We start from the raw sequence: 72,089 nt of genomic DNA on the forward strand, positions 1-72,089 counted from the left end.
CATCACGAGGAGTTCCGGAATGGTCCGGAGAATAAGATTCATATATAGGATGTCATTTTATGTGAATTAAAATGATGCGGAAGGTTCTATGGAAGGTTCTAGAAGGTTCTAGAAAAGTCCGGAAGAAACCACCAAGGAAGGTGGAGTCCCGGTGGGACTCCACCACCATGGCCGGCCAACCCTAGTGGGGGAGGAGTCCCAAGTGGACTCCCCCAAGGGGGGCCGGCCACCCCCCCTCCATGGAAGGTGGAACTCCCACCTCAAGTGGGAGTCCCACCTTGGGTAGGTTTCCTTTTCATATGGAAGGTTTTGGGTTCGGGTCTTACTCGAAGACTTGGAGTCCAACACTTGGGGTTCCACCTATATAATGAGGGGCCAAGGGAGGGGGCCGGCCACACCCAAGACCACAAGCTGGCCGCCCCCCTTGAAGTGGCCGGCCACCCCCTCCCAAACCCTAGCCGCCCCCCTCTCCTCCATATCTCCCGCGTAGCTTTAGCGAAGCTCCGCCGGAGTTCTCCACCGCCACCGACACCACGCTGTCGTGCTGTCGGATTCAAGAGGAGCTACTACTTCCGCTGCCCGCTGGAACGGGAGGTGGATGTCGTCTTCATCAACAACCAAATGTGTAACCGAGTACGGGGGTGCTGCCCGTTCGTGGCGCCGGAGCGATCGTTATCAAGATCTTCTACGCGCTTTTGCAAGCGGCAAGTGAACGTCTACCGCAGCAACAAGAGCATCATCTTGTAGGCTTTGGAATCTCTTCAAGGGTGAGTCTCGATACCAATCGTTGCTACCGTCTTCTAGATTGCATCTTGGCTTGGATTGCGTGTTCGCGGTAGGAAATTTTTTGTTTTCTATGCAACGTTATCCTACAGTGGTATCATAGCCGTGTCTATGCATAGATGGTTGCACGAGTAGAACACAATGGTTTTGTGGGCGTTGATGGTCTTGTTGTCTTTAGTTTGGGTACTTTGCATCTTTGTGGCATAGTGGGATGAAGCGGCTCGGACTAACTTTACATGACCGCGTTCATGAGACTTGTTCCTCGTTCGACATGCAACTTGTATTGCATAAGAGGCTTTGCGGGTGTCTGTCTCTCCTACTATAGTGAAGATTCAATTTACTCTTCTATTGAAAACATTAGTATCAACGTTGTGGTTCATGTTCGTAGGTAGATTAGATCTCTCTCGAAAACCCTAAACCACGTAAAATATGCAAACCAAATTAGAGACGTCTAACTTGTTTTTGCAGGGTTTGGTGATGTGATATGGCCATAATGTGATGATGAATATGTATGAGATGATCATTATTGTATTGTGGCAACCGGCAGGAGCCTTATGGTTGTCTTTAAATTTCATGTTGAGTAGTATTTCAAAGTAGTTGTAATAGTTGCTACATGGAGGACAATCATGAAGACGTCGCCATTGACCTTGACGCTACGCCGACGATGATGGAGATCATGCCCGAAGATGATGGAGATCATGTCCGTGCTTTGGAGATGAAGATCAAAGGCGCAAAGACAAAAGGGCCATATCATATCACATATGAACTACATGTGATGTTAATCCTTTTTTGCATCTTATTTTGCTTAGATCGCGACGGTAGCATTATAAGATGATCCCTCACTAAAATCTCAAGATAATAAAGTGTTCATCCTTAGTAGCATCGTTACCAAGTCTTGTCGGTTCAAAGCATCTCGTGATGATCGGGTGTGATAGAATCAACAAGTACATACAACGGGTGCAAGACAGTTTTGCACATGCGGATACTAAGGTGGCCTTGACGAGCCTAGCATGTACAGACATGGTCTCGGAACACGTGATACCGAAAGGTAGAGCATGAATCATATGGTTGATATGATGAACACTTTGAGTGTTCGCCATTGAAATCACACCTTATCTCGTGATGATCGGGCTTAGGTGCGGTGGATTTGGTTCGTGTAATCACTAAGACAATGCAAGGGATATTGTTTTGAGTGGGAGTTCACCTAGATTTTTAATTATGTTGAATTAAAATTTCAACTCAATTTGTCATAAACTTAGTCTAAACTTTTGCAAATATATGTTGTAGAGATGGCATCCCCAATCAATTTTAACCAGTTCCTAGAGAAAGAGAAACTTAAGAGCAACGGTAGCAACTTCACCGACTGGTTCCGTCATGTGAGGATCTTCCTCTCTGGCGGAAATCTGCAATATGTGCTTGATGCACGCTAGGTGACCCTCCTGCAGAAACTGAAACCGATGAAGTAAAAGCTGTTTACGAGACTCGGAAAATTCGGTACTCTCAAGTTCAGTGTGCCATCGTGTGCAGTCTGGATTCCGATCTTCAAAAACTTTTTGAGCACCACGATCCTCATGAGTTGATGAAAGAGCTGAAAGCTATTTTTGAGACTCATGCGGCCGTGGAATGCTATGAAGCATCGAAACAATTCTTCAGCTGCATGATGGAAGAAGGCAGCTCTGTTAGTGAGCACATGCTCGCCATGACCGGGCATGCGAAGAAACTCAGTGACTTGGGAATAGTGATTCCTAACAGACTGGGGATTAATCGTGTCCTTCAATCACTACCACCAAGTTACAAGAACTTCGTGATGAACTACAATATGCAGAACATGAACAAGGAGTTACCTGAACTCTTTGGAATGCTAAAAGCTGCTGAGATTGAGATCAAGAAAGAGCACCAAGTGTTGATGGTCAACAAGACCACCAGTTTCAAGAAACAGGGCAAGTCTAAGGGAAAATTCAAGAAGGGTGGCAAGAAAGCTGCCACGCCTCCTGTGAAACCTAAGAACGGCCCTAAGCCTGATGCTGAGTGCTATTACTGCAAGGAGAAGGGACACTGGAAGTGTAATTGCTCCAAGTATCTGGCTGATCTGAAGAGCGGCCTTGTCAAGAAGAAGAAAGAAGGTATATTTGATATACATGTTATAGATGTTTATCTCACTGGTTCTCGTACTAGTACCTGGGTATTTGATACTGGTTCGGTTGCTCATATTTGTAACTCGAAATAGGAACTAAAGAATAAACGACAACTGCTGAAAGATGAAGTGACGATGCGCGTTGGAAGCGGATCAAAGGTCAATGTGATCGCAGTCGGCACACTTCCTCTACATCTACCTTCGGGATTAGTTTTAAGCCTAAATAATTGTTATTATGTACCTGCGTTGAGCATGAACATTATATCTGGATCTTGTTTAATGCAATACGGTTATTCATTCAAATCTGAGAATAATGGTTGTTCTATTTTTATGAATAATATCTTTTATGGTCGAGCACCACAAAAGAATGGCTTATTTATGTTAGATCTCGATAGTAGTGATACGCATATACATAACGTTGATGCTAAGCGAATTAAATTAAATGATAGTTCTACTTATATGTGGCACTGTCGTCTTGGTCATATTGGAGTGAAACGCATGAAGAAACTCCATACTGATGGATTACTTGAATCACTTGACTTTGAGTCACTTGATAGATGCGAAGCATGTCTAATGGGTAAAATGACTAAGACTCCATTTTCTGGTATGATGGAGCAAGCTACTGACTTATTGGAAATCATACATACCGATGTGTGCAGACCAATGAGCGTAGCATCTCACGGTGGTTATCGTTATGTTCTAACCTTCACAGATGATCTGAGTAGATATGGGTATATCTATTTCATGAAACATAAATCCGAAACTTTCGAGAAGTTTAAGGAATTTCAAAGTGAAGTAGAAAATCAGCGTAACAAGAAGATTAAATTTCTACGATCTGATCGTGGAGGTGAATATCTGAGTTATGAGTTTGGCATGCATTTAAAGAAATGCGGAATACTTTCACAATTGACACCACCGGGAACACCACAACGAAACGGTGTGTCCGAACGTCGTAATCGAACTCTCTTAGATATGGTTCGTTCTATGATGTCTCTTACTGATTTGCCGTTATCATTTTGGAGTTGTGCATTAGAGACAGCCACATTCACTTTAAATAGAGCACCATCAAAATCCGTAGAAACGACACCGTATGAATTATGGTTTAATAAGAAACCTAAGTCATCGTTCTGAAAGTTTGGGGTTGCGAAGCCTATGTAAAGAAGTTACAACCGGACAAGCTAGAACCCAAAGCGGAGAAATGCGCCTTCATAGGATACCCTAAGGAAACTATAGGGTACACTTTCTATCACAGATCCGAAGGCAAAATCTTTGTTGCTAAGAACGGAACCTTTCTTGAGAAAGAATTTCTCACTAAAGAAGTGACTGGAAGAAAAGTAGAACTCGATGAGATTGATGAATCTATACTCGTTGATCAGAGTAGCGCAGTACCGTAAGTTGAACCTGTACCGCCTACACCGGCAACAGAGGAAGCTAATGATAATGATCATGAAACTTCGAACGAGGAAACTACTGAACCTCACAGATCGACAAGGGAACGTGCCACTCCTGATTGGAATGATCCTTGTCTAAATGTCATGATTGTAGATAACAATGATGAGGACCCTGCGACATATGAAGAAGCGATGATGAGCCCAGATTCCAACAAATGGCAAGAAGCCATGAAATCCGAAATGGGATCCATGTATGATAACAAAGTATGGACTTTGGTAGACTTACCTGATAGCCGAAAGGCTGTCGAGAATAAATGGATCTTCAAGAAAAAAAAAGATGCTGATGGTAATATTACTGTCTATAAAGCTCGACTTGTCGCAAAGGGTTTCCGACAAATTCAAGGAGTTTACTACGATGAGACTTTCTTACCTGTAGCGAAGCTAAAATCTGTGAGGATTTTGTTAGCAATAGCTGCATTTTTCGATTATGAGATTTGGCAGATGGATGTCAAAACGGCGTTCCTTAAAGGAGACATTGAGGAAGAGTTATATATGGTACAACCCAAAGGTTTTGTCGATCCTAAAAATGCTGACAAAGTATGCAAACTTCAGCGTTCAATCTATGGACTGAAGCAAGCATCAAGAAGTTGGAACCGATGCTTTGATAAGGTGATCAAAGACTTCGGGTTTATACAGTGTCATGGAGAGGCCTGTATTTACAAGAAAGTGAGTGGGAGCTCTGTAGCATTCCTGATATTATATGTAGATGACATATTATTGATCGGGAATGATATAGAACTATTAAGCAGTGTTAAAGGTTATTTGAATAATAGTTTTTCAATGAAAGACCTTGGTGAAGCATCGTATATATTAGGCATCAAGATTTATAGAGATAGATCAAGACGCCTAATAGGGCTATCACAGAGTACATATCTGGACAAGATTCTAAAGAAGTTTAGAATGGACGAAAGTAAGAAAGGGTTCTTACCTATGTTACCAGGCAAGGTCTTGAGTAAGACTCAAGGACCGGCTACGGCAGAAGAAAGAGAAAGGATGAGTAAAATCCCCTATGCCTCGGCAGTAGGATCTATCATGTATGCCATGCTATGTACTAGACCGGATATAGCACATGCTGTTAGTTTGACTAGCAGATATCAAAGTGATCCAGGAATGGAACATTGGACAGCGGTCAAGAATATCCTGAAGTACTTGAAAAGAACTAAGGATATGTTTCTTTGTTATGGAGGTGACCAAGAGCTCGTTGTAAGTGGTTACACCGATGCAAGTTGGAACACTGATCCTGATGACTCTAAGTCACAATCTGGGTAAGTGTTTATATTGAATGGTGCTGCAGTAGGCTGGGCAAGCTCGAAGCAGTGCACGGTGGCGAAGTCTTCAATAGAATCAGAGTACATAGCGGCTTCAGAGGCTTCATCAGAAGTGGTATGGATGAAGAGGTTCATTGTAGAGCTCAGTGTGGTTCCTAGTGCATTGGACCCATTAATCATTTATTGTGATAACATGGGTGCCATCGCCAATGCACAAGAGCCAAGGTCTCACAAGAGGCTGAAGCATATCAAGCTGCATTACCACTCGATTCACGAGTACATCGAAGATGGAGTAGTAAAGATTTGCAAAGTACACACGGATCTGAATGTAGCAGATCCGTTGACTAAATCTCTCCCTAGGGCAAAGCACGACCAACACCAGAATGCAATGGGTGTTAGGTATATTACAATGTAATCTAGATTATTGACTCTAGTGCAAGTGGGAGACTGTTGGAGATATGGCCTAGAGGCAATAATAAAGTGGTTATTATTTATATCTTTATGTTTATGATAAATGTTTATATATCATGCTATAATTGTATTAACCGAAACATTAGTACATGTGTGATATGTAGACAAACAAGAAGTCCCTAGTATGCCTCTTAAACTAGCTTGTTGATTAATGGATGATTAGTTTCATAATCATGAACATTGGATGTTATTAATAACAAGGTTATATCATTATATGAATGATGTAATGGACACACCCAATTAAGCGTAGCATAAGATCTCGTCATTAAGTTATTTGCTATAAGCTTTCGATACATAGTTACCTAGTCCTTATGACCATGAGATCATGTAAATCACTTATACCGGAAAGGTGCTTTGATTACACCAAACGCCACTGCGTAAATGGGTGGTTATAAAGGTGGGATTAAGTATCCGGAAAGTATGAGTTGAGGCATATGGATCAACAGTGGGATTTGTCCATCCCGATGACGGATAGATATACTCTGGGCCCTCTCGGTGGAATGTCGTCTAATGTCTTGGAAGCATATGAATAAGTTCATAAGAGACCACATACCACGGTACGAGTAAAGAGTACTTGTCAGGAGACGAGGTTGAACAAGGTATAGAGTGATACCGAAGATCAAACCTCGGACAAGTAAAATATCGCGTGACAAAGGGAATTGGTATTGTATGTGAATGGTTCATTCGATCACTAAAGTCATCGTTGAATATGTGGGAGCCATTATGGATCTCCAGATCCCGCTATTGGTTATTGGTCGGAGTGAGTACTCAACCATGTCCGCATAGTTCACGAACCGTAGGGTGACACACTTAAAGTTGGATGTTCAAATGGTAGAACTTGAATATGGAATGGAGTTCGAATATTTGTTCGGAGTCCCGGATGAGATCCCGGACATCACGAGGAGTTCCGGAATGGTCCGGAGAATAAGATTCATATATAGGATGTCATTTTATGTGAATTAAAATGATACGGAAGGTTCTATGGAAGGTTCTAGAAAAGTCCGGAAGAAACCACCAAGGAAGGTGGAGTCCCGGTGGGACTCCACCACCATGGCCGGCCAACCCTAGTGCGAGAGGAGTCCCAAGTGGACTCCCCCAAGGGGGGCCGGCCACCGCCCTCCATGGAAGGTGGAACTCCCACCTCAAGTGGGAGTCCCACCTTGGGTAGGTTTCCTTTTCATATGGAAGGTTTTGGGTTCGGGTCTTATTCGAAGACTTGGAGTCCAACACTTGGGGTTCCACCTATATAATGAGGGGCCAAGGGAGGGGGCCGGCCACACCCAAGACCACAAGCTGGCCGCCCCCCTTGAAGTGGCCGGCCACCCCCTCCCAAACCCTAGCCACCCCCCTCTCCTCCATATCTCCCGCGTAGCATTAGCGAAGCTCCGCCAGAGTTCTCCACCGCCACCGACCCCACGCCGTCGTGCTGTCGGATTCAAGAGGAGCTACTACTTACGCTGCCCGCTGGAACGGGAGGTGTACGTCTTCTTCATCAACAACCGAACGTGTAACCAAGTACGGAGGTGCTGCCCGTTCGTGGCGCCGGAGCGATCGTGATCAAGATCTTCTACGCGCTTTTGCAAGCGGCAAGTGAACGTCTACCGCAGCAACAAGAGCCTCATCTTGTAGGCTTTGGAATCTCTTCAAGGGTGAGTCTCGATACCCCTCGTTGCTACCGTCTTCTAGATTGCATCTTGGCTTGGATTGCGTGTTCGCGGTAGGAAATTTTTTGTTTTCTATGCAACGTTATCCTACAGCTAGTGCTCATCCAAGGCCCAAAGCAACTCGACAACGACATTGATGTGTACCTATGACCATTATTTGAAGAACTCTTACAGTTGTGGAGCAAACCTATGAGCGTTGCTTTTCGTGACCATCAATGATTGGCCTGCTCTTCGTAACCTTTCAGGACAGACAAACATGGGATACAATGCATGCACGGACTGTTTAGATGAGACCAAAGATGCATATTTGAATAAATGTAAGAAGGTTGTGTACCTGGGGCATCGTCGATTTCTTCCAAAGAGGCACCCCGTCAGAAAGAAAGGCAATCATTTCGGAGGTGAGGCACATCACCGGGAGAATCCTGAACTCCGTACCGGTGATGCTTTACTTGATATGGTCAAGGACATAAAAGTAATCTTTGGAAAGGGTCCTGGCGGGCAATCTGTTCCGAATGACGTCGTGACCGGGCATGCACCCATGTGGAAGAAAAATTCTATATTTTTGGATCTACCCTATTGGAAAATCCTAGAGGTCCGCTCTTCAATCGACGTGATGCACGTGACGAAAAATCTTTGCGTGAACCTGCTAGGCTTCTTAGGCGTGTATGGGAAGACAAAAGATACACCAGAAGCACGGGAGGACCAGTATCGTATGAAAGTCCCAAAAAACAGGCAAGAACATAATTACAAGACGGATACCGGGAGTCCCTTAAGTCCTGCCAGCTACGCTCTTACCAAAGCAGAGAAGGAAATATTTTTTGTAGTCCTTTACAGTATCAAGGTGCCGTCTGACTTCTCATCAAATGTAAAGGGAATTATAAATATGGCAGAGAAAAAATTCCAAAACCTAAAGTCGCATGACTGCCACATTGTTATGATGCAGTTGCTTCCGGTTGCACTTAAGGGGCATCTGCCGGAAAATGTCCGAATACCCATTGTGAAGCTATGTGCATTCCTGTGGGGACCCCGGACTAACTGTCCGAAATACCCTGTTATGCATTCAACTCACGATCCCATGATCAGTGCACCGTGAGCACATAACCGAACTGAATATCCAGAATTACATCATCCATTACAATACCGAATAAATAAGTCTTACAATAGCGGGGTCACATGACCCAGTCATACATAAATGCCACAACGGGCGAGTTCACACACATAGCAGCGGATACACGTCAACGTCGTCGGGCCCAAGTCATGCCTTAGACCTACAGGCGTCTGACTTGGAGATCGTCCTAGGTCGCATAGTCGTCCTGGTATCCTCCATCATCTTCATAGTCCTCCTCATAGTCTGGCCAAGTTAATAGCCAGGGACAAAGCCGTGAGTACATTTGGAATTGTACTCGCAAACCATCACAAAGGGGTGCTAACATAAACTATCTAGAAGAGACAAGAGAGGAAGAACAGTTTCTCTTGTGGATATAGCATGCATCAACATCAAGTGACGACATAGCGTCCCGGCTTCTCAAGTGAAGGGAACACTATTGGTGTTCTATGGCATCTCTATATCTTTATTGAAGAAGATACTTTAAAAGACATCCTATGACATCTCTATATCTTTATTGAAGAAGAGTTGCATTTCTCCATCTCAATTGATGGGTATGCGAGGGAAGGTTCTATGACATCTCGATATCTTTATTGAAGAAGAGTTGCATTTCTCCATCTCAATTGATGGGTATGCGAGGGAAGGTTCTATGACATCTCGATATCTTTATTGAAGAAGAGTTGCATTTCTCCATCTCAATTGATGGGTATGCGAGGGAAGGTTCTATGACATCTCTATATCTTTATTGAAGAAGAGTTCCTCTTCACGAAACATTAGGTAGGTGTTCCCCACTTGGTCTCAATTTTTCCACAACCATCTCCATATGGCCAACACACACCCTTTTTCCGTACCCTTCCGGTACATAAAACACAACACTTTCTTTTCAAAGCATTTGTCAAAACAAAACGCAAGCCCCGGTAAAGGTAGACCTTTGCAACCTGTCCATGACCGCGGAAGCGGCTATTCGAATAGATTTAACTCTGCAGAGTGTGCGCACTTTCCCCACAAGAACTGATAAATCCGCCGGGATCATCCCCGGATCGTCATACGAGAGTATGCGAGTCTCGGATAACCAGTCATAGTCTTTCGCCCATCTCCTTTGGCACAAGTCCTTCCCTGCGGGCTTACCCCTTCCCAGCACCCCAGCAGCATACCTCCTTTTGAGCGTATCTCCGGCGCCACGTCGGAAGACCCTCAGTAATCGTCCGGCTATCAGTTAAGACAGTGTATTGCCTCCTCCAGAGCGCAACCCGGCGTCGGAGGTCATCTTGACCCTCCCTAGAGAGTTGTGAAGGGTGCTTATGCCAATCTCAATGAACTACGGACTAAGCCCGTGCCCATATTGGATAATGTGGTTGCACGAATAAAAGTTGGGCTGGTGTACACATATATGTAGTGCCCCTTTTGAAACCATTTCTTTTTCCCACAACACCTTGGCGTTCCACAAATAGCCATACACCACTTTCCCAAACATCCTTATCAAGATCCTTTGTTTTTCTTAAACCATACACTTGGGTTAGCTCATCCAAGGTTTTTATAAACATTTACAACAAGGTAAACCTTGAGGGGTTCCCAACCTATAATTTCACGAGAAGGAACTACTACAGTACCATGGCCGAGATGAAGGTCATCATACCATGAGAGCATAAGTGAGTGGCATAAAGGGGGTCCTACTTGCTTAAGGTAAGCATGTAAGATGATAACAAAGGGTGGATCAAACTTTCAGATTTGGGGTGCTACTATACAACTTGGGTGGTGTAGGTGTATTACCCATCCATTATTCAAGGGGGGGGGGGGGGTACACGGCATAATTCTCTCAATTTGAGAAATATACCAAGCATCATGACTTTGATACCTCTATACTCAACAAAGTAGGGGTGTGGAGTAAAACTCTAATTTGGAAAAGTACATGCTCGGTTTGAGCACTCATGAAGACCCAAAGGAGTAGCACGGCAGTGACACCATGCATCTCTCCCACGTGTTAACCAAGATGAAAAACCACCACAAGTAACTACTCCTATTACAACCATACATAGACCAACATAGAGAGATCATCACATAAAGAGATAAGATGCTTAGGGATATCAACAAATGACATCCAACACCACATCATTCAGAGTTCAAAGATGGCTTGCCTTGGTTGGCTTGTCCCTGGTCCTCCTCAAATACTTCTCCAAAGTCCTCCCCTTCAACTTCTCCCTCGTTCGTATCTAGCGTCGCCAAAGTAAACGATACATACAATCAACATAAACTCAAGAACCAAGAGTAACAAATAAAAGGGAAAGTATGCAGGGGAGTGGTTTGGCAGAAACAGAACATGATTTGGCCATTTTCATAAACAATGCATCAAGGTTTAATTAAAAACATCAAATTCTAATCCTATCATTGCATGTGGCACACATACAATCATAACCAGAGACTAAGCATTACTAACAGAGGCTTCTGGTATTTTTCCTAGATGCACAGTAACAATATAAGATTAACCCAGTTGGAAACATTCAAAAATATTAATTTTTCAATTTTAGGAATTAGGAATACTAACCAGAATACAGTGATCATGTTTAATACTTTAAAAATCGCACAAAAATCCTAAAAATACAAGGCCAGTGGCATCTGAAAGGTAATTTCATACTGGTTCTAATGCAATTGGAATCATGTCAATCAGAGTTACCAAACTAATTTTTATTAGCAAAACAGTATACTGGCAGATTTTCATTTTTAATTTCTGTTTATTCAAATTTTCAAATAAAAGGAAAGGGCGGGAACGCCCTGGGCCGTGCGGTGCAGTGCAGATGGGCCGGCCCAGTGGGGCATCTCCGGTGGCCGGTGAAAAAGAAAAAAAAGAAAAAGGCCGGGGCCCTTGGCGGGCCAGGCAGGCCGACGTGGCCATGCACGCCGACGTGCCCGTGCATGCGCCATGCGCCCGCCCGATCTGGATCCGACGATCCAGATCTGGCGCGAGCTCGACGTCCGCGGCGTTCGCCGGCGTGGAGGAAGAAAGGGGGTGGCCAGGGGCTTACCGGCGGCTGGCGGTGGCGTGGATCGGTGCAGGTGGGTCGGTGGCGTAGGCGTGTGTGGCGTGCGTGTACTAGCGGCGTCCAGGGGCTGCTGCTCCTCCTCGCTCGGCGTCGTCTGCGTCACGGACGGCGTCGGAGCGTCAAGAGCGACGGCGTCCTACGGTGTTCCTGGGAAGAAGAAGAGAGGGACAGGGTCAGGAGATGCAGGAGGTGACGTGGGTGAAGGAGATCAGAGGAGGGGAGTGGCGTTGGCCCCGTGGTGGCGACCTCCTGCGCGTCACCCACGCGGTGACCGCGGTGAGCGTCTCGGCGTGGCGACGGCAACGGCTCGGCTGCCGCTCGAGCAGCCAGAGAGGGAGTGGAGCAGCCTTGCGGCGTAGTGGGTGTGGGAGCTGAAGGGGGAGGCATGCCTCTGGTGGGTTTATATAGGCGGAGGGAGGCGAGGCAGTGGCGTGGGCGGTGGCGATGGCCAACGGGCGCGCGAGGGCAGGCATCACGCGTAGGGCCCACGGTGACGTTGCCCTGGTGGCGTCAGTGGGGGAGGGAGTCGAGGCGACGCGCTGCAGACGAGGCGTGATGGCGCGTCGAGCGAGGCTCCGTACCATCATGTCGCTTGACCAGGCGCGCGGGCTAGGGTTTTTGGGCGTGTGAGGGGTGAGGGGCCGGTGGCGTTTGGGCCAGAGAGGGGAGAGGTGGAGGGGTTAGGGTTGGGCCAGGGCAAGGGAGAGGGACGGTGGGGTTGTCCACGGCCCAAACCAGGGGAGAAAAAGAGAGAGGGGAAAGAAAAGAGAAGAGAGGGGGAAGTCTCCCCTCTTCTTACCTCTCGGCCAAACTCCAAGAGAGAAAAAGAGAGAAGAGAAAAATAAAGGGGCAGGGGTGAAAAGAGAGAAGAGAGCCATGCCAATGCATGTGCTAGGTTTTGGTACCAAGTGCATAAGCACAAGTGTTGGAAGAAAAAATAAAATGACAATCAAGGGTGTGGGTGATGTAACCCTAGGTGATGAGTTGGCATCATTCAAATAAGAGAGGGAAACATAGTAATAAGGGTTGGTGTCAACACCAAAAGGGCAAAACCCTTCTGATTGTAAAATGGGTTACTAAAATATTAACCAAGGTAACTCCCTAATTTAATAATCCTAATGAAAATTTCAAGACCAGAACACACATGAACTCAATCAAAAACTCAAGCAGACATAAAATGAAAAGTTTTTGTTGGTTCAAAATTTCCAGACAGGAGGAAAAATGCAAGTTCTGAAAAATGGGGTGTTACAGACCTTCCCCCCTTAGAAGAATCTCGTCCCGAGATTCCATGGCTAGGAGCTTGAACAGATGGGGAAAATCCTGTCTCAGATAGTCCTCTCTTTCCCAGGTGGCTTCGTCTTCAGAGTGGTTACTCCATTGGACCTTGAAGAACTTAATCTTCCTTCGGCGGGTAACCCTAATGGCTTCTTCCAAAATACAAATGGGGTTCTCTCGGTAGGTTAAGTCGTGATTGAGGTCGATTGCACGATAATCGATATCCTTGAAGACTTTCGTCTTGTTAGGTGCTTGGAGACATTTCCGAAGTTGAGAGATATGGAAAACGTCATGGAACTCCGACAATTCCGGGGGCAGTTCAAGTTGGTAGGACACTTATCCTCTCCGTCCTAGCACTTTGAAAGGACCAATATACCTGGGCGCAAGCTTGCCCTTGACATGGAAACGTTTCATTCCTTTGAGAGGGGTTACCCGGAGATAAGCGAAATCTCCGGTGCAGAAAGTTAATTCCCGACGCTTGCTGTCGGCGTAACTCTTCTGGCGGGACTGTGCAGCCTTTAGACGGTCACGGATAAGCTGAACTTGTTCTTCTGCTTCTCGAAGTATATCTGGACCGAATACTTGGCTTTCTCCGGTCTCGGTCCAGTTGAGAGGGGTTCGGCATCTCCTCCCATAGAGGGCTTCAAAGGGTGCCATCCGAAGACTGGCCTGATAACTGTTGTTATAAGAGAACTCGGCGAATGGCAGGCAATCCTCCCATTTGGTTCCATAAGCGAGAACGCATGCTCGGAGCATGTCTTCCAGAATCTGGTTCACCCTTTCGGTCTGTCCTCCGGTCTGAGGATGGTAGGCTGTGCTGAAAGATAGTTTGGTTCCCATGGCTTCGTGAAGCTGTTTCCAGAAATGAGAGGTAAACTGGGTTCCTCGATCGGATACGATGACCTTGGGAACTCCATGAAGACTGACGATCCTTGAGATGTACAGATTGGCTAACGCTCTTCCGCGATCGGTGGTCTTGACAGGTAGGAAATGAGCGACTTTGGTGAGACGATCGACTATCACCCAAATGGAATCATGTCCACGGCTAGATCTGGGAAGTCCGGTGATAAAGTCCATTCCCACTTCTTCCCATTTCCACACCGGTATCTTCAAAGGTTGCAGTAATCCGGCGGGGCGTTGGTGCTCAGCTTTAACTTTCTGGCAGACATCACATTGAGCGATAAAGAAGGCAATATCCCTCTTCATCCCATGCCACCAAAAGGTGTCCTTCAAATCTTGATACATTTTAGATCCTCCAGGGTGAATAGAATAAGGAGTATTATGGGCTTCCTCCATTATAAGATTCTTCAATTCTGGAATGTTTGGCACGCAGAGACATCCATTGTACCAGAGTACTCCATTGGAATCTATTGAAAATCCTTCTACTATTTCTTTGCTCATGCGGCGTTTGATCCCTTCAATACTCTTATGTCCTACTTGGGCTTCCTTGATCTGATCTCGTAGGGTAGGTCTGGCTTCCATGGCAGCAAGGAATCCATGGCTAACCAATTCTAATCCAAATTCTTCAAACTCTCGATAAAGCAGGGGTTGCTCGACTTTCAAACGGTAGTTGAGGGAACAGGGTTCTCTGCTGAGGGCGTCGGCAACTACATTGGCTTTTCCAGGGTGATAATGGATACTAAGATCATAGTCCTTGATGAGCTCAATCCATCTCCTCTGTCGCATGTTCAACTCCCTCTGGGTAAAGATATACTTGAGACTTTTGTGATCAGTGTAAATATCACACCTGTTTCCTATGAGATAATGGCGCCAAGTCTTGAGAGCGTGAACTACGGCGGCTAACTCCAGGTCATGGGTGGGGTAATTGGCCTCGTGAGGTTTAAGTTGTTGGGAGAGGTAAGAGATCACCTTTCCTTCTTGCATTAAGACACTTCCAAGACCAAGTTTGGAAGCATCACAATAGATCACGATGTCCTTGGTGACGTCGGGCATGGTTAGGATGGGGGCTGAAACAAGTCGTCTTTTATGCTCTTGAAAACTTTCTTCACACTTTTCTGTCCATTCAAACTTCTTACCCTTTTTAAGTAGGAGGGTCATTGGCTTGGCGATACTCGAGAATCCTTCAACGAACTTGCGGTAATATCCCGCCAATCCGAGAAAAGACCTCACTTCTGTAACATTCTTAGGGGGTTGTCGGTCCACAATGGACTTGATCAAAGAGGGGTCAACAGAGAGTCCTTCGGCTGACAATACGTGGCCAAGAAATCCAACTTCCTTGAGCCAAAATTGGCATTTGCTGAACTTAGCATACAGTCGATGATGCCTAAGGGTACCTAAAATGAGTCGCAGATGCTCTTCATGTTCTTCCTCAGTTTTGGAGTAAACCAAGATGTCATCGATAAACACCACAACAAATTTGTCTAGGTATTCCATGAAGACCTTGTTCATGAGATTCATGAAGTAGGCGGGGGCATTGGTGAGTCCAAAAGACATTACGGTGTACTCATACAATCCGTAACAGGTAGTGAAGGCAGTCTTGGGAATGTCGGATTCTCTAACCTTGAGTTGGTGATACCCAGTGCGAAGGTCTATCTTGGAGAAAAATTTAGCTCCATTCATCTGATCAAACAAATCATCGATCTTGGGCAGAGGATACTTATTCTTAATGGTAACATCATTGAGCCTCCGGTAATCCACACATAAGCGAATGGTTCCGTCTCTTTTGTCTACGAAGATCACAGGCGATCCCCATGGTGAAGCACTAGGTCGGATCAGACCTTTGGCCAACATGTCGTCCAATTGTCTCTTTAACTCGATTAGTTCTTGGGGGTTCATACGGTAAGGTCTCTGGGCTATGGGTGCGGTACCCGGGATCAGTTCTATGATGAACTCGATGTCACGGTCTGGGGACATACCGGGCAATTCCTCCGGAAAGACATCAGGGTACTCACAGACAATAGGGACTTGTTCAAGGTTGGGTCCAGAGACGCTTTTCCTACAGAAAGCTTTAGATGAATGTACGGTGGCGGTGTATTTTACTGGTAGGCCTTGATCATTGGTGAGAGTAATGGATTTTTCAACGCAGTCAATGTGCCCCTTATACTTGGTCATCCAATCCATTCCAAGTATTACCTCTAAGCCTTGAGCTCCTAAGATTATGAGTTCTGCCTGGAAAGGTACTCCGTGTATAATAATGGGAACTTGTTTGCAAGATAAGCGGGTTTTAGCGGTGGATCCAGGAATTTGCACTAACATGAGGCGTTTCATAATGGTTGGTTTTAGCCCGCTTTTCTTAACGAAGGGTTCGGTAACGAAAGAATGAGATGCTCCGGAATCAAAAAGAACTCGGGCAGGAGTGGAGTTGACTAGGAACGTACCCATCACGATGTCCGGAGCTTCCTCTGCTTCTTCAGCACTGGCATGATTCAGATGTCCATGGGCGGCATTTGCCTGCTTCTTGACAACGGGTTTCTTTCCTGACGCCGTCCTAGCTTGAGCTTGATTGGGTCTGGGTGCGTTGGCGCGCTGAGGCGTCCTCATCTTGGTAGGGCACTCACGAGAGAAGTGCCCCGGCTTCCCACAAGCGAAGCATCCATCTCCTTGAGGATGAGCTGGCGGATTTGGGTGAGGGTTGTTATTATACCCTCCTCCTCCGGAACGGTGCTGTGGAGCTGAATGGTTGGGGGTGTAGTTGTTGGAGCGATAAGCTGGGGCTGGTGTTGAGCTCCTCTGAGGTGGGTTGGCGGGTCTTGATGGGGGCGGACTGCGGTACTTGGGGTTGTTGGGTCCACTCTGCTGCTGTTGCATCTTGCGCTTCCTGGTTTCATAGGCAGCCTTGCGCTTAGACTCCACCATAATAGCGGCATCCACAAGCGCTTCCAAGTCGGGGTAAGGTACAACCACTAGGATACTCTGAATTTCTTCATGCAGACCATTCATGAAACGGTCGCGCTTCTTCTCGTCAGTGTCAACATCTTGCGGGGCATACCTGGCCAGGGTGTTGAACTTCTCAAGATAATCCACCACGTTGGAGTTGTTCTGCTTCAGGTTGAAAAATTCGTCACGCTTCATCTTGATCAGACCAGTGGGAATGTGAGCCTTACGGAACTTGGCGGTGAATTCCACCCAGTTGATGACATGATCAGGAGCTTGCATGGCCTTGACATTCTCCCACCATGCTCGGGCGGGTCCCGAGAGAAAGTGAGTGGTGAGAAGAACTTTCTCGTGATCTCCTACCGCGGCGACTTCAAGGTTGTTTTTAATGGTGCGGAGCCAATCATCCGCATCGAGGGGAGTGACACACTTGGAGAACACGGGCGGGTTGGTATTCTGAAAGTCCCTAAGGCATGACCTTGGTGCTTCCTCGCCGTGTCCTTCTCCTTCTTCGTTGTTGCGGTTTCCTGCGGCGGCTTGAGCAATCTGGCTAAGTGCGGCGATGTTTGGCTCACTTTCCGCACGAGCGCGTTGGCGGTCTTCCATCAAGAGGCGCAAGATTTGTGTCATGTCAGGATCCGGGGGTGGTGGTGGATTGTCGGAAGTGTTACCTCCACGGCGGGTCTCAACCATCTGGGGAGGTGAAGATGATAGACATGGAAATGAGATGATGGAAAAGTTCGGGGGTTCAAGTGCTTGTTAAATAAGGGGAAGGAATGTGCATGCATAAAAAAGAAAACTCCAAAATAAAAGGAAACAAAAGCGAACACAAATACTAACATTCAACCACAAACGTTGGTACTACCAAAAGCATCAAGTTCACATCCAACATGGTCGCATAAGGACCAACAAGTTCATCGCATCATACGGGACATCCTAACATAGACCAAGTCTCGAAGGTGCACATCTAGAAATCATCAAGTTGTGCGGAAGGGCCATCGAACGGGGGCTCCTCGGGATCCTCCTCATCATCCGGAGTAGCCTCCACGGTGTGAAGTGGTGCGGGTTCTTCGGTCGCGTCGTTGATGAAGGCGCGGTCCTCGTCATCTTCATCATCCAGCCCATCAAGTCCTTCCTCCTCCATGAAATCCTCATCATCACTAACAAGAGCGGTGTTCTCCTTGCGGATGTCCTCGCCATCATCCAGGGCGTTCTCGAGATTGTCCTCGGCGTCACGGAGGGCGGCCTTGAGGTGCATAACCTTGACCTTGAGCATGTAGTTGGACTCGCGGATACGGAGGGTATTCTTCTGTTGGCGGCGATGCTTGATCTTGGCCAACTTCAGATCCATCTTGAGCCCTTCAAGCCCATGCTTCAACACCTCATTCTCCATCCTGTTGGAGTCAAGGCTGAGCTGAGTCTTGAACAACAAGTTCTCCATCTGGCACACCTGGCGTCCAAGGGGGCAAAAGTAGGGGATCATAGTAGGAACCCCCTCCTCATTGCGGTGTCCCAAGAAGGCGTGAGGAAGACCCATGGCCTCCAACTCGACATGGTGGTGGAAGACAAGACGAGAGAGGGCTACTTGGAGCACCCTCACAAGTCCATCCTCCCATGTGCGGTCAAAGACCTGGACCTCAATCTCCTCAAGCTGCTTCACATGAGAGCCACGAAGTGTGCAAACCACCATCCAGGACATCTCGCCGTCCTTGGTGCTCTCCATCTGTCCTCCCTTCACTTCGGGTGCCAGGCGTCCAACGGCCTGTGACATCTCGACGAGGGCGGTCTCAAACAGGTAGGGAGGCTTCTTGAAGCCAAGCTGGATGCTCTCAGTGAACATCGGTGGATCCATCTACACAAAAATTTTAAGTTCTTAATTAGTATGATAATCAAAGTGTGCCAAATTTTAAGTTCATAAAGTAAAAACATTAATAATTAATGCAAGTAAAGTTAATATCTAAGAGAAAGTAGGGGAGAGACTAGGCATTATTTCAGCATATAGTCATCTCATTTTTATTATAGAAAATAGTTTTTGCACTATCTTAGCGTCCATGCTAACTAGGGCCTCCTATGGTCAGGATGGCTCTGATACCAGCTCTGTGGGGACCCTGGACTAACTGTCCGAAATACCCTGTTATGCATTCAACTCACGATCCCATGATCAGTGCACCGTGAGCACATAACCGAACTGAATATCTAGAATTACATCATCCATTACAATACCGAATAAATAAGTCTTACAATAGCGGGGTCACATGACCCAGTCATACATAAATGCCACAACGGGCGAGTTCACACACATAGCAGCGGATACACGTCAACGTCGTCGGGCCCAAGTCATGCCTTAGACCTACAGGCATCTGACTTGGAGATCGTCCTAGGTCGCATAGTCGTCCTGGTATCCTCCATCGTCTTCATAGTCCTCCTCATAGTCTGGCCAAGTTAATAGCCAGGGACAAAGCCGTGAGTACATTTGGAATTGTACTCGCAAACCATCACAAAGGGGTGCTAACATAAACTATCTAGAAGAGACAAGAGAGGAAGAACAGTTTCTGTTGTGGATATAGCAAGCATCAACATCAAGTGACGACATAGCGTCCCGGCTTCTCAAGTGAAGGGAACACTATTGGTGTTCTATGGCATCTCTATATCTTTATTGAAGAAGATACTTTAAAAGACATCCTATGACATCTCTATATCTTTATTGAAGAAGAGTTGCATTTCTCCATCTCAATTGATGGGTATGCGAGGGAAGGTTCTATGACATCTCGATATCTTTATTGAAGAAGAGTTGCATTTCTCCATCTCAATTGATGGGTATGCGAGGGAAGGTTCTATGACATCTCGATATCTTTATTGAAGAAGAGTTGCATTTCTCCATCTCAATTGATGGGTATGCGAGGGAAGGTTCTATGACATCTCTATATCTTTATTGAAGAAGAGTTCCTCTTCACGAAACATTAGGTAGGTGTTCCCCACTTGGTCTCAATTTTTCCACGACCATCTCCATATGGCCAACACACACCCTTTTTCCGTACCCTTCCGGTACATAAAACACAACACTTTCTTTTCAAAGCATTTGTCAAAACAAAACGCAAGCCCCGGTAAAGGTAGACCTTTGCAACCTGTCCATGACCGCGGACGCGGCTATTCGAATAGATTTAACTCTGCAGAGTGTGCGCACTTTCCCCACAAGAACTGATAAATCCGCCGGGATCATCCCCGGATCGTCATACGAGAGTATGCGAGTCTCGGATAACCAGTCATAGTCTTTCGCCCATCTCCTTTGTCACAAGTCCTTCCCTGCGGGCTTACCCCTTCCCGGCACCCCGGCAGCATACCTCCTTTTGAGCGTATCTCCGGCGCCACGTCGGAAGACCCTCAGTAATCGTCCGGCTACCAGTTAAGACAGTGTATTGCCTCCTCCAGAGCGCAACCTGTCGTCGTGGTGAACGAGCAGATGCCATAGGATGGCTTAGATTGGGGCCGAATGGACGCAAGAGGATTTGGGGGAGGGTTTGCGATTAGATGGGAAGAACTTCCGGATGCTTTCCTCAAGAACACAGCCAGAGACCGGTATACAAGAAGAGAGACAAGAGGAAGAACTCTTTACTAGATCGCTAGCTTCATTGATCACAACATGGTTACAAGTTCTGTCTACCTCTATTTCATCGTCTCTGCAAGAATGGCTGCCCCCTCTCCTTATATAGGGGAGAGGGTGGCTTACAGTGCAAGAAACCCTAATGGCATCTTTGACTGGACAAACTACTTTACAGAGTTACTGTACAAAGCTACTTTAATCATAGATGACACCGGGGTCTTCTTTAATCAGGGAGGCTGACGTCCTCCGGCTTCTTTCTCCGTCACCTCTCTCTTTGGCGCCAGGGCTCTAAATAAAGTTGCTTTGCTTAGCTCATCCTTGTCTTCTTGCTCTGAAGAGAATCTTTGACCAGTCCTGCCGACAGGCCCTCCTTCCCGGTATCTTCTCTACCGGGTTCCGGTATACCCCTTTGGGGATACCGGCTTAGCTTTGCTTTCCCGGATTCCTACTAGGCTTCCGGTAAGATCATTAAACCGGTATCTTGATGGCTCAAACCATCCGGTTTGGCATGCCTTTGGCATACCGGGGGTTATTCCCCCAACATTAGTCCCCGAAGCTGGTATAGCCTGGAGGATTCTATCCTACAGACCATGCCAGGTTTTCATCTCTTTAAGATACCGGTTTAATCACTCATGTCCTGAGCTTAGTTCCGGCACCTTTACCCTTGTTCTTTCTCTTCTCTTTGCAAGGCTTGTTCCGGCATCTCTCCTTTCCGGTATCATGTGTCTTTACTCCTTTCTCGGCGAAGTCGAGAATATTTCGGGCCCCGCGCCTGACAGGGACATGCGCTCTGTGTCTGATGCGCCAGTGTCCGTTGTCACATCGCTTCGACTCCCGCGCGCTCATTTAATGCACCGCTGCGGATCCCACTACTTCTTCGGGATCCCGTGTGCGCCTCCGTGTGGCCTCCATTTTCTCGCGTGTATCCCTCCGCCACGTGGCGGCCCAAGGTGCGAACCGTCGCGGGCCGCGAGGCGAACCGCCGCGGCCCAGCGGTTCCCTGCCCACTTTCTCTCTCCTTTATAAACACAACCGCCCCTTCTTCTTCATCTTCTTCGCATTCTCATCCTTCGCGCACAGAGCTCCACGCCTTTGCACCACCGCCGCTCTCCGTCCGCCGTTGCTCGTTCAAGCTCCGGCGCCCGGCGAACTCAAGCCGTGCTTCCGCCGGACTTCGCCGTGCGGAGATCTTCGGCAGCAACTTCCTCGCGCCCACCGCATTTGCGCTTCTTCGCGAGCTTCTCCGCCTCGCCGTCGACGGTGCTCGCCGGTGACCGCAGGTCTGCTCCGCCGCCAGCAAACACTTCCCTCAGCGACTGCGCCGCTTAAGGTTGGTACCAATCTCGCTTCACTCGCCCTCTGCTTGCTTTTCAGATCTTGGGTCTTTGGTGTTATTATTTCCTCTTTTTCTTTGGTTTTCTTCTTACTCGTAGATCTTCACGCGGGGTTCAAGTCTGGGATTCCTGTTTTTTCGCCTACCCTTGCGATATCTGACGAGGAATCTTCCTCCGCATCTTCTTCTTCCCTTTCTCTCAAACGTCGTAGACCCTCTCCCGGTGAATCCACGGCTTCAGATCCGATGGAGACCGATTCCGGCAATCAGCAGGAATCCGGTAGCCTCCAAGAGTCCGGCGGCCACTTAGAATCCGGTAGCTTTAGCCAAGCTTCCGGTAGCCAAGAAGCCAGTAGCTCTGGCCAAGCCTCTAGCAGCTCCAGCCAATCTTCCGGCGAGGAGCCTTCCCCAATCACCCGCGGAGCCTGGATGGGCTCCTACGTTACTGAGTTTGAGATCGATTGGTTGTACCGGTCTCGGAGGATTCCGGAAGGAGTTACCTGCCGGATTCCTGATGACGAGATCGAACCGGATCCCGAAGATGATGAGCATGTTGTTTTTCTTGCTCATTTTGAGCGTGGCTTCGGCCTTCCTGCCTCCTCTTTTTTCCGGGAGTTTCTAGATTTTTACGAACTCCAACCTCACCACCTTCCTGGCAATGCCATTTTCTATCTTTCTTGCTATGCCACCTTCATGGAGGCTTACATCGGCATTCGTCCCACTCGTGAGATGTTTGCCCGCTTCTTCAACTTGCGGATCAACTCTGTCCAGGGCAAGGAAATCCCTAAGCCCAAGCCGCCCGTGGAGTGCGGCTCTTGCATTGTTGGCTCCCGCCAAGGGAGCACCTTTCTTAAGTTTTCCGGCCTCGAGTCTTGCCGCGCCTGGCAAGGAACTTTCTTCTATGTGAAGAACAGCGGCCGCGCCAATCTTATCAATCTTCCTCCATATCGAGCGGGGCCCCCCAGCAGAACCAATTGGAGCTACAACCCGAGGACGGAACACGCCGAAACCAACCGGGTAGTGCGCTTCTTGGCCTCTTTGAAGAAGGAGACCAACATCTGTTCTGATGATATCATCCGGACCTTCATATCGCGCCGGGTGCTTCCTCTGAAGCGCCGCGCACATAGGATGAGCGAGATGTATGGCCCAGGCGATCCTACCAAGATCACAGGCCGTCCTCTCAGCAAGAAGGATGTTGTTCGCAAGGCTAAGCAGATTTGTCAAACTGCTATGCCTTTTGCGTGGGAATGGGGCCTCCTTCCCCTCAGTTCCTCTAACCGTCCGACTCAAGAAGTAAGAGATTGCGCAATTTGGGGTTGTCTTTGCCGGTAAGTTTCTGCTTTTGTTAACCTTCCTTTTTATCTTGTTTCAGGCCAGGGACCGCTTCCCTCTCATCCAGGCAGAGCGGCGAGGAACTCTCCGGAAGCGCGCCCTTGACTCCTTCGACCCGGATCCCTACATCTTTTGGAAGGATCTGAAGATGGGGAAGACTCCGGCTGCGCGCCTTGGCCGGGACCCACCGGAGCCAACCGGGAGCCCCGACGACCTGACCGTGCTCGAGGTACTTTCCTTTCCGGTTTTCTGTACCTTGCCACTATTGCTTTCTTGCGAATTGCTTCTTAGCCATATCCAACTCACAGATCCATGAGCGCGTGCCGCCCCTGCGCGCCGAGGCTGGCTCTGAGTTTGTGGAAAAAATCATGGCCCAGGGCCAAAAGAATAAGCAGCCGGCATCTACTGCCGGCTCCAGCCATGCTCCTCCCCCCAAGCGCTTCCGGACGGAGCCCGTGGGGGAGAAGGAAGTGGGCGTGCGCCGCTACGGACGCAAAGCGATGCCAACCGCTTCCGGGTAATTTTATTTTCCGGCTTGCCTCTTTTTCGCTAAGTTCTTTTTCCGGTTGCTTTTTCTCAACCATTTGTCTCTTCTTTTTCTCAGCCCCGCTCTCAAGCTTGGCCCAAGGCCATCGGGCTCTGAGGGATCCGCAAGGACCTCAACCCCTCCTCCTCGCTCAAGCCCGGCACCGTCTGGTGCCGGCAACACCTCTGCCTCCCTTTCGGGGGGCACAACAAATTCGGGGCGTGCGGCCCCTTCATTGTCAGATCACCGCACGGAGGAGGATCTTTCCTTCCTCCCAGAACACCAGGACACCGGCGCCAGCAACATCGGCGCCGGAGAAGAAGAAGCTGCCAGGCGGGCGGAGCCTTCTGCTCCTCCCGTCCTTGAAAAGACAACTTCCGCGCCGGAATCTTCCGCGCCGGAAGGCTCCGACACGGGTGACGCTCCTAGCGCTCCCCCTTCTCCACGCACCATCCTCATGCCTCCGCCAGAGGCTCCTCGCGCCCAGCCCTCCAGGGCCGCTCCTAACGCGCCGCCGGCCAAGACCTCCGGGGCCGCCTCTACCGCGCCGCCGCCCAAGCCTTCCAAGCTCATCAAGGGGAAGGCGACAGCCTCCAGCGCCCCTTCGGGCGGCCAGCAGCCCTTGGTGCTGCACGTCTCCAAGGCCGCCAAAGGTGCCAGCATGAAGGCCACCGGCCTCCTTGGTCGCATCACGGAGTTCCAGCGCCAAGGCCGGGACCTGGGGCACCTTCTGCCCTATGCTCAAAAGTGGAACGCCGCGGACATCACTCCGGCGACCCGCGGAATGGGCAAGGACCGGCTGCCGGCACCTGATCCTGTCGGGGATCGGTGTTCTGAGGAGCACTTTATGCGGCTTTGCAGCGCCGTAAAAGAGCTCGACAACGCGTGGTATGATTCCACGAACAATCTGACGGTACGTTCTACTAACTTTCAATCTTTGCCGGTTTCTTCGTTTCCGGCTCTGTTTTATCTTTTCTTTAGTTTCATGCCGGTTTCTCTCTTGTCTATCTTCCCAGTCCCCGAGTTTTGTGGTGAGAGCGCAGCTCTTAGCGCAAAACTTAACTTAAGAACTTAGCGTGAAACCGGCACTGCCAGTCCCCGAGTTTCGGGTTAAACACCTTCTTCTTAACACACAATTTTCCTTAGAAACGCGCAAAACCGGCACTTTGCCCGATCCGAGTTTCGGGTTAAGAACTTTGTTCTTAGCGCAAAACTTATCTTAAAAATGCGCAAAACCGGCACTGCCAGTCCCCGAGTTTCGGGTTAAGAACTTTGTTCTTAGCGCAAAACTTAACTCATTTCTTCTTTTTCTTGAATAGCTCACGGCTGACGCTCGGAAGGCCCTCTTCGAGGAGCTTTTATGGGAGCACCGGGAGCTCGCTGAGGCACATGACAAGTGCCAAGGTAAGTTTTTTGTTCCACCGGCATCTTTGCTACCGGAAACCTTTTTTCCTTGTGACATTCGTAATTTCTGTTTAACAGTGATCCCGGAAGCTTCCATCGATGCTCTCAAGGAGCAGCTCGCCGCGGCCCAACGTACGATTTTTTTCCTTTCTCCTTTGAACTTGGTTTCTTTTCATTTTTACTGGTATAACCTTGTTAACACTCTTTTTCCCGGTTACAGGGGAGAAGGACCAGCTCAGCCGGCAGCACCAGGAGGAGCTGAACGCCCTCAAGACCAGCTACCAGGAGCTCAAGTCTCAGCTCATTCAGCTGGGGCTTGACCACGCCAAGGCCCTCAAAGCCGCTGAAGTGAACGCAGCGGCCAAGTTGGACGAGGCTCTGGAGGATGCCTGCAATGCCACTGTGGTATTGCGGGCAGAGCTGGAGGAGATGGCCAAGGCCGGGAAGGGTGCCGAGGAGAAGGCCGCGCGGCTGGAGGAGGAGCATAAGGAATGCGATCAGTTGATTCTGCAAACCGACACACTCGCCCACCGTAAGTTCTTTTCTTTCACACTTTGACTACTGCATATGAGCCTTTTTTCCTTCGACCCCATTCTCTTTCCGTTATCTTTCCTTCCGGTCTCTTTTCTTCCGGATTCTTTTCTTCCGGATTCTTTTCTCTCCGGTCTCTTTTTCTTCCGGACTCTTTTCCTTAACCTTTTTCTTTCTTCACACAGGCCTCTTTCCGGACTCGCAGAGGTACGCTGTCAAGAAGGTCGACGCGCGCCGCAAGGACCAAGGCCGAGCGGATCTTACCGTGCCATGGACGCCCAAGGACCATCTGGTCGCGCTTAACGCGCGGGTGTCCCATATGCGCGCCATAGACCGCAATCTGTCGGACATCCCTGATGTAGCTACCCAGCTCTACAGGACTTTATGGCCTGGCGAGGAGGTGCCGAACACCTTCTCCCTCATCAGCGATCGTCTCAAGGGCGCCGGCAGGAGGATCCGCGAGTGGCAGTGCTCTGCTGCTCGCGCTGGAGCGGACTCCGCCCTCCGCGTCGCCTGCTCCTGGTACCCGGAGCTCGATCTGGACGCCCTTACCGGCGTGCGTGAAGACGCAGAAACGGATCTGGACCCGATCCTCACCGCTAAGCGGCAGGATCGCGCGTACCACATCGCGGAGTATGCCGACATGCGCACCTTCATCCCTCCCCCTCCTGACGTCAAGGACTATCTCGACGAGGAGGAGGATGAAGCCGAAGAAGAGATCCTGGATGATGCTGATGCCGGCGATGCTCCTCCGGAGGCCCCTGCTGCGTGATGATTCTCTTTGAAGTGTTTGCTTGCTATATCTGTTGGTCCTGCTTGCCTTAAGACAATATTTGTTAAATTCTGCCCCGGTATGCCGGGGTCTATGGTGTAAAACTTAAGTTTGCCTGTGGTTGCCGTACAACATTTCCTGCCGGTAAGTTATACCGGTGGCTAAGTATTTCTAAGTTTGATTTAGCACATTGCTTTTGGTTCTGCTTTTTATCCTGCACTGCAAAGATTTCCCAATTGTTTCCGCATCCAATTTGATGCATACTTGGTTCTTTTGCCTTGGCTCTGCCTACCTTCTCTGGGCGTTCTTTGGCGTATGAGCACAAGGTTCTTTCACCAAACAAGCATCTTCTTGAACTTAGAAATAACTTTGAAATTTTGCAAAAAACCGGTTTAACCGGGGTTAGTTAAATTTTCCGGATTGTTCTTTCCTGCTCTCCCTTTTCGTAGTTCATGTGCTTATCCCCTACCGGTTTATCTTGCTTGCCATGAAGCCGGTTTGCGGACAGCAGCAGAGTCGAAGACTCCGGTAGGATTTAGCACACTACTAAACCGGAAAGAAAAAACATTCAATAAGCAACCGGTAAACTGAAAAAATAGACAAGTTACATGCAACTTAAGTTGGGGTAGTCCCCGAGATTCATTCAAGGTTCCGGCATCTTTTATTCATAGCATATAAGGTACAAAAAGGAACTTCTTACACCACCACTTCAAGAGTAGAAAGGACGCAACAGAGCTACGTTCCATGGACGTTTGCTCTCCTCTCCGGACCTGTCCGCCTTTCCTTTCTTCCACTCCTGTGCATCGATCAAGTAGTATGCATCATTGTGAAGCACCTTGCTTACAATGAAGGGACCTTCCCATGGTGGCAAGAGCTTATGCCGGCCTTCAGTGCGCTGCACCAGGCGAAGTACAAGATCTCCTTCCCGGAAAACTCTCGGGTTAACCTTCCGGTTATGATAGCGTCTTAGGTTTTGCTGATAAATGGCTGTTCTTGCCAAAGCCAGCTCACTTGCTTCTTCCAGCAAGTCCACATCATTTTCTCTGGCCTCTTTGACCTCTTGCTCAGTATAGAGCTGTACCCTTGGTGAATCATGAATGATGTCGGTTGGTATGACCGCTTCTGCTCCATAAACCATGAAGAACGGAGTGTATCCGGTAGACCGGTTTGGGGTTGTTCTTATACTCCACAGTACTGACGGTAGCTCATCGAGCCAACATCCCGGTGACTTTTCCACCGCATCAATGAGTCTAGGCTTGATACCGGAAAGCACCAAGGCATTCATTCTTTCCACTTGGCCATTGCCTTGTGGGTGTGCCACTGAGCACAAATCCAACCGGATGTTGTTGTCTTCACAGAACCTTTTGAACTCACCTTGAGCAAAGTTGGTTCCATTATCAGTGATGATGCTATGCGGGTACCCATACCGCAAAATGACATCTTTTTGGAATTTCACCGCTGTATGCCCATCACACTTTGCGATAGGTTTTACCTCTAGCCATTTGGTGAACTTATCCACCATGACCAAGATGTGAGTCATGCTGCTTCTTGCAGTTTTGAATGGGCCAACCATGTCAAGGCACCAAACGGCGAATGGCCAAGTTAGCGGTATTGTCTTTAAACCGGATACTGGGGTATGGTTTTGTTTGGCGTACCTCTGGCAGCCGTTGCATTTTCTTACCAAATCCTCAGCATTTTCCAAAGCAGTGGGCCAATAAAACCCATGCCGGAATACTTTTGCTACTAGCGCCCTTGATGAAGCATGATGCCCACATTCTCCTTGGTGAATTTCCTCAAGCATTTCTTTCCCTTCCTCCGGTTCCACACATCTTTGAAGGACACCGGTAACGCTTCTCTTGTACACCTCACCGTTGATGAATGTGTAAGCTTTGGACCTTCTTTGTATCCTCCTTGATTCATTTTCGTCAGCCGGCAAGGTGCCGCTGATCAGGAATTCCTTAATAGGTTTAACCCATGACGGTATCTCTCGAACCAAAAACACCGGTGCATCTATCTCCATGCTATCCACCAGCATCATTTCTTCCGGTATGGGTACAGCAGTCCCCGAGCTTACCGGAGCAGTCCCCGAGCTTGCCGGAGCAGTCCCCGGGTTCCCCTCATCGATATCCATGGGTACTACGTGTGACTCCGGTACAAAAATTGATTCTGATTCCGGGCTCGGTTTGATTGATGGCACTCTTAAGTGAGCCGAAGCTATTCCGGGAGGAATTTCTTGCCTAGATGAGCCCAGCTTGGACAAAGCATCCGCGGCTTCATTTTCTGCTCGCGGCACATGGTGAAACTCACACCCTTCGAAAAATCCGGCAATCTTTTGCACGTGAAACCGGTACAAGGCCATGTTGGCATCTTTTGCATCCCAATCTCCGGAACACTGCTGTACCACAAGGTCTGAATCTCCATAGCAAATGATCCGGTGTGCACCGATTTCTTTTGCGACCTTAAGCCCATGGATCAAAGCTTCATATTCAGCGACATTGTTCGATGCCCTGAAATGTACTTGCAAAACATACCGGAGGTGGTCTCCTTTTGGTGAAGTAAGCACCACACCGGCACCTAGACCTTCCTTGAGCTTAGATCCATCAAAGTGCATTTTCCAGTAATCTATCCTCTGATCCGGCGGTTTGTATTGCATCTCCGCCCAATCAACAAGGAAATCAGCCAAAGCCTATGATTTTATAGCATCTCTTCTTTCATACACCGGCACGTATGGTGATATCTGGATTGCCCATTTTGCAATCCGGCCACTGGCGTCTTTGTTGCACATGATGTCGGAAATTGGTGCTTCGCTCACCACCTTCATGGGGTGCTCCTCAAAGTAATGCTTGAGTTTGGTGGCGGCCATGTACACGCCATAAGTCATTTTCTGGAAGTGAGGGTACTTTTGTTTTGATAGGGAGATCACCTCACTCAGGTAGTATACCGGCCTCTGGACGGTTTTTTCTTCCTCTTCTCTTTCAACTACAACCACTACACTCACCACCCGGTTTGTTGCCACTATGTATAACAGCATAGGCTCTCTCTCTAGAGGTGAAGCCAGTATAGGTGCTGTGGCTAGCATTGTTTTTAGCTCCTTAAACGCTGCGTCTGCCTGAGGGGTCCAGACGAACGTGTCAGATTTTTTCATCAGAGCATACAGTGGCAGAGCTTTTTCTCCCAACCTGCTCACGAACCGGCTTAACGATGCCAAGCTTCCGGTAAACTTCTGCACATCTTTTAACTCTCGAGGGATAGCCATTCTTTCTATTGCCCGGATCTTTACCGGATTAACTTCTATGCCCCGGCTTGATACCAGGAAACCGAGCAGCTTGCCGGCAGGGACACCGAAGGTACATTTTGCCGGATTGAGTTTCATCCGGAACCGTCTTAGGTTATCGAACGTTTGCCTGATGTCATTAATTAAGGTGTTCTTTACCTTAGTTTTTATCACAATGTCATCCACATAGACTTGCACATTCTTTCCGATTTGATCAAACAAGCATTTTTGCATACAGCGCTGGTACGTTGCACCAGCGTTGCGCAAACCAAAAGGCATAGTGACATAGCAATAAGCCCCGTGCGGGGTAATGAACGCAGTTTTTATTTGATCTTCCTTTTTCAAGGGAATTTGGTGGAAACCGGAATAGGCATCCAGGAAGGACAACAGCTCACCCCCAGCAGTTGAATCAATCACTTGATCGATTCGTGGCAAAGGAAAAGGATCTCTTGGGCAAGCCTTGTTCAGGTTGGTGTAGTCGATGCACATGCGCCACACCTTCGGAGCTTTTGCCTCCAGGTTCTCATCTTTCTTCTTTTCAACCATTACCGGATTGGCCAGCCACTCTGTGTGCGTGACCTCCACAATGAATCCGGCAACAAGCAGCTTGGTTACCTCTTCTCCTATGATCTTTCTTCTGTCTTCAGCGAACCGGCACAGTGGTTGCCGCACCGACTTGGCATCTTTCCGGACGTTTAGAGAGTGCTCAGCCAGCTCCCTCGGAACACCTACCAAATCATCAGTTGACCAGGCAAAGATATTCCGATTCTCACGGAGGAAGCTGACGAGCGCGCTTTCCTATGCTTGGTCAAGGCCGGCACCGATACGAACGGTGCGCTCTGGGTAAGCCGGATCCAGCACGATGTCCTTTGTTTCATTGGTTGGCTTGAATGCCGGTGAGCCCATGTTTTCACTCATTGCCGCTAAGCTCAATTGTGAGGACTGAGCCAGCGCAACAGCTGTCTGCATTCTTTTCTTTTCCTCCGCGATCACCAGCGACTCCGCTAGGTTCGATCCGGCAGATGCAGTTTCCAGTGAGACCTTATAGTTTCCCACCACAGTCAATGGTCCACGAGGTGCCGGCATCTTCATCTTGAGGTAAGCCGTATGAGTTGTGGCCATGTAAGCTGCCAATGCCGGTCTCCCCAGCAATGCATGGTAGGGACTGTCTAGATCCACTACCTCAAACTCCAGATTTTCCACCCGGCAGTTGTCACGTCCTCCAAATGCCACGTCCACCCGAACTTTTCCTATCGGGGCGCAGGACAAGCCAGGAACGATCCCGTGGAACGTTGTGCGCGTTGGCTGAAGCATGTTTTCTGTTATGCCCAGCGTATGCATGGTGTGCTTGTACATGATGTTTATGCTGCTGCCATTGTCTATCAACACCTTGCCGAACTTCACTCGAGTTTGCGGCCCTTTCATGATTGGGTCCACAACAAGAGCATATCCACCCGGATTCGGCATGATCTTAGGGTGATCCTTAGATGACCAGGTAATTTCCTGATTGGACCACATCATGTACTTGGGAACTGCCGGCATCACAGCATTGACCTCCATGGAGCGGCGGTGCACACTTTGCCTGTCTGTTGGCTCAGTGACAAAGACAACACAGCACAGATGCGGGTCTTCGTAAACATTCCGGCCCAAAGGTGCCGGTGGAGGTGGTTGGTTATCGTTTTGCTCCACCCGGTTAACCTGCTGGTACTGCTGCCGGTTTGGCTGCACCGGTAAGGCGTTTGCCCCGGTAAGTGGTGGTGGTGGCGGTAGCTGTTGCTGCTGCCGCGGCATGTCTTGTGGTGGCTGTGCATCTTTTACCGTTCCCTTTTGCATCAAGTACTTGGTCCAGGTACAATCCTTCGTCAGATGGTTTCACGGGTGTGCCGGATTCGGCGTGTGCCATCGGCAAGGTTGGTCCATGGCAGCTTCCATGGTGTATTTTGCGGGTTCTTGCCAGTTTCTTTTCTGGACCCAGGGTTTCTTTTCCACCCATTGTTTCTTTGGACCTGCCCATGGCTGCGATCCGGTTTTTTGCCTCTGGCTGCCGCTGGCCTCAGAGTTTTCCTGCACAGCAGCAACTTGCTGCGGACCGTACCTTCGATCCGGAAAATCTTCTCTTCTTTTGTTATTCCGGTTATCCCGGTGTTGTTCGTGGCGCAAACTGTTACAGCTCCGGTTGCACTGCCGGCTGCGTTGGGTCTCCCAACGCATAGCTATCCGCCACACGTATCATCTCTGCCAGCGTTGTCGGCATGTTGCGCTGCAACTTTTGCCACAACGGTGAACCTCTTCTGCATCCACTGCTAAACCAAGCAATGGCTTGTGCCTCGATTACCCCTTCACAGGAGTTCCTTGTAGTGTTCCACCGGGCCAGATAATCCTGGTCTGTTTCATTCGGGCGCTGCACGCACAGAGCAAGTTGCTGCGGCCTGTTGGGCCTCTGATAGGTGCTGCTGAAATTGCTCACAAAAGCCTCCTCAAAATCCAGCCAGCCATTTATACTTCCTGCCGGCAAGTTGTTTAGCCAGATTCTTGCCGGTCCAACCAAAAACGATGGTATGATCCTCACGGCCCAACGCCGGTTTCCTCCTCCTGCTACGGTTCCTCCACCGCCTGCAACGTATACCGCGGTCATGTAATCCGCGAGCCAATCTTCCGGCTTTGTGGTGCCATCATATGTTTTTGTGTCACGGGGCAACATAAAGTTGCGAACTGGTGGTTTTTCTTTCATGATCCTTGGGCCAAAGCACTTTGGACCTGGAGGACCTTCCTCCTCGATCATTTCTGACAAGTACACTCTATCCAGACGGTGCCTCGCATCCCGTTCCGGTAAGTATCTCTCTCCCAAACGTTCTCCCAATGGGTTCCGGTACGCTGCCGGTCTTGTAGAATCAGCTTCATCATAACATTCCGGCACCGCGGCCCTTGCCTGCCGGTACCTTGGGGGATCCATTTCCTCCTCATCGTATGCTGCCCTTGCAGCTCGATAGTTTTGCCCGGTCTCATATTTACCGGCATGATTGTTTCCGGCATAGCCTCTGGCGTAGCCTCACTCTGCCCCTTGGCTTTTTCTACCAGCATCATGTTGTCCGGCTTGTTGCTTTCCGGCAAGAACCGGATCGTACACAGTCATCTGCTGCGCATTCACTTCTTTTTCTCTTCTCCTATCCGGATGGGGGGACGAAGCCTGCCCATGGGACTTGCTACCGGCATTCTTTGTTGAACGCGCGGATTTTGAGGCCGCTGCCTTGTTCAGCTTAGCCAGCTGCTCAGCATTTTGCTGCTCAATAGTTTCCAGCAGCTCTCTAACACGCTCTTGCTGCTTTACCAAAGCCTCTCCGGAAAGTGACTCGCATAGCTCTACTGCAGCCTTAGCAGCTTTTATAGTTTTATCCGGGCTGCTATACTTAGGTTTTTCCACGATGCTAACAGATGCAGAGGCACTCTTGCCGGTAAGAATCTCTTTGCGCAAATCTTGATCTAGGTTGCGAGCTTTTAGCCGGTTTTCCGGCATCCTGGCAGCATGTGCGCTAACAGAAGCAAAGCCATGGGCAGCGTTATACTCACGTACGGTTAGGTTCAGCTCGCGCTGCACCCTGACGATGTCCTTGCCGCTCTCCAGCATCTTCTGGCGCTGCACCTCCAGCTCCGCCTGAGACGCTGCCGGGTCGATGTTCTGCGCGATGGGGGTGGCGAGGACGTTCATCGCCGCCTGGAGCGGTGTTTCCGGTGGCGCGGATGATGCTCTCGCCGCGCCTGCGCCGCGCTCCAGCGGTGGCTTAGCCGCACGGGTCGAAACCGCGCGACCGGCACCTTCAGCCGCAACCTCTTTCACAGAGCCATCTTGGCGGGTCCGGTGCCACCAGCACCGGCGAGAGGCGCTGGCGCACGGGGACGGTGCCGAAGTAGATGCGGTGGCTGCCGAACTCGATGATGCGGCCGTTCTTGGGGAAGACGCCGCCGTTGGCGAAGCAGCCCGCGTTGTCGTTGATGAAGTCCATGGCGTAGATGCGCTGCACCAACGCGGACACCGTACGTTCGCCGGAGATCTCGAGGACGCCCGCCCGAATGTGAACTCCATCAAGCGCCACTTCATGCCCCACGGTGGGCGCCAACTGTCGTCGTGGTGAACGAGCAGATGCCATAGGATGGCTTAGATTGGGGCCGAATGGACGCAAGAGGATTCGGGGGAGGGTTTACGATTAGATGGGAAGAACTTCCGGATGCTTTCCTCAAGAACACAGCCAGAGACCGGTATACAAGAAGAGAGACAAGAGGAAGAACTCTTTACTAGATCGCTAGCTTCATTGATCACAACATGGTTACAAGTTCTGTCTACCTCTATTTCATCGTCTCTGCAAGAATGGCTGCCCCCTCTCCTTATATAGGGGAGAGGGTGGCTTACAGTGCAAGAAACCCTAACGGCATCTTTGACTGGACAAACTACTTTACAAAGTTACTGTACAAAGCTACTTTAATCATAGATGACACCGGGGTCTTCTTTAATCAGGGAGGCTGACGTCCTCCGGCTTCTTTCTCCGTCACCTCTCTCTTTGGCGCCAGGGCTCTGAATAAAGTTGCTTTGCTTAGCTCATCCTTGTCTTCTTGCTCTGAAGAGAATCTTTGACCAGTCCTGCCGACAGGCCCTCCTTCCCGGTATCTTCTCTACCGGGTTCCGGTATACCCCTTTGGGGATACCGGCTTAGCTTTGCTTTCCCGGATTCCTACTAGGCTTCCGGTAAGATCATTAAACCGGTATCTTGATGGCTCAAACCATCTGGTTTGGCATGCCTTTGGCATACCGGGGGTTATTCCCCCAACACAACCCGGCGTCGGAGGTCATCTTGACCCTCCCTAGAGAGTTGTGAAGGGTGCTTATGCCAATCTCAACGAACTACGGACTAAGCCCCTGCCCATATTGGATAATGTGGTTGCGCGAATAAAAGTTGGGCTGGTGTACACATATACGCAGTGCCCCTTTTGAAACCATTTCTTTTTCCCACAACACCTTGGCGTTCCACAAACAGCCATACACCACTTTCCCAAACATCCTTATCAAGATCCTTTGTTTTTCTTAAACCATACACTTGGGTTAGCTCACCCAAGGTTTTTATAAACATTTACAACAAGGTAAACCTTGAGGGGTTCCCAACCTATAATTTCACGAGAAGGAACTACTATAGTACCATGGCCGAGATGAAGGTCATCATACCATGAGAGCATAAGTGAGTGGCATAAAGGGGGTCCTACTTGCTTAAGGTAAGCATGTAAGATGATAACAAAGGGTGGATCAAACTTTCAGATTTGGGGTGCTACTATACAACTTGGGTGGTGTAGGTGTATTACCCATCCATTATTCAAGGGGGGGGGGGTACACGGCATAATTCTCTCAATTTGAGAAATATACCAAGCATCATGACTTTGATACCTCTATACTCAACAAAGTAGGCGTGTGGTGTAAAACTCTAATTTGGAAAAGTACATGCTCGGTTTGAGCACTCATGAAGACCCAAAGGAGTAGCACGGCAGTGACACCATGCATCTCTCCCACGTGTTAACCAAGATGAAAAACCACTACAAGTAACTACTCCAATTACAACCATACATAGACCAACATAGAGAGATCATCACATAAAGAGATAAGATGCTTAGGGATATCAACAAATGACATCCAACACCACATCATTCAGAGTTCAAAGATGGCTTGCCTTGGTTGGCTTGTCCCTGGTCCTCCTCAAATCCTTCTCCAAAGTCCTCCCCTTCAACTTCTCCCTCGTTCGTATCTAGCGTCGCCAAAGTAAACGATACATACAATCAACATAAACTCAAGAACCAAGAGTAACAAATAAAAGGGAAAGTATGCAGGGGAGTGGTTTGGCAGAAACAGAACATGATTTGGCCATTTTGATAAACAATGCATCAAGGTTTAATTAAAAACATCAAATTCTAATCCTATCATTGCATGTGGCACACATACAATCATAACCAGAGACTAAACATTACTAACAGAGGCTTCTGGTATTTTTCCTAGATGCACAGTAACAATATAAGATTAATCCAGTTGGAAACATTCAAAAATATTAATTTTTCAATTTTAGGAATTAGGAATACTAACCAGAATACAGTGATCATGTTTAATACTAAATCGCACAAAAATCCTAAAAATACAAGGCCAGTGGCATCTGAAAGGTAATTTCATACTGGTTCTAATGCAATTGGAATCATGTCAATCAGAGTTACCAAACTAATTTTTATTAGCAAAACAGTATACTGGCAGATTTTCATTTTTAATTTATGTTTATTCAAATTTTCAAATAAAAGGAAAGGGCGGGAACGCCCTGGGCCGTGCGGTGCGGTGCAGATGGGCCGGCCCAGTGGGGCATCTCCGGTGGCCGGTGAAAAAGAAAAAAAAGAAAAAGGCCGGGGCCCGTGGTGGGCCAGGCAGGCCGACGTGGCCATGCACGCCGACGTGGCCGTGCATGCGCCATGCGCCCGCCCGATCTGGATCCGACGGTCCAGATCTGGCGCGAGCTCGACGGCCGCGGCGTTCGCCGACGCGGAGGAAGAAAGGGGGCGGCCAGGGGCTTACCGGCGGCTGGCGGTGGCATGGATCGGTGCAGGCGGGTCGGTGGCGTAGGCGTGCGTGGCGTGCGTGTACTGGCGGCGTCCAGGGGCTGCTGCTCCTCCTCGCTCGGCGTCGTCTGCGTCACGGACGGCGTCGGAGCGTCGAGAGCGGCGGCGTCCTGCGGTGTTCCTGGGAAGAAGAAGAGAGGGACAGGGTCAGGAGATGCAGGAGGTGACGTGGGTGAAGGTGATCAGAGGAGGGGAGTGGCGTTGGCGCCGTGGTGGCGACCTCCTGCGCGTCACCCACGCGGTGACCGCGGTGAGCGTCTCGGCGTGGCGACGGCAACGGCTCGGCTGCCGCTCGAGCAGCCAGAGAGGGAGTGGAGCAGCCTTGCGGCGTAGTGGGTGTGGGAGCTGAAGGGGGAGGCGTGCCTCTGGTGGGTTTATATAGGCGGAGGGAGGCGAGGCAGTGGCGTGGGCGGTGGCGATGGCCAACGAGCGCGCGAGGGCAGGCGTCACGCGTAGGGCCCGCGGTGACGTTGCCCTGGTGGCGTCAGTGGGGGAGGGAGTCGAGGCGACGCGCTGCAGACGAGGCGTGATGGCGCGTCGAGCGAGGCTCTGTGCCATCATGTCGCTTGACCAGGCACGCGGGCTAGGGTTTTTGGGCGTGTGAGGGGAGAGGTGGAGGGGTTAGGGTTGGGCCAGGGCAAGGGAGAGGGACGGTGGGGTTGTCCACGGCCCAAACCAGGGGAGAAAAAGAGAGAGGGGAAAGAAAAGAGAAGAGAGGGGGAAGTCTCCCCTCTTCTTACCTCTCGGCCAAACTCCAAGAGAGAAAAAGAGAGAAGAGAAAAATAAAGGGGCAGGGGTGAAAAGAGAGAAGAGAGCCATGCCAATGCATGTGCTAGGTTTTGGTACCAAGTGCATAAGCACAAGTGTTGGAAGAAAAAATAAAAGGACAATCAAGGGTGTGGGTGATGTAACCCTAGGTGATGAGTTGGCATCATTCAAATAAGAGAGGGAAACATTACTTCTATAAATGTTGAAAGACTACCCTCTCAACCAGGCCATCTGAAAGGGGCAAATCAATCCTGGTCGCACGTTTGTGAAACCCACCTCCCACTTTCTTCCTCAGCCGTCCGATGTGGTAAATTTTTTCTCACCAGTTGCTTCTCTGGATGAGTCTATGACGCCTGGGGCCAGCTACGTGCGGGGGCCAACGGTTAGAGACAGCCACGTACACTCGTTCGGGTCACCTTCCGTCTCCATCCGCGGGACAGTGAAAACCTAGATCGAGGCATCCAAAGCCGCGACCCAATCCCCGCCCCTCCTCTCGTCTCACCTCCTCCCCAATCAGCGGAGGCCAGCGGCGCGCCGCCTCTCCCCCGAATCCGCGGCGCCGGAGAAGGAGCAGCCAGCCCGAGCAGCTTGGGCGGCCCATTCAGGTGGCGACATCGGTGGCGGCGGGCGGAGGTGAGGCGGGCGAGGCCGGAGACAGGCTGGCGCGGGGCGGATCCTCGGCAGCGGCGAACGGAGGCGTCGGGCGCGGCCGGAGACGGTCCGGCGCGTGACGGAACCGCGGCGGCTTCGACTGGAGGCGCCGGGCCTCGGCCGCGGCGCGGAGGCCGGGACTGAGATCCAGGCTCGCGCGCGTCCTGCTCGTCGACAAGGTGGACTACCTCCAGTGGATCGGCACCGCCGCGGCCTTCTTCTTCGTCACCATCCTCGTCGTCGCCTTCCTCCCCGGATCGCTCGTCCTCGACATCCCCGCCATGCCGCTCCCCTCCAGGCGCGCCAGCGCTGGCGCGGGCAGGACCCACCCCTTGCCGCCTCCCGGGCTGGACAGCGGCGAGGGCCTCGCGTTCGAGCCGACCAGGCTGCGGGAGAGGTGGGCGAGGGAGCGGAGGGAGGAGGCCGAGAGCCTGGCGGACCTCGGGATGCCCGTGAAGAGGGCCGGGGCACGGAAGCCGCGCCTCGCGTTGGTGAGTTGTTGTTGAGCTCGTGGGTGGCGTGGTGATTGGGGGCTAGCTCCGTTTTCTCGCGATTTTTTTGGTTTTAATAATATTTTGATGTATCTCCTGATGACGCGATTACTGATCAGCATGGTTGTTTCTCTAAATCTATTTAACGTATTTACCATTGGCTGGGGTTTTGCAAATTCGGGGCAATCGCCTGCCGCTGCGGTCATATGAAAATGCAGCCAATGTGTTGGCCTCAGCTGATTTCCTGGGAATCATGTGTGGAGTAAGTAATTGTCAAATTAGTTTTTCAAAATTCTACTGTGTGCTCCTATGTTAGTTTGCATTGACTTCTGGCACATCTTGTAGGCGAGTTCAGGAGCTTTTATCATTTTAAGCCGCAAATACTTGTTTTTGTCGCCTGCATCGTTTCAGCCCATGATGAAACTATGATGGTTTCGGTTACATTTTCTATTGGTGAGAAGTGTGCAAGGCGGTCACTTGTTGTGTATAAGTAGAATGGAGTAATTGGTGTGGGAGTTGACGTGGTCACGTGGCACTGGAGCCGTATACGTTTTTGTGCCAAATTCGTGTAAGATAGCGTATTTATCTTTTGAATGTTAGATTCTGTAGGTCACTATCCACATTTGTCAACACGCATAAAAGAAGGTCTACCGGTCAAGCAAAACCATTTACTGTTGTCTCGTAGTTGCTTCTGATAAGCTTGCCCTTCAGCTTCTAACCTAGAAGCAAAGTAAACCTGCTAAAACATAACTGTTATTTTTTTTGGTTGAATTATGTTTTTTATAAGCCCGCGAAGAATAAAATGATCTGTTAGAAGCTTCAGATTGATGCCAAATAAATGGGTAAACCTGTATTTTATCGTGCGTTAGCTGACAACATTGTGCATTCACATGACTCCTGCTTCAAACATTAGCTGACAGCTTTTTTGATTGCTATGTTTGTAATCATACACTTTACCATTCCTTATTTATTCCACCTGTGAATATGTGTGCTGGTAGGGTTGGTAGAAATATGAGCACTGATTTTGTGCATCAGGAGTTTGAGTACCAGGTTGCTTACAGAAAGTTCTGCTTTTGGCAAAAGTAGAGTGTTCTATACACAGATCTACGAGCCCCTGTACATGGGACAGGCTCCCCTACCTGTACCGTATAAGCGCTACTTATGTCGCACAAATGGGCTGGTTAGGTCACATACTCGCTGTTAGGCGGGTGATCAAACGGATACCGATTACCAAATTTTTAGAACCTTGCAGAGATAAGAGCTGAATAGTTTATGGATTAGGAATGCAGTATCCTATGAGATTTTCGTTGTATATTAGAAATTTGATTCAGTATCCAAAATGGTTTTCAGGTGGATAATTGTCACTTTATTTTTGTTGCTTGATATGCCTGTGTCTTTGCAGACCTATTGGTGCAATGGTCTAAAATGACATACCAATAATACCATATCCCATAGATGCATATATCAAGTATAGAGCTATTCACGGTCTGCATTCTGGATCCTACTTTCATTACTAAAAGTGAGGCATGTGCTGATGCTACTTCTGGCATATGGATCACATAACTCATATGGGTTTGTTTGAATAAGTGAGATGGATATTCTGAATATTTGAATTTCAGCATTTTTACGGCATGGACCTTTCTTGGTGGACATATTTAACTGTTGTTAATGAGCTGTAGAAACCAGGTCTTCATTTTGAGTAATTGAGTTGCTGTGCGTGCTCTTAAATAGTGTTTTTTTTTTCTTTCACATATGCTCCTTATCTTTTGTATGAATTCTTAAGCAAGCATTTCCAGAAGGACTATGAAGGTGGAGTATGTGCTGAGAACTCGGGTAAGAGGAAACAAAGCTGCCACCCTGCCTGCTCTGTAGAGGTACTGTTCTTGGATTGCTGTATCTGAAAAATCTTTTCACTACATAGGGTCACAAATGGGAGGTTATGGTTCATTCTTGTACCCCCAGCGTTCTCTGTCTGTTATATCTCAATCTAGAAGTCCTGCAGTTCCTCCAAACCATGGCAATGCCTCTAGATCACCTTATGTTCCAGTGGAGGTATACTTCTGCAGATTTCACCTTTATATGTTGACTTAATAGGATCCATGCTGTACTGCCTATATACTAGCACCGTATGAAATTTTATTATGTACTTCCAGAGTGCACAGAAGAGTCATTTTGTCAAGACTGAATTAGATAGCAGGGGAAAAGATGATTATTGTCGAAGAACATCGAATGGGATCAATGGTAATCCTCATCAACAGATTTTGAACAGAGCAGTCAATGGTCCTGAGCAAAAGGCACCTAAAATACGTATCAAGGTGAACAGCAGTAGAAGTTTGGCAAGAAATACTGCTGCTGTCTACAGTGGTCTGGGCCTCGACATTTCTCCTTCATCCTCTATGGATGACAGCCTTGGTGGGAGCGCTGGAGATCCTGAGCCCAAAAATTTACCAGATGCATCTCCGCATACCATTTTACAGGTTACATTTTGCTCCATTAATAAATTTAATCTTGGTGAAAAAATAGTAGATGATTGATTTAAAAGAGTTATCCACTGTGTTGTTTGAACAGATAATGACCTGCCATCCTATTCCTGGAGGACTCTTGCTTTCACCACTTGCAGATAATATTATGGCGCTGAGAAAAAAGACAGCATCTGTAACAAAGGAACATGAAGCACCTGAATTTGATTATGACAAAGCAGAACTGAACAGAGACTGGTGTCCCACGACCTCTGCTGCAGGAGATAACAAAAATAAGGTGTCAAATAAAAATAAGTATGTTGAAAAGAAAGATCACCTCCCAAGTATCAAGAATTCACAATGCAGACATAATGATTCAACAATTGTGAATAAGGGGACTATGCCTCAGTTACTGGATATGTCAGATGATGCAGGTTCAGTCCTCTTACCTAGAAGCATGAAGACAGAACAACATTCAGTTGAGGAATCAGAAAAATTGGTGGCTGATATTCCGAATCACCTGAAGGAAACAAAGAATGGTCCACTGAAAGCACGAGGTAGGGACGCGAGTTCTTTCAGAGATATTGAGTCAATATTAGATGTTAAAGCTGTTTCAGCAAATGATGATAATCATAAAAAGAGTCAAGGTTGTGTCTGCTTTCTTATGTTACTATTGTGAAAATGTAGGCATGAGTTTGCCATACTTGATAAGGAAGAGAATATATGAAGCTAGGCCAAAGTTAGGGTGAACACTTCTATTTCTCTTATTGAACTTTCTTGGCTTATTTGGTTCTTCCCGATGTGTCGCCTAGGTTGAAAAAATTCCTTATCGTGCACTCATTCTTATGTCTTAGGACCGACACTGCTGCTAGCTCATGTGGAACGGGCAACAAACCAAACCAGAAGTTGGTCTGATGTATCTGCAAATGCTGTATGTGTATAAGGTAGAACCTACTTACTTTGTGTATACACTTTTATGATCTTTGATACTGCTATCTTGAAATAGTTCTGTTTCTATGTCGTTCCTTTTTTTCACGGGACTCTTTTGCTTCCGAGTACCAGTACACTATAATGGTTCTTTGTTCTTTTCTCTGTTTACCAGGTCATGTTCTGTACAGCCATATCTTCATGACGGGCTCGGCTGCAGGGGCTAGGTGAGAGCTCATCAGTATATGTTAGTAATGCTCACTACCTCGGCGTCCACTGGTACTTGGTGCGACTTCCATACATCATCAAGCTAGCGAGATGGGCTCACCGCCTTGACAGCATCAAGCTAATGTGATGCCCTTATTATTTGCCTATATGCTTCCGCTGGATGTGTCTTCTATGCTGCGGCATTGACCTGCTGTGGTAGCTACGTAGATAGGGCTATGTAAAAGTTATTTTGTGTAAGTGCAGTACATCCTCTGGCTGATTGGGAGGCTTGTAAGACAATCCTTCATCCAGACCCTATGTTGAGAATACGGGCTTAGCTTTATATGCTCTTTAACTACTCCTATGCATGACACGAACTGTTGCCCAGGAAGAATTTTTGTTGATACACTTTCCGTCTGTTTCTCCTTCGCAGTCGTGATATTGCTTATTTTGTCTTCTGTGGTAATTGTGATAAATCATGCTGTCTTGGCCTTACATTTTGGACAGCAGTGGCTGCTGCTCCAATTTGTTGTTAGAACTTAATTAGCACCTCTAGGGTGCACAATTAAGGGGAATATATAGTAGTTTTCAGTGTCCTGAAGAGGTATGAGATACACTTCCGTGGTTTTTTCGCCATCGAAACTATAACCCGTAAGGTAAAGTGATTATCATATGCATGTCATCCCAGTAACCACTCAAGCTCATTAATCCACACCATGCATATAATATTGTAAGAGATCTTTCATGGCCTTCACAACATTTTGGTGCCCTGTGAGTGTGAGTCTCACTGTACGTTACATTCCAATTATGTGTTGGTTGGTCAGTTGAACCGATCCGGTGTAACTACTACCAGTTCAAAATTGCTCTGGCAGGGGCAGGGCATGCGGCGGCGGGCCGAGCGCGAGGTGCGACAGGAGTTCCTGTTGTGGCTGCCTGCCGCGGCAGACAAACTGCCGGAATTCCTGCCGTGGCAGTCTGCCGCGGCAGAGAAAACGCCGAATTCTCTGCCGTGGTAGAGGACCCGGCTGGGCGAGGCGGTGTCGAGGCGGGGGCGCTCGAGGCCGGGGCGGGCGCACTTGGGCTGGCGCTAGGGTGCGCGGGGCCGGTGCAAGAGCTCGCGTTGGTGGCACGGGCGGCGTGCCGAAGAGGTCGTCGAGTCCGCGCGGCGCAGGAGGCGCAAGCGCGGATGACGAAGCTGCATGCTGAACAGGAAAAACCTTCTCATCGAAGACAGCATGTCGCGAGACGAGTATTCTTCCAGTGACAGGGTTAAAGCAGCGGTAACTCTGATGGTTAGAGGGATACCCAAGAAAGACACATGCCATGGAACGAGCACTAAGCTTATGTGGAGCGGTGGACGCGATTTTAGGATAACAAAGACAACCGAAGACACGAAGATCAATGTATGAGGGAGGACGACTGTGGAGGCATGTGTACGGAACCTGGGACTTTATGGTTGTACTAGGACAACGATTAAGCAGGTATGTGGCAGTAGCCAGAGCGTCGGCCCAGAGAGGAGCTGGAATGTGAGCCTGGAACATAATGGTGTGCATAGTATCATTAATGGTACGAATGGCACGCTCGGCTTTACCGTTCTGCTGGGAAGTGCATGGGCATAATAGTCGCAGGGCGGTGCCGTGGGTGGTGAGGAGATTATCAACAGTCTTGTTAAGGAACTCGGAACCGTTATCTATCTAGAGGGAGTGAATAGTGACACCAAACTGCGTGCGCGTAAGCGAATTTTTTTTCCGAGAGTACGTGGGCAACTTATTAGTTGGGCAACTTGTTAAAGCGGCGTCTTTCTAGAAATTATTTCAAACTTATTAAAACGCCGTGCATAGGTACACTTAAACATTGCGATGAGAGACAAATGTGCAAGTAATGAAATAAGAAATCGCAGCCACTTTCCGATGATGGCAACTGCATTGCCCAAAGGAAAGTGGAAGAGACACCGAGAGCATTACCCAAATGAGAGTACAAGGGCCGTCGAGGGCGTTTCCTCCAACGAAACACGCTGAATACTACTATAGCTCACCATGGGACGGCCATCGAAAGAGCTACACGCTCCCAAGCCTCCAGTACCAACGGTTACGATGAGCAACGCGGTAACACGCCCCGTCGGATACTATTGTACTCGATGCAAGAGCTCTGCTCCAACCCTTGGTACAAAAAAATAAGCCAAACCCTATGGTTAGCCTCCGCCATTTGCGCGATAGCGCAACGGGTATTATTTGAAAGTTATTAAAACGCCGTGCATAGGTACACTTAAACATTGCGATGAAAGACAAATGTGCAAGTGATGAAATAAGAAATCGCAGCCACTTAACCATAATATTCCCGTGATAGCAAGTGGATTACGCAAAGGAAAGTGGAAGAGATATCGAGAGCATTACCCACATGAAAGTACAAGGGTCGTCGAGCAATGCGATAACACGCACGTCGGATACTATTGTACTCGATGGAAGATCTCTGCTCCAACCTTCGGTACTAAAATAAGCGAAACCCTATGGTTAGCCTCCGTCATTGCGCGATAGCGCAACGGGTCATCTAGTAGTAATAAGGGTTGGTGTCAACACCAAAAGGGCAAAACCCTTCTGATTGTAAAATGGGTTACTAAAATATTAACCAAGGTAACTCCCTAATTTAATAATCCTAATGAAAATTTCAAGACCAGAACACACATGAACTCAATCAAAAACTCAAGCAGACATAAAATGAAAAGTTTTTGTTGGTTCAAAATTTTCAGACAGGAGGAAAAATGCAAGTTCTGAAAAATGGGGTGTTACAATTCCTCAATGCAATATCTCCGAATGTAATCGATCCAGCTAGTCTTCCAAGGTTACAGAAGGATGTGGTGCAATGTCTTGTTAGTTTTGAGTTGGTGTTTCCACCATCTTTGTTCAATATTATGACGCATCTCCTGGTTCACCTTGTTGAAGAGATTGCCATCCTCGGTCCTGTATTTCTACACAATATGTTCCCCTTCGAGAGGTTCATGGGGGTCTTATAGAAATATGTTCATAAATATGCTAGGCAAGAAGGAAGCATCTCCAAGGGCTATGGAACAGAAGAGGTCATTGAGTTCTGTGTTGACTTTATTCCTGACCTTAAGTCGATTGGTGTTCCTGAATCGCGGCATGAGGGGAGACTAAGTGGAAAAGGCACGCTAGAAAGGAAATCAATGATATGTAGAGACGGAATTTCTTTCACTCAAGCACACTACACTGTTCTACAAAGTTCCACCTTGGTGGCCCCGTATATCACTGAACAGAAGAATATTGTGCGCTCCCAACACCCGCGGTAGTCAGAAGACTAGATTACTCATAAACATATGTAGACATTCAACGGTTGGCTCAGAACACATCTCATTAATAACAACGATACTGGAGATCAGTTTTACTTGTTGGCCGGGTCACCCTCTTCGACTGTATTGACTTTCCAGGGGTACGAGATAAATGGAAATACCTTCTACACGATGGCCCAACATAAAAAGAGCACCAACAAAAATAGTGGTGTCCGCATTGATGCAACAAACACTAACAGTGGGGAAAAGGACACATATTATGATTACATAGAGGAGATATGGGAACTTGACTATGGACCTTCTTTTAAGATCCCTTTGTTTCGGTGCAAATGAGTCAAGCTGGATGGAAAAGGGGTAAAGGTAGACCAGCTGTACGGAATGACAACAGTGGATCTCAACAATCTTGGTTACAGAGACGAACCTTTCGTCCTAGCCAATGATGTGGTTCAGGTTTTCTATGTGAAGGACATGTCCTCCAGACCGAAGAAAACAAAACATAAGGAAACAAGCTCATCCGATGAGCCAAAGCGTAACATAGTTTTTTCAGGGAAAAGAACCATCGTGGGAGTCGAGGACAAGACAGACATGTCAAAAGATTATAATAAGTTTGCTGAAATTCCGCCCTTCACAGTGAACATTGATCCAACCATCGCGTTAAATGTTGAAGATGCTCCATGATTACGGTCGAAGCGATTATAATGTATTATTATCCTGTACCTTGAGCTCATATTGTGAAGCATTTGTTGTGATGTATTGGTAACATAGGTCGTTTGACCTAAATGCCATGAAACCTCGAACACGATAGCCCATATTGTGAAGGATTTTTTGTGATGTATGCAATTATCCAAGTTTATTATTTTTCCAGATACACAGGTTGGGAAACTTTAATTTGGTGGTTGCTTCACGAAACACCCCCTTTCAGCACCTCGAAAATGGGAAATGGATTTTTTGTGCGATGAGAAGGAAAACTTCCTGGTCGTTGCCTCTCCTCTCTCTGCTTGCGGGAAGAGTTCTCGGGCGGAGCTTCCGAAGATGTCTAAGGCGGCCGGCCATCTAAGACATCTTCGAGAAGCTTCACCGGAGAGGCTCTTTCCTTCTTGGTCGTTGCCTCTCCTCTCTCTGCTTTTGGGCTGCTCTCTCTACTCTCCCGGAGGGGCTATATATAGCAGTGTGCCTTCAGATAATCCCCCCCAGATGAGGCCACCCCAGATAAGACAAATACCAGATAAGCCTCCCCCAGATTTAGCACCGGTTCCAGCCAGGAACCAGGATAAAAGGGTTATATAAACTAATCCACCATCTTTAGCACTGGTTCCAGCCAGGAACCGGGATAATAGGGGTATATAAACTAATCCACCAGATTTAGCACCGGTTCCATCTAGGAACCGGGATAAAAGAGGCATATAAACTAATCCACCAGATTTAGCACTGGTTCTGATGACCCACAAGTATAGGGGGTGTATCATAGTATCTTCGATAAGTAAGAATGTCGATCCCAACGAGGAGCAGAAGGTGTTGACAAGCAGTTTCGATGAAGGATTCACTGTAAATGCTCACAGACAAGTATTCAGGGGGTTTTGATGTAACAGATGAATTAAGTACGAGTAAGTAAAGTGCGAGAATAATAATTGCAGCGAGTGGCCCAATCCTTTTTAGCACAAAGGACAAGCCGGTTTGTTTACTTATAATGACCAAACGTTCTCGAGGACACACGGGATTTTAGTCTAGTGCTTTCGCTACATACGGCTAATTAATCTTCATTGTTTTGATAAGTGTTGTGTGGGTGAACCTATGCTAATGTACCACCCTTCCTAGGACTAATAGATACTTGTGATTATACCCCTTGCAAGCATCCGCAACTACAATAAAGTAATTAAGATAAATCTAACCACAGCCTTAAACTCTGAGATCCTGCTATCCCTCCTGCATTGATATACCAACGGGGGTTTAGGTTTCTGTCACTCCGGCAACCCCGCAATTGGCAAAAGAGTACAAGATGCATTCCCCTAGGCCCATAAAGGTGAAGTGTCGTGTAGTCGACGTTCACACGACACCACTAGAAGAATAACACCAGAACTTAAATATCATAACATTGAATATTACTCAACCATACTTCACTACTAACATTTAGACTTCACCCATGTCCTCAAGAACTAAACGAACTACTCACGAGACATCATATGGAACATGATCAGAGGTGATATGATGGTGAATAACAATCTGAACATAAACCTTGGTTCAATGGTTTCACTCAATAGCATCAATAACAAGTAGAAATCAACACCGGGAGAGTTTCCCCTATCAAACAATCAAGATCAAACCCAAATTGTTACAGCGGTGACGATGTGCAGCGGTGGAGACGGCGGTGATGATGATGATGATGATGATGATGATGATGGTGATGGAGATGATGTCCAGCTCGATGGCGGTGATGATGGCGTCGATTTCCCCCTCCGGGAGGGAATTTCCCCGGTGGATCTCAGCCTGCCGGAGAGCTCTTTTCTCTCTGGTGTTCTTGATACGCGTACAGCACGCGTCCGTTGGGAACCCCAAGAGGGAGGTGTGATGCATACAGCTGCAAGTTTTCCCTCAGTATGAAACCAAGGTTTATCGAACCAGTAGGAGCCAAGAAGCACGTTGAAGGTTGATGGCGGCGAGATGTAGTGCGGCGCAACACCAGGGATTCCGGCGCCAACGTGGAACCTGCACAACACAAACCAAGTACTTTGCCCCAACGAAACAGCGAGGTTGTCAATCTCACCGGCTTGCTGTAACAAAGGATTAGATGTATAGTGTGGATGATGATTGTTTGCGAAAAAATGAGAACAAGATTGCAAGAGATTGTATTTCAGTATAGAGAATTGGACCGGGGTCCATAGTTCACTAGAGGTATCTCTCCCATAAGATAAACAGCATGTTGGGTGAACAAATTACAGTTGGGCAATTGACAAATAAAGAGGGCATGACCATGCACATACATATTATGATGAGTATAGTGAGATTTAATATGGCATTACGACAAAGTTCATAGACCGCTATCCAGCATGCATCTATGCCTAAAAAGTCCACCTTCAGGTTATCATCCGAACCCCCTCCAGTATTAAGTTGCTAACAACAGACAATTGCATTAAGTATTGCGCGTAATGTAATCAGTAACTACATCCTCGAACATAGCACCAATGTTTTATCCCTAGTGGCAACAGCACATCCATAATCTTAGAGATTTCTGTCACTTCCCCAGATTCACGAAGACATGAACCCACTATCGAGCATAAATACTCCCTCTTGGAGTTACAAGCATCTACTTGGCCAGAGCATCTACTAGTAACGGAGAGCATGCAAGATCATAAACAACACATAGATATAAATTGATAATCAACATAACATAGTATTCTCTATTCATCGGATCCCAACAAACGCAACATATAGAATTACAGATAGATGATCTTGATCATGTTCGGCAGCTCACAAGACCCGACAATTAAGCACAATGGGGAGAAGACAACCATCTAGCTACTGCTATGGACCCATAGTCCAGGGGTAGACTACTCACACATCACTCTGGAGGCGACCATGGCGGCGTAGAGTCCTCCGGGAGATGATTCCTCTCTCCGGCAGGGTGCCGGAGGCGATCTCCTGAATCCCCCGAGATGGGATTGGCGGCGGCGGCATCTCTGGAAGGTTTTCCGTATCGTGGCTCTCGGTACTGGGGGTTTCGCGACAAAGGCTATTTGTAGGCGGAAGGGCAGGTCAGGGGGCCACACGAGGGGCCCACACTACAGGTCGGCGCGGCCAAGACCTGGGCCGCACCGCCCTAGGGTGTGGCCACCTCGTGGCCCCACTTCGTCTCCTCTTCGGTCTTCTGGAATATTCGTTGCAAAATAGGACCCTGGGCGTTGATTTCGTCCAATTCCGAGAATATTTCCTTACTAGGATTTCTGAAACCAAAAACAGCAGAAAACAGCAACTGGCACTTCGGCATCTTATTAATAGGTTAGTTCCAGAAAATGCACGAATATGACATAAAGTGTGCATAAAACATGTAGATATCATCAATAATGTGGCATGGAACATAAGAAATTATCGATACGTCGGAGACGTATCAGCATTCCCAAGCTTAGTTCCTGCCCGTCCCGAGCAGGTAAACGATAAACAAAGATAATTTCTGGAGTGACATGCCATCATAACCTTGATCATACTATTTGTAAAGCATATGTAGTGAATGCAGCAATCAAAACAATGTAAATGACATGAGTAAACAAGTGAATCATATAGCAAAGACTTTTCATGAATAGTACTTCAAGACAAGCATCAATAAGTCTTGCATAAGAGTTGACTCATAAAGCAATAATTCATAGTAAAAGCATTGAAGCAACACAAAGGAAGATTAAGTTTCAGCGGTTGCTTTCAACTTATAACATGTATATCTCATGGATATTGTCAACATAGAGTAATATAATAAGTGCAATATGCAAATATGTAGGAATCAATGCACAGTTCACACAAGTGTTTGCTTCTTGAGGTGGAGAGAAATAGGTGAACTGACTCAACAATAAAAGTAAAAGAAAGGTCCTTCAAAGAGGAAAGCATCGATTGCTATATTTGTGCTAGAGCTTTGATTTTGAAAACAAGAAACAATTTTGTCAACGGTAGTAATAAAGCATATGTATCATGTAAATTATATCTTACAAGTTGCAAGCCTCATGCATAGTATACTAATAGTGCCCGCACCTTGTCCTAATTAGCTTGGACTACCGGGATCATCGCAATGCACATGTTTTAACCAAGTGTCACAAAGGGGTACCTCTATGCCGCCTGTACAAAGGTCTAAGGAGAAAGCTCGCATCGGATTTCTTGCTATTGATTATTCTCAACTTAGACATCCATACCGGGACAACATAGACAACAGATAATGGACTCCTCTTTAATGCATAAGCATGTAGCAACAATTAATATTCTCATTTGAGATTGAGGATATATGTCCAAAACTGAAACTTCCACCATGGATCATGGCTTTAGTTAGCGGCCCAATGTTCTTCTCTAACAATATGCATGCTCTAACCATAAGGTGGTAGATCGCTCTTACTTCAGACAAGACGAACATGCATAGCAACTCACATGAAATTCAACAAAGAGTAGTTGATGGCGTCCCCAGTGAACATGGTTATCGCACAACGAGCAACTTAATAAGAGATAAAGTGCATAAGTACATATTCAATACCACAATAGTTTTTAAGCTATTTGTCCCATGAGCTATATATTGCAAAGGTGAAGAATGGAAATTTAAAGGTAGCACTCAAGCAATTTACTTTGGAATGGCGGAGAAATACCATGTAGTAGGTAGGTATGGTGGACACAAATGGCATAGTGGTTGGCTCAAGTATTTGGATGCATGAGAGGTATTCCCTCTCGATACAAGGTTTAGGCTAGCAAGGTTATTTGAAACAAACACAAGGATGAACCGGTGCAGCAAAACTCACATAAAAGACACATTGTAAACATTATAAGACTCTACACCGTTCTCCTTGTTGTTCAAACTCAATACTAGAAATTATCTAGACCTTAGAGAGACCAAATATGCAAACCAAATTTTAGCATGCTCTATGTATTTCTTCATTAATGGGTGCAAAGCATATGATGCAAGAGCTTAAACATGAGCACAACAATTGCCAAGTATCACATTATCCAAGTGTTGCGGTCAGAAACCCACCGGCGAGTAGCGACGGGCAACACAGTAGAGCCGGGAACAACTTAGGGCTGCGGCTGGCCCTGGTCCCTCCGAGCGACGGCCCGCAAAGCCTCTGGTACGCACGTCCGATGCTGGTGCAAGGGCGTGCCACCTGACCTATACCTGGTCAGGAAGGTGATGGAGATGCCTCGCTTAGTTTCCTGCATGGCATACACGTAAACATTAAATACGAGCCTCGATCGGCTCTCAGGTTATCCTGTGAATCGGCTCAAGGAGCCGATCCACCCATGATTCGTACGGGGTGCACGAATATATGGTGGTCCTGCTTGATCAAGATAAAGCTAATGAGATCTACGACGATTTAGGGTTTTCACCGCATAATCGGATCATCCTACTCACGATTGGGCCTCGCGGTCACGTACGGTGATCGTAAGCCGGTCCTAGACAAGGCCTAAAAACCAACACGAGGTTGATCCTCGGAACATCCTGTCTAGGGCTAGCAAACGACACCCTACGCGTCGCTGGATCCTCCAACCCTTTGTAAGGCCTAACTATTGCAGATATTAAACTAATCCTTGAAGAACAAGGAGCAACCGTAACGGATCGGATCTACTAAATAATGATCAAGCGGGGTGCCGCCCCTACACCTAAGATAGGTGTAAGGGCGGCTAGATGTATAAGGGTTGCACTACGACAGCATAAGTGTAACGGCCCAGGGTAGTACCCCTAATAGATTTGCTTGTTCTCTTTCTTTTATGCATCATCATGGCATCATGCATGCATCACATCCATGTTTTAACAAAATAAAATTATTTTTATTAAACCCTATTTTGTTGTTCAAACTCCTCCCCTCTTTTATTTCAAATTATACCCATCCTTTCTCTGTTTAATTTCACAACTAAAATCTATTTACAAATGGTTTTGAAAACAAACAAACAAAAACAAAACATTTTTATAATAAAAATAAAAAGGGAGCAGACCTCCCAACCGGCCAGGCCTGGGAAGGCCCAGCCGGCAGCCCTCTCCCTCTCTTCCCCGGTGGCCCATCTCTCTCTTTGGCCTCCCTCCTTTCCTCTCTCCTGCGGCCTGGCCCAGCCCGCCTGGACCGAAACGGTACGCCACCGTCCCTGCTGTCGTCTTCCCTTTCCAGGTCACGAGAGCACGAGAACGGCGTGAGGCCGTGGTCCTCCATCGCCAACCACCGCGCCCACCTTCACCTGCTCCTCCCTCCCCTCTTAAATCCCATCCGCACAGAAGCAAACCCTAGCCTTCCCCTCTTCCTCCCCTCGGCGCCGCCAACCCTCTTCTCCTTTTCTCTTTCTCTGTGAGCACCACCGTGAGCTCCTCCACGGTGTTTCGTCGTCTCCAGCCTCCCCGCACCAAGCCAACGCTACCGTTCGACGCGCCTCGTCTCCAGGATCCTCCTCACGCAAGGAATCGAAGCGGGGTGACTTCAATCGCGCGGGAGCTCGCCGTTTCTGTCTCCAAGTCCGGCGAGAAACCGTCGATTTCCGGCCGCCGTGGTCCTCCTACGTCACCGGCGACCACACCACAGACTTCCTGGTAACATGGCGCATCTCCTGGACACCTTCTGCCCCTTCTTTGCTTCCGGTTTCTTCTCCTCACCGTGATGCCCGACGCCTCCCTTGCAGCCGCTCGCCTCCGGCAGCCTTCCGGCGAGTCCCCGACTACGCCACCACCTCCGCTTGGTCCGCGCCGACGAGGCGACCCCGACGCCCCACCGCGCGCATCCGGGGGCCCTCCGCAACGCCGGCGCGCATCCTCGCCACCCCGCGGTGACCGCCTCTGTCTGGAACGAGCGCGGCATCGAACACCTTCCGTGCGCCCGCACGCTTCGCCAGCGTGGCCTCCACGTCGTCCCCCCGGTCCCACCTGTCAGCCAGATCGGCTAGATCTCCCCTGGGTGAGAAACCCTCCTCGTATCCGGATCTGTTCCTTTGCGTAAAACCCCCGCAGCTTTTTCCTTATCAACCCGCGGTCCTCCTCTGCAGGAGATATTGCGAGCAGCCCCCTGCATCCCTGGAGATCCAACCCGGGCCCCCTTCTGCCCAGTCAGCGCCGCGTCAGCACCCTGGCCCATCTGTCAGCCCCTGTGGCTAGCTTCCCCTGCGGTATAAAACCGTTTTCCTTTTCCTGTTTTTTTTCTGAAAATTGCAGAAAACGCTTATATCTTGTGAAAATCATATCTTTAAATCTACAACTCGAAATTAAAAGTGTTGTATATGAAAATTGGTCAGAAAAATGTGCTTAACATGATTATGCCATCCATACCTGCTGTTGCATAATGCATCATACAATCTCGTGATAGTTTGCATTAACACCTAATATGGAACATATGGAATAAGTGGGATATTACATATATGTTGTCCCGGTTCCATTTAACTTTGTTGTAGCTCACCCTTGCCATGTTACTGCCATTCTAACAACCATTAACTTTGCCGGTAAATATGCAATTACAATCTAAACTGTTTGTCCGGGGTTCCGACTCCAATTAATATGGATAAGCTGCATTGCATCATAATTGCCATGTCATGCATATCATCTTGAGCATGCTGGTTCTTTTATCTGTAGTAGTAAGATTGCATACGTTGTGTGTTCCAGCATTTGCTTCTTCCCGGATAGGATCCCGAAGTGTTGATGTGAGATACGACGAGTTCTCCGACAAGTTCTTCTGCAGCTTTTCACAGGCGAGCCCACCCCTTCACCTATTTTACTTTTACATGCTCTTTTGATCTATTGCTATCCTTATGTTGCGATTCTCTTGTGTCACGTGTCCTATCCACCTGTTACCTATATGTCCGAGATACACCTCCTCGCCCTACCTATTGTTTGTTGTTTGCCAGCCTTGCGAGTCGTAGGTGTGTTTAGGCTCTGTTGTTTATCTCGATCTGTTATCGGGATATGTTGGGTTGTTGGGAGGTTTTTACATGCTATATCATTTGTTGGAGATAATCACACTTTACTTAATTGTTAACAACTAAAATTGTAAGCAGAGGCATCTGTGAGCCCCTTTGCGAAAGCATCGGAACTTTGACTCGCTAATGTCCCCTAGGACCCGAGTTCTTGTTATCTGTTCCGAGATTGAGCGCTCTACCCGTACGTGGGGGAATGGGACCCCCATCACCCACTACCTTTCCTCGAGTCTGTTTATTGGGAGCCACAATCTTGGTTTTATTTGCTCATATGCACGATGCACGATTTACTTCTGTTGCCTTCGGGTGTTTATATTATGTTCTGTACTCATATCGTGGAACGATTAGCGACAGCAGGTTGTTCACACTTAGCTTAGCCGTTGACACAAACCTCTGGGTCCGTATCGGAGTACGGCCGAACTTCGTCACGGGTAGCTTAGCGGGGTGGCTCCCCTTAAACTTTCTCTTGCATTGGGAACGGTCTTGATGTGAGACTCCACCTGTAGTAAGTGGGTTCGAGCATGCGTATGGTTACATTTGGGCAACCCCTGCAGGGTGTACATCTTATCGATAAGCCGTGTCCGCGGTTATGGACGACTTGGAATTGTATGGCTTGATCATAGAACAACTTACACCTTTATGTTGTTGATAATAATCTGCTAATAACTTGATTAGTAATATAGCATTACTACAACCGATACCTAATAAAACTTGTCCACCGTTGAGTGCCTCTTACATTGCCTCTTCGCAATTGTTGAAGGGGATACGTGTAATCGGCTGGGTTATGTTTGTGTAGTATTTATCTGTTACCTTGTGCGCTCTCTTATCTTCTCTGAGTAGACGGATGTTGTAACGAGTCTCTATTGGATAGTAGCTTTGCTGCCGCTAAACTCCACATATAGCCGGGTGAAGTTTATACCGCCCACCAGCGAGCATAGCTGGTCTTGTCTCGCAAGTACGTGCCAATGGTACTTACCCTCGCCTTCCTTTCTTTTTGTCTCTTCCCCCTTTTGTCGGCAACCGATGGCCCGACTTTGACAGGTACGAGATGATGACGTTAGCAAGGTTACCCTTCCGGCTTGGCCTGGGCAGGGTTATGGACGCCACTGGTTACCTTCAGGACTCTTAGTCCAATTTGTATCTTGTCCGTACTCGGACGCATTCGATCTTCTGTATGATTCGGATCTTTGTATTGTATATTTGTATCTTGACTCGTTGGAGTCGTTGTTGTAATATATGTATCTTGTGGGCTCTATTGTACTCCTGTTGTAATGTTACTGCTCGTGTTAATTCCTCTGGCATCACGTGTGTGATTCTTCGCGCACGTCGTGTCGGAGGGCGTCTCTGAATCGATATCATGCGGATTTTGGCGGGATCGCTGGAATCCTCATGGTACCGGTTCCGGGGCGTCACAAGTTGGTATCAGAGCTCAGGTTGACGGTACCCCACTAGTCCAGCCTGTAGGATAACCTTGCCAACGGACGTTGTCGAGTGTCAAAACCTATTTTCTGAAACTTCGTTGGATAGTTCTGATTAGCTCTGATTTTTCTCCTTACCTAAATTCTTTCTCCTCTTATCTATGCGAGTTTTAAGTCTTCTCTCTTATCCGAGTTCTCTGAGTCTTAGGTTCCGACGTGGGTTGGACGATCTTTGCCCTCACCTATTAGGTTCGTTCTTCGGAGGATCTCGACAGCAGCGCATCATCAACAACGGAACAACGACTTCTTGTTAGTGGTGTCGCCGATCTACGCGGAGCAAGAACTCTTGTTAGTGGTGTCGAGGAGATCTACACGTCGCCTGAAGATCTGATAGTTCACCTCTCTCCCCCGTACCTTGAGGTGGGATCTCGGGGCGCGATCCCTTGTTAGTGGTGTCGATTGTAACGGCCCAGGGTAGTACCCCTAATAGATTTGCTTGTTCTCTTTCTTTTATGCATCATCATGGCATCATGCATGCATCACATCCATGTTTTAACAAAATAAAATTATTTTTATTAAACCCTATTTTGTTGTTCAAACTCCTCCCCTCTTTTATTTCAAATTATACCCATCCTTTCTCTGTTTAATTTCACAACTAAAATCTATTTACAAATGGTTTTGAAAACAAACAAACAAAAACAAAACAGTTTTATAATAAAAATAAAAAGGGAGCAGACCTCCCAACCGGCCAGGCCTGGGAAGGCCCAGCCGGCAGCCCTCTCCCTCTCTTCCCCGGTGGCCCATCTCTCTCTTTGGCCTCCCTCCTTTCCTCTCTCCTGCGGCCTGGCCCAGCCCGCCTGGACCGAAACGGTACGCCACCGTCCCTGCTGTCGTCTTCCCTTTCCAGGTCACGAGAGCACGAGAACGGCGTGAGGCCGTGGTCCTCCATCGCCAACCACCGCGCCCACCTTCACCTGCTCCTCCCTCCCCTCTTAAATCCCATCCGCACAGAAGCAAACCCTAGCCTTCCCCTCTTCCTCCCCTCGGCGCCGCCAACCCTCTTCTCCTTTTCTCTTTCTCTGTGAGCACCACCGTGAGCTCCTCCACGGTGTTTCGTCGTCTCCAGCCTCCCCGCACCAAGCCAACGCTACCGTTCGACGCGCCTCGTCTCCAGGATCCTCCTCACGCAAGGAATCGAAGCGGGGTGACTTCAATCGCGCGGGAGCTCGCCGTTTCTGTCTCCAAGTCCGGCGAGAAACCGTCGATTTCCGGCCGCCGTGGTCCTCCTACGTCACCGGCGACCACACCACAGACTTCCTGGTAACATGGCGCATCTCCTGGACACCTTCTGCCCCTTCTTTGCTTCCGGTTTCTTCTCCTCACCGTGATGCCCGACGCCTCCCTTGCAGCCGCTCGCCTCCGGCAGCCTTCCGGCGAGTCCCCGACTACGCCACCACCTCCGCTTGGTCCGCGCCGACGAGGCGACCCCGACGCCCCACCGCGCGCATCCGGGGGCCCTCCGCAACGCCGGCGCGCATCCTCGCCACCCCGCGGTGACCGCCTCTGTCTGGAACGCGCGCGGCATCGAACACCTTCCGTGCGCCCGCACGCTTCGCCAGCGTGGCCTCCACGTCGTCCCCCCGGTCCCACCTGTCAGCCAGATCGGCTAGATCTCCCCTGGGTGAGAAACCCTCCTCAGATCTGGATCTGTTCCTTTTGCAGAAAACCCCTGCAGCTTTTTCCTTATCAACCCGCGGTCCTCCTCTGCAGGAGATATTGCGAGCAGCCCCCTGCATCCCTGGAGATCCAACCCGGGCCCCCTTCTGCCCAGTCAGCGCCGCGTCAGCACCCTGGCCCATCTGTCAGCCCCTGTGGCTAGCTTCCCCTGCGGTATAAAACCGTTTTCCTTTTCCTGTTTTTTTCTGAAAATTGCAGAAAACGCTTATATCTTGTGAAAATCATATCTTTAAATCTACAACTCGAAATTAAAAGTGTTGTATATGAAAATTGGTCAGAAAAATGTGCTTAACATGATTATGCCATCCATACCTGCTGTTGCATAATGCATCATACAATCTCGTGATAGTTTGCATTAACACCTAATATGGAACATATGGAATAAGTGGGATATTACATATATGTTGTCCCGGTTCCATTTAACTTTGTTGTAGCTCACCCTTGCCATGTTACTGCCATTCTAACAACCATTAACTTTGCCGGTAAATATGCAATTACAATCTAAACTGTTTGTCCGGGGTTCCGACTCCAATTAATATGGATAAGCTGCATTGCATCATAATTGCCATGTCATGCATATCATCTTGAGCATGCTGGTTCTTTTATCTGTAGTAGTAAGATTACATACGTTGTGTGTTCCAGCATTTGCTTCTTCCCGGATAGGATCCCGAAGTGTTGATGTGAGATACGACGAGTTCTCCGACAAGTTCTTCTGCAGCTTTTCACAGGCGATCCCACCCCTTCACCTATTTTACTTTTACATGCTCTTTTGATCTATTGCTATCCTTATGTTGCGATTCTCTTGTGTCACGTGTCCTATCCACCTGTTACCTATATGTCCGAGATACACCTCCTCGCCCTACCTATTGTTTGTTGTTTGCCAGCCTTGCGAGTCGTAGGCGTGTTTAGGCTCTGTTGTTTATCTCGATCTGTTATCGGGATATGTTGGGTTGTTGGGAGGTTTTTACATGCTATATCATTTGTTGGAGATAATCACACTTTACTTAATTGTTAACAACTAAAATTGTAAGCAGAGGCATCTGTGAGCCCCTTTGCGAAAGCATCGGAACTTTGACTCGCTAATGTCCCCTAGGACCCGAGTTCTTGTTATCTGTTCCGAGATTGAGCGCTCTACCCGTACGTGGGGGAATGGGACCCCCATCACCCACTACCTTTCCTCGAGTCTGTTTATTGGGAGCCACAACCTTGGTTTTATTTGCTCATATGCACGATGCACGATTTACTTCTGTTGCCTTCGGGTGTTTATATTCTGTTCTGTACTCATATCGTGGAACGATTAGCGACAGCAGGTTGTTCACACTTAGCTTAGCCGTTGACACAAACCTCTGGGTCCGTATCGGAGTACGGCCGAACTTCGTCACGGGTAGCTTAGCGGGGTGGCTCCCCTTAAACTTTCTCTTGCATTGGGAACGGTCTTGATGTGAGACTCCACCTGTAGTAAGTGGGTTCGAGCATGCGTATGGTTACATTTGGGCAACCCCTGCAGGGTGTACATCTTATCGATAAGCCGTGTCCGCGGTTATGGACGACTTGGAATTGTATGGCTTGATCATAGAACAACTTACACCTTTATGTTGTTGATAATAATCTGCTAATAACTTGATTAGTAATATAGCATTACTACAACCGATACCTAATAAAACTTGTCCACCGTTGAGTGCCTCTTACATTGCCTCTTCGCAATTGTTGAAGGGGATACGTGTAATCGGCTGGGTTATGTTTGTGTAGTATTTATCTGTTACCTTGTGCGCTCTCTTATCTTCTCTGAGTAGACGGATGTTGTAACGAGTCTCTATTGGATAGTAGCTTTGCTGCCGCTAAACTCCACATATAGCCGGGTGAAGTTTATACCGCCCACCAGCGAGCATAGCTGGTCTTGTCTCGCAAGTACGTGCCAATGGTACTTACCCTCGCCTTCCTTTCTTTTTGTCTCTTCCCCCTTTTGTCGGCAACCGATGGCCCGACTTTGACAGGTACGAGATGATGACGTTAGCAAGGTTACCCTTCCGGCTTGGCCTGGGCAGGGTTATGGACGCCACTGGTTACCTTCAGGACTCTTAGTCCAATTTGTATCTTGTCCGTACTCGGACGCATTCGATCTTCTGTATGATTCGGATCTTTGTATTGTATATTTGTATCTTGACTCGTTGGAGTCGTTGTTGTAATATATGTATCTTGTGGGCTCTATTGTACTCCTGTTGTAATGTTACTGCTCGTGTTAATTCCTCTGGCATCACGTGTGTGATTCTTCGCGCACGTCGTGTCGGAGGGCGTCTCTGAATCGATATCATGCGGATTTTGGCGGGATCGCTGGAATCCTCATGGTACCGGTTCCGGGGCGTCACAATAAGATCCAAAGAACAATGCTAACCCTAACACATCTAAGATAACTACGTTGCTCGCCATCAAAAAGGCTCCAGTACGAGCAACGCATGAACAACGAAATAAGCTTATGCTGCCTAGATCACAAGATGCGATCTAGGCAGCATGATGCTTACCGGAAGGAACCCTCGAGACGAAGGAGTTGGCGATGCGCCGAGATTGATTTGTGGTGAACGTTGGTTGTTGTTTATTCCATAAACCCTAGGTACATATTTATAGTCCAGGGGACTTTCTAATTTAGGCGTGCACCTAACCGTGCACGGGTAAAACTCTATCTTTTAATCTAATGATGCGATCTACTATAATATAGATACATGGGCAAACTAGCCCAAACTTTGCATAACAGGCCGATTCACGTTTTTCTTCCATGTATATTCTTCAAATCCATCTTGATTGCGTCCCACCTCTGACTCGGTCAAATTCTGGTGATAACACATGCCCCCCTGGTTTTGGAATTGATAATTCCAAAATCACTCTGCTTTTTCTTCGTCGGGTCATGTCGTAGTAGAGCAGAACCGTCGCAGTATTCTTCATCATAATGCCTTGTCCTCTCAACTTCTCTGAAAAATTTGATAGCTTCGGCACCACTTCCTTGGAAACTGCAATGGCATTAAATCTCCATCAGGCTCCTCCTTATTTAACTGTGCCGACTGACTCGCTTTTTCATCCCCCTCCTCCATTCTAGCTATCGGCACCGAAAAGCCCTCTTTCCCTGTAGCAATGTCTTCTTCTTCCTCCGTCTCCTCTGGCCTCTCTTTCCAATCTTCTTCCCCGAGCGAGCCGATGTCGGAGCCCGAGTGGGACTTTGACTTCATGTCAGATGGCGACATGCCCCTGACTGATGGGGAGGGTGACCTCCACTTCCTCATTGAAGGGGAACTGGAGAGCGAAAGCGAGGATGACCTTCCCTCATGGAGGAACCCCACTTCCTCCGATAAGGAGGAGGAAGAGGAAGACGAGGAGGTAGAGGAAGAAGAGGAGGAAGACGATTACTCCTCCTCCGCTGGGTACCCGCCGGCGAAGCGCCTCCGTGCTTGGGCGGATAGTGAAGATGACGCTGATGACGAAGAGGAAGAAACTCCGGTCCAAGGCTGGGGCAGCAGTGACGAGGAGTTCTCCGGAAGTAGCGCCGGCGGCAGCTACGACGCCGACGACGAGGGCAGCGAGGATTAGTGACATAGGATCAGTAGTACGCGAGCAATCGGCTCTTCTTTTGTTCCTCTTTCCTTGAGCAATCGGCTCTTCATTGTAAAAAACCCTCCTTTATAATGAAGAAGTATTTCCAGTCAACTCCTTTGCCGATAGTCAAAGTCAAACAATCTCCCAAAAGAGCCGATGGCATCGCACCGGTCTCTATCATAAAAACACGAGTAAGGTCGACCTAGCTGATGGCGTGTAACTCACACGTTCGTTGGGAACCCCAAGAGGAAGGTATGATGCGCACAGCAGCAAGTTTTCCCTCAGAAAGAAACCAAGGTTTATCGAACCAGGAGGAGCCAAGAAGCACGTTGAAGGTTGATGGCGGCGGGATGTAGTGCGGCGCAACACCAGGGATTCCGGCGCCAACGTGGAACCTGCACAACACAACCAAAGTACTTTGCCCCAATGAAACAGTGAGGTTGTCAATCTCACCGGCTTGCTGTAACAAAGGATTAACCGTATTGTGTGGAAGATGATTGTTTGCGTAAAAACAAGAAAACAAGTATTGCAGTAGATTGTATTTCAGTAAAGAGAATTGGACCGGGGTCCACAGTTCACTAGAGGTGTCTCTCCCATAAGACAAACAGCATGTTGGGTGAACAAATTACAGTTGGGCAATTGACAAATAAAGAGAGCATGACAATGCACATACATATCATGATGAGTATAGTGAGATTTAATTGGGCATTACGACAAAGTACATAGACCGCCATCCAACTGCATCTATGCCTAAAAAGTCCACCTTCAGGTTATCATCCGAACCCCCTCCAGTATTAAGTTGCAAAGCAATAGACAATTGCATTAAGTATGGTGCGTAATGTAATCAACAACTACATCCTTAGACATAGCATCAATGTTTTATCCCTAGTGGCAACAGCACAACACAACCTTAGAACTTTCACCTTTGTCCCGGTGTCAATGCGGGCATGAACCCACTATCGAGCATAAGTACTCCCTCTTGGAGTTACAAGCATCTACTTGGCCAGAGCATCTACTAGTAACGGAAAGCATGCAAGATCATAAACAACGCGTAGATATAACTTTGATAATCAACATAACAAGTATTCTCTATTCATCCGATCCCAACAAACGCAACATATAGAATTACAGATAGATGATCTTGATCATGTTAGGCAGCTCACAAGATCCGACAATGATAGCACAATGGGGAGAAGACAACCATCTAGCTACTGCTATGGACCCATAGTCCAGGGGTAGACTACTCACACATCACACCGGAGGCGACCATGGCGGCGTAGAGTCCTCCGGGAGATGATTCCCCTCTCGGCAGGGTGCCGAGGCGATCTCCCGGATCCCCCGAGATGGGATCGGCGTTGGCGGCGTCTCCGGAAGGTTTTCCGTATCGTGGCTCTCGACCGGGGGTTTCGTCACGGAGGCTTTAAGTAGGCGGAAGGGCAAGTCAAGAGGCGGCACGGGGGGCCCACACCATAGGCCGGCGCGGCCAGGGGTGGGGCCGCGCCGCCCTAGGGTTTGGCCACCCCGTGGCCCCTCTTCGTCTCGTCTTCGGACTTCTGGAAGCTTCATGGAAAAATAGGCCCCTGGGCTTTGATTTCGTCCAATTCCGAGAATATTTCCTTACTAGGATTTCTGAAACCAAAAACAGCAGAAAACAGCAACTGGCACTTCGGCATCTTGTTAATAGGTTAGTTCCAGAAAATGCACGAATATGACATAAAGTGTGCATAAAACATGTAGATAACATCAATAATGTGGCATGGAACATAAGAAATTATCGATACGTCGGAGACGTATCAGCATCCCCAAGCTTAGTTCTGCTCGTCCGAGCGTGTAAAACGATAACACAGATAATTTCTGGAGTGACATGCCATCATAATCTTGATCATACTATTTGTAAAGCATATGTAGTGAATGCAGCGATCAAAACAATGTATATGACATGAGTAAACAAGTGAATCATAAAGCAAAGACTTTTCATGAATAGCACTTCAAGACAAGCATCAATAAGTCTTGCATAAGAGTTAACTCATAAAGCAATAATTCAAAGTAAAGGCATTGAAGCAACACAAAAGAAGATTAAGTTTCAGCGGTTGCTTTCAACTTGTAACATGTATATCTCATGGATATTGTCAACATAGAGTAATATAATAAGTGCAATAAGCAAGTATGTAGGAATCAATGCACAGTTCACACAAGTGTTTGCTTCTTGAGGTGGAGGGAAATAGGTGAATTGACTCAACATTGAAAGTAAAAGAATGGTCCTCCATAGAGGAAAAGCATCGATTGCTATATTTGTGCTAGAGCTTTGATTTTGAAAACATGAAACAATTTTGTCAACGGTAGTAATAAAGCATATGCATCATGTAAATTATATCTTATAAGTTGCAAGCCTCATGCATAGTGTACCAATAGTGCCCGCACCTTGTCCTAATTAGCTTGGACTACCTGGATTATCACCGCAATACATATGCTTTAACCAAGTATCACAAAGGGGTACCTCTATGCCGCCTGTACAAAGGTCTAAGGAGAAAGCTCGCATTTGGATTTCTCGCTTTTGATTATTCTCAACTTAGACATCCATACCGGGACAACATAGACAACAGATAATGGACTCCTCTTTTAATGCTTTAAGCATTCAACAACAATTAATTCTTTTCTCATTAGAGATTTGAGGATGTTTGTCCAAAACTGAAACTTCCACCATGGATCATGGCTTTAGTTAGCGGCCCAATGTTCTTCTCTAACAATATGCATGCTCAAACCATTCAACTCAGTGTAGATCGCCCTTACTTCAGACAAGACGAACATGCATAGCAACTCACATGAAATTCAACAATGAAAAGTTGATGGCGTCCCAAAGAAACATGGTTATCGCACAACAAGCAACTTAATAAGAGATAAAGTGCATAATTACATATTCAATACCACAATAGTTTTTAAGCTATTTGTCCCATGAGCTATATATTGCAAAGGTGAATGATGGAATTTTAAAGGTAGCACTCAAGCAATTTACTTTGGAATGGCGGAAAATACCATGTAGTAGGTAGGTATGGTGGACACAAATGGCATAGTGGTTGGCTCAAGTATTTTGGATGCATGAGAAGTATTCCCTCTCGATACAAGGTTTAGGCTAGCAAGGCTTATTTGAAACAAACACAAGGATGAACCGGTGCAGCAAAACTCACATAAAAGACATATTGAAAACATTATAAGACTCTACACCGTCTTCCTTGTTGTTCAAACTCAATACTAGAAATTATCTAGACCTTAGAGAAACCAAATATGCAAACCAAATTTTAGCATGCTCTATGTATTTCTTCATTAATGGGTGCAAAGCATATGATGCAAGAGCTTAATCATGAGCACAACAATTGCCAAGTATCACATTACCCAAGACATTTATAGCAATTACTACATGTATCATTTTCCAATTCCAACCATATAACAATTTAACGAAGGAGAAACTTCGCCATGAATACTATGAGTAGAAACCAAGGACATACTTGTCCATATGCTACAGCGGAGCGTGTCTCTCTCCCATAAAGTGAATGCTAGGATCCATTTTATTCAAACAAAACAAAAACAAAAAATAAACCGACGCTCCAAGAAAAAGCACATAAGATGTGATGGAATAAAAATATAGTTTCAGGGGAGGAACCTGATAATGTTGTCGATGAAGAAGGGGATGCCTTGGGCATCCCCAAGCTTAGACGCTTGAGTCTTCTTAATATATGCAGGGGTGAACCACCGGGGCATCCCCAAGCTTAGAGCTTTCACTCTCCTTGATCATGTTGCATCATACTCCTCTCTTGATCCTTGAAAACTTCCTCCACACCAAACTCGAAACAACTCATTAGAGGGTTAGTGCACAATATAAATTGACATATTCAGAGGTGACACAATCATTCTTAACACTTCTGGACATTGCATAATGCTACTGGATATTAGTGGATCAAAGAAATTCATCCAACATAGCAAAAGAGGCAATGCGAAATAAAAGGCAGAATCTGTCAAAACAGAACAGTTCGTATTGACGAATTTTAAAATGGCACCAGACTTGCTCAGATGAAAATGCTCAAATTGAATGAAAGTTGCGTACATATCTGAGGATCATGCACGTAAATTGGCTTAATTTTCTGAGCTACCTACAGGGAGGTGGACCCAGATTCGTGACAGCAAAGAAATCTGGAACTGTGCAATAATCCAAATCTAGTACTTACTTTTCTATCAACGGCTTAACTTGGCACAACAAAACACAAAACTAAGATAAGGAGAGGTTGCTACAGTAGTAAACAACTTCCAAGACACAAAATAAAAACAAAGTACTGTAGGTAAAAACATGGGTTGTCTCCCATAAGCGCTTTTCTTTAACGCCTTTCAGCTAGGCGCAGAAAGTGTGTATCAAGTATTATCGAAGGGTGATGCATCGTTATCATGAGCTCCCCCATCCATAGTGGTACTAAGGGCTTTGTCAATTTTAGGCCTATAATAATACTTCTTTGGTCTAGGCACTTTAGAGACATACATAAACTTTTGCTCCTTACCCACATAAGCTTTCTCCTTATATTTAAGAGAAGAAAATGTTGAACCCAAGATTCCCATAGCTTTTTCAAGTTCGTCAATCCTATTGATTTGATCATCATGGACAGCATTAGTTCCTAGGACACTAATTCTTTCATCAATTCCTCCTAAGGATTTATCAAGTTCATCAGTTTTATCAAGTAATATTTCCAATTTAGCTTCAATACTTGGAAAATTTTTCTCTATGGTTTCCAATTTTTTCATAACATCTTCAAGAGAGATTTCAGTTTTAACTTTATCAACAGGGGGTATTCCAAATAAACTCTCAATAATGCAACTAGCTTCTAATGAAGGAGTACTTAAGAAGTCACCTTTTGCGAGACTATCAAGAACATATCTATTCCAGCTAGAGATACCAACATAAAAGTTCCTGAGTAAAATAATGGTGGAGTGTTTCTTAGTGCATCTATTATGGGCATCACTAATTCTATACCAAGCATCTCTCAAACATTCTCCCCCTCGTTGCTTAAACGTACGAACTTCAACTTCAGGATTACTCATTTTAGTAGTAGTAAATAAAGCAAACTAGATAAAGTAAATGCAAGTAAACTAATTTTTTTGTGTTTTTAATATAGCAAACAAGATAGCAAGTAAAGTAAAACTAGCAACTAATTTTTTTGTATTTTGATTTAGTGCAGCAAATAAAGTAGTAAATAAAACTAAGCAAGACAAAAACAAAGTAAAGAGATTGAGAAGTGGAGACTCCCCTTGCAGCGTGTCTTGATCTCCCCGGCAACGGCGCCAGAAAAAGAGCTTGATGGCGTGTAACTCACACGTTCGTTGGGAACCCCAAGAGGAAGGTATGATGCGCACAGCAGCAAGTTTTCCCTCAGAAAGAAACCAAGGTTTATCGAACCAGGAGGAGCCAAGAAGCACGTTGAAGGTTGATGGCGGCGGGATGTAGTGCGGCGCAACACCAGGGATTCCGGCGCCAACGTGGAACCTGCACAACACAACCAAAGTACTTTGCCCCAACGAAACAGTGAGGTTGTCAATCTCACCGGCTTGCTGTAACAAAGGATTAACCGTATTGTGTGGAAGATGATTGTTTGCAGAAAACAGTAAAACAAGTATTGCAGTAGATTGTATTTCAGTAAAGAGAATTGGACCGGGGTCCACAGTTCACTAGAGGTGTCTCTCCCATAAGACAAACAGCATGTTGGGTGAACAAATTACATTGGGGAATTGACAAATAAAGAGAGCATGACAATGCACATACATATCATGATGAGTATAGTGAGATTTAATTGGGCATTACGACAAAGTACATAGACCGCCATCCAACTGCATCTATGCCTAAAAAGTCCACCTTCAGGTTATCATCCGAACCCCCTCCAAAGATTAAGTTGCAAAGCAACAGACAATTGCATTAAGTATGGTGCGTAATGTAATCAACAACTACATCCTTAGACATAGCATCAATGTTTTATCCCTAGTGGCAACGGCACAACACAACCTTAGAACTTTCTGTCACATCGTCCTGTGTGTCAATGCAGGCATGAACCCACTATTGAGCATAAGTACTCCCTCTTGGAGTTACAAGCATCTACTTGGCCAGAGCATCTACTAGTAACGGAAAGCATGCAAGATCATAAACAACACGTAGATATAACTTTGATAATCAACATAACAAGTATTCTCTATTCATCGGATCCCAACAAACGTAACATATAGAATTACAGATAGATGATCTTGATCATGTTAGGCAGCTCACAAGATCCGACAATGATAGCACAATGGGGAGAAGACAACCATCTAGCTACTGCTATGGACCCATAGTCCAGGGGTAGACTACTCACACATCACACCGGAGGCGACCATGGCGGCGTAGAGTCCTCCGGGAGATGATTCCCCTCTCCGGCAGGGTGCCGGAGGCGATCTCCTGGATCCCCCGAGATGGGATCGGCGTTGGCGGCGTCTCTGGAAGGTTTTCCGTATCGTGGCTCTCGGTACTGGGGGTTTCGTCACGGAGGCTTTAAGTAGGCGGAAGGGCAAGTCAAGAGGCGGCACGGGGGGCCCACACCATAGGCCGACGCGGCCAGGGGTGGGGCCGCGCCGCCCTAGGGTTTGGCCACCCCGTGGCCCCTCTTCGTCTCGTCTTCGGACTTCTGGAAGCTTCGTGGAAAAATAGGCCCCTGGGCTTTGATTTCGTCCAATTCCGAGAATATTTCCTTACTAGGATTTCTGAAACCAAAAACAGCAGAAAACAAAGAATCGGCACTTCGACATCTTGTTAATAGGTTAGTTCCAGAAAATGCACGAATATGACATAAAGTGTGCATAAAACATGTAGATAACATCAATAATGTGGCATGGAACATAAGAAATTATCGATACGTCGGAGACGTATCACTAGCCGCCCCTCCAAACGGTAACCTGCGACCTCCGTCTGAGAAAGCAAACTCAGATCCCCAAATCGCCGCCTGAGCAGTTCCAACTCACGACCACCTGCATCCCAGATCTCGACCGCGCCGCCCCCAACTTCTACAGCGCATCCAATGTCGGAATCATCCAACACCAACGCCATGGCCTCTAGTCTGAAGGTAATCCTTAACCTCCTCTCGCCATTCGAATCGACATAGGATTAATAGCAAACACCTGAATTAATGTTTTGTTCCGCTATTAATTTAGGTTTCAGACATCCTTCTGCCACATCCTTCTCTCGCAAATTCGATGTGCCTCGGTCCTCGTTCTTCCGAGAGTCCCGCCCTCTTAATTTCGTGCGAAGCTAACAGAATCCCCTTCGTGAATCAGAACTTAGATCTGACTTCCTGGGCCGACTGCCTGCGAGCCTGGCCTAATCCTCCTGAGGGTTGGGTGGCATGGTACAACAGAGTATCCAAAACCCATTATGCCACTTGGGAAACCATAGGGATAGCCGATGCCTTTTCATTATCATTGTCTCCCCTTGATAAGAATGAAAATATTCTGAAAACCATCGGCTACTTCTGGTCTGACGCACTGAATTGCTTCATGTTTGGCCATGGCCCTATGACACTGACCCTGCTGGATGTGGCCATGATCACAGGCCTAGACATTGCATCCCCCAGCCCTTCTGCATTCAAACTGCCGAAAGTCCCTTTCACTCTTTTCTCTAAAAAAGAGTGTACCAGCTGGGGTGCCTATCTCAATCGTTATATGAAAAACAAAGGCCCCGTGACAGAGAGAGAACACACAGCCTTCCTGAAATTCTGGTTGGAGCACTTCATATTCTGTGGCCCATCACTCGCCCCTACCAAGAATTACCTTTCCCTGGCCTATGAACTTGCTAAAGGCACCCAACTTGGCCTAGGCAAACTGTTTCTTGGAGAGGTCTATCGATCCCTTCAACTGATGTCTGTCAAATTGTTCTCTCAAAAGACAGTTAAAACTGGCAGCCCCTGGTGGTTTATTCAGTTGTGGGCCCAGCTATACTTTCAGAACCAGATCCCAGACTTCCCACCATTGACCACCTGCACCTTTCCAGATGTTAATGGAAAGGAGATCCAATGCACCAGCTATGGCCAAGCTTTGTATGGTCTCCCAGGCAGCAGGCTGATCCCTAAGGAAGCAGCAGGGTGGTTCAAGATTTTCTTCCAAGGTTTGGACAACCCCCTGTTCTTTCCTTATACTGAATCGGCGAACTTTGAAAACCCAGTCTCCTTTCGATTGGATGACTTTGCCGATGACGCCAGCACCCAGCATCTGTATTCTATCATGATTCGTCCTTGCTTCCTCCCTGTTGGCATGAGTACCTCGAACCGGATCATCAAGCCCGGTTATGAGTGTTATCAACCGGTAGTGGTAGCCCAACAGCTTGGTCTCGGGCAGGTGCCTCCACACTTCTTCTTACACCACCTGACAGCAAGTAGAGCTGAACTGCCTGACATCCTCACTGGCCAAAGGTGTTATACCTTCTTTGATGCTTTGGCCATTCCAATTCCCCACGACCTCCGTTTCTCCTCCACTACCGATGGCTTCGAGACTTGGTGGTCCATGTGGAAGACCCATGTCTTCAGAAGGGCTCTAGGACCGCTGCTGAGACAACTTGATGCCGGGTATGACATTCCTGCAGACCAGGTACCATCACTTTAAACATTTCTTGTAACAGCATTATGGTGATTGTCTGTGACCTGACTCCACTTCCTGGCAGCAACAAGATGGCCTGGTTCCCACGCAAGCCGATGGTTCCCCCTTCATATTCCTCCCTCCGGCACCAGTGGTCCTCTTCTGCCAGAGCTCGCCACCCCTGAAGAAAGTCATAATGCAGAGTCAGCCGATTTCACCGAAATCGGCTCCCAAGAGTAAAGCATCTTCGGGGCCAGTTGCCCCCCGAGCCTCGACTCAGGCGAGGACGGCAGTGAGGAAGGTGGCTGCCAGGAAGACTCTGAAGCGTAAAGCTCCTGCCCAAGAAAGCTTGCATGTAAGTTGGTTCGTGCCCTGTCCACATTTATCCGCTTTCCCAGTCTTTCACAACACGCTCGTATTCTTTTCTACAGACTTCCACCGAAGAAACCTCCAGCGGGGCCGTAGAATCCAGCCAGGGGGACTCGAGCTCGGGCAATTCCGAGAGGTCCACCACCCAGAGCCAGACGGCTTCACCAGCGCCGGCTTCTAAGAAAAGGTCGATCCCCGAGCCTCCTGCTCCCCCAGCCCCAACCAGATCGGGGTCACGCACGAAGCGTCGATGCGTCAAAAGGGCTCGTAAAAACCCACGAGCCTCTCCATCAAGCCAGGAGGTCTCAAATGTAATTATCTCCCCGGTCACACTTCATGCTAACCCATTGTCATTTGGATCGGCTAACCACTTCCTCCTGCAGACCGAAGAAACTTCTAGCGGAGACGTCGAGGAGGTACTGATGCCATCCACCACCCTGGACCTAGCCACCTCGACGATCGCGGCCAACCAAGTGGCTGACCTAGCCAAGTCCACAGAAAAGCCGATCATCACTACATCGGCTGTTCCTCCTACCTTGGGAGAGGTATACCCCCCCTCCTTGGCTCTATCACTTTCTTCGTTGTATGCTAAACTTGCTTTGTTTGCCCTATCGGGGTTGTGATCTCTCGAGCTTGCTGACGTTCGATCTAGAATCCATCGAACCAACTTTTTCCAAGGCAAGTGGAGAGCCGAGTCCTAGCACAGTCCATGGTCCACTCCAGCGTCTCAAGGATTTGCTCTCTTCCTCGATTGAGACCCTGATCGAAAATTCCGAGGAAGTCAAAGGCATCCTCGAAGATATCCAGCCCCATCTCCCTATGACACTGCAAGTGAAGCTCTGGCCAGCTGTTACTCTGTCGGTCTTCAAGTCAAGGGTGCAATCGGCTCGACAAAGGATTACTCTTCGCCACACCCAGCTTCCATTGAGAGCCGATATTGCGGAAAAGTGTCAACGGCTCAACGAGAAGAAGGCTGCTCTGGACGTCAAGACGGACACTTCTGCCAATCGCGCCGAACTCGAGACCCTACGCAAGGAGCTGGAGAGCCTTGAAGAGAGGGTCAGGGTGACCAAGCAGCTTATCCAAGACAAGGAAGCCCTTATTGCCCGTTCTCAAGATGAAGCAAAAGGCCTCACCGCTGATCTGAAGACCGATCTGGCTGAAATTCGTACCCTGAGCAGTCAGCTGGTGACGGGTAAAGATGAGGACGACGAGGCTGAGATCGCTGAGGTAGATCGCATCCGTGTTGACGCCCTTCATGCCCTCGGCGCGTTTCTTCAGTAGGGCCTCCAGAGACAAATGTTTCGCTGAACTTGAGAAGTCGATGAATCTGCTTCGGCTGTACTTGCTACATTGAATCTGCTTCGGCTGTACTTGCTACATTTTTTTTATTGGCCGATTTTCCATCGGCTCCTAATATTTTATTGCCCATGCGTCTGTCTACCTGATCATGTGCCCCCCGGGCCGAATCTGTCAGGTTACTGCAGATATCGGCTCTGCGGTTATCGGTAGGATCATACCTGAACATCGGCTCTGCCGTCAGGACTAATGCCGATTTCCCTGAACTCGCAAGCCGATGTAAACCCATACCCCAGCCTTCCGTCACCTGTTAGATCGACGCTGGACGCAGGCGAAGCGTATGGCAAGGATAATACGGGGCGATTGCTGGAATTGGCCCCTATTTTGATTGTATTGCTCAAAAGAGGCTTACATCTCGTTGAGCCAGCCGATGTCTCATCACCGGCTTTCCTTTGTTTGGGGCGCCATATTCCCCTTTGTGGTCGACCCTCTTCATCTAGGGTTCGTCGAGCTTTTGCGGCCAGCTCAGGCCGCGTCTTCCCTAGCGCGTGCAGGTATTAACTTTCAGCTTCCTCTAAGCCACGCCGTCGCTGAACCCTACGTCTTTGGGAACGGCTGAGTCCATCCGGGCACCACCTTGGTCGGTGGTACCTGTCTTCTTCTTGAGCTCGTCGGTCAGATCCTCGTACGTGACTGGAGTGCCGTCCGCCATCTCAGATGTAGATGGCGATGTGGTTGATGTCGAAGCTTGTCCCACCGGGCGTGCCAGAATGTGTTGCGGTCAGAAACCCACCGGCGAGTAGCGACGGGCAACACAGTAGAGCCGGGAACAACTTAGGGCTGCGGCTGGCCCTGGTCCCTCCGAGCGACGGCCCGCAAAGCCTCTGGTACGCACGTCCGATGCCGGGTGCAAGGCGTGCCACCCGACCTATACTCCGGTCGGGGAAGGTGATGGAGATGCCTCGCTTAGTTTCTTGCATGGCATACACGTAAACATTAAATACGAGCCTCGATCGGCTCTCAGGTTATCCTGTGAATCGGCTCAAGGAGCCGATCCACCCATGATTCGTACGAGGTGCACGAATATATGGTGGTCCTGCTTGATCAAGATAAAGCTAAAGCGATCTACGATGATTTAGGGTTTTCACCGCATAATCGGATCATCCTACTCACGATTGGGCCTCGCGGTCACGTACGG

The 72,089-nt window shown here is 47.9% G+C and overlaps 1 protein-coding gene and 1 long non-coding RNA gene across 5 annotated transcripts; both read left to right on the forward strand.

Annotated features, from left to right (window-relative positions):
- Nucleotides 1–37,656: 37,656 nt before the first annotated feature.
- On the forward strand, nt 37,657–42,345 carry LOC127342209 (cysteine-tryptophan domain-containing zinc finger protein 5-like). Of its 4 annotated transcripts, none has more exons than XM_051368158.2 (9): nt 37,657–38,339; nt 38,558–38,601; nt 40,123–40,172; nt 40,261–40,391; nt 40,493–40,816; nt 40,908–41,355; nt 41,486–41,537; nt 41,653–41,742; nt 41,901–42,345. In XM_051368158.2, the coding sequence occupies exons 1-8, from the start codon at nt 38,130–38,132 to the stop codon at nt 41,711–41,713; spliced, it is 1,320 nt and encodes a 439-aa protein (XP_051224118.1). In that variant the 5' UTR covers nt 37,657–38,129; the 3' UTR covers nt 41,714–41,742; nt 41,901–42,345. The 4 variants fall into 4 exon arrangements, with proteins under 4 accessions (XP_051224118.1, XP_051224119.1, XP_051224117.1 ...); XM_051368157.2 differs by having other exon boundaries at nt 37,658–38,339; nt 41,486–41,543; XM_051368159.2 differs by lacking the exon at nt 41,486–41,537.
- Nucleotides 42,346–51,927: 9,582 nt separating this feature from the next.
- Nucleotides 51,928–59,226, forward strand: LOC139838469 (uncharacterized). The gene is made up of 9 exons (XR_011755292.1): nt 51,928–52,488; nt 52,578–52,849; nt 52,938–53,057; nt 53,548–53,633; nt 54,900–56,596; nt 56,686–56,957; nt 57,047–57,166; nt 57,656–57,741; nt 59,008–59,226. It is a non-coding gene; the product is annotated as an uncharacterized lncRNA (long non-coding RNA).
- The last annotated feature ends 12,863 nt before the right edge of the window (nt 59,227–72,089 follow it).

The sequence above is a fragment of the Lolium perenne genome, chromosome 3, assembly GCF_019359855.2.
Source record: "Lolium perenne isolate Kyuss_39 chromosome 3, Kyuss_2.0, whole genome shotgun sequence".
Taxonomy (NCBI): Eukaryota; Viridiplantae; Streptophyta; class Magnoliopsida; order Poales; family Poaceae; genus Lolium; species Lolium perenne.

Excerpts from the sequence above, each read along its gene's own strand:
- LOC127342209 (XM_051368157.2), top strand. The coding sequence starts at position 38,130 with ATGCCGCTCCCCTCCAGGCGCGCCAGCGCTGGCGCGGGCAGGACCCAC. Across the intron at positions 40,173-40,260 it reads AGTATGTGCTGAGAACTCGG|GGTCACAAATGGGAGGTTAT; the intron begins GTAAGAGGAAAC and ends TTCACTACATAG. Across the intron at positions 40,817-40,907 it reads CTCCGCATACCATTTTACAG|ATAATGACCTGCCATCCTAT; the intron begins GTTACATTTTGC and ends TTGTTTGAACAG.